This window comes from Lytechinus variegatus, chromosome 6 (assembly GCF_018143015.1).
Source record: "Lytechinus variegatus isolate NC3 chromosome 6, Lvar_3.0, whole genome shotgun sequence".
Taxonomy (NCBI): domain Eukaryota; kingdom Metazoa; phylum Echinodermata; class Echinoidea; order Temnopleuroida; family Toxopneustidae; genus Lytechinus; species Lytechinus variegatus.
In genome coordinates this window covers 35,647,143-35,719,231 of record NC_054745.1, presented here as the reverse complement: position 1 = coordinate 35,719,231, position 72,089 = coordinate 35,647,143, and the positions used below count along the sequence as shown (strand labels likewise).

The 72,089-nt window shown below is 36.7% G+C and overlaps 1 protein-coding gene across 1 annotated transcript; it reads left to right on the top strand.

Moving 5' to 3' along the window:
* Positions 1–31,070: 31,070 nt before the first annotated feature.
* On the top strand, positions 31,071–42,731 carry LOC121417767 (C4b-binding protein alpha chain-like). The gene is made up of 5 exons (XM_041611501.1): positions 31,071–31,263; positions 35,953–36,141; positions 41,053–41,226; positions 41,758–41,934; positions 42,505–42,731. The coding sequence occupies exons 1-5, from the start codon at positions 31,071–31,073 to the stop codon at positions 42,729–42,731; spliced, it is 960 nt and encodes a 319-aa protein (XP_041467435.1).
* Positions 42,732–72,089: the final 29,358 nt, after the last annotated feature.

Here is a 72,089-nt window from a genome sequence, read left to right as displayed (position 1 = left end):
AGTAGCATATCTTTCGAAACGACTCAGGTAAGCATCTAACTGATCTTTACCCTCATTAAAAACTGGAAGTTTAGGGGGCCTGAGAGTTTGTGCAGTTCCCGCACTCCCTTCAACTTCCGCAGTTTTAGCTAATTCCAACTGTAGCGCCACTAATTCACTTTCTTCTTTCACCCTAGCTCGCGATTCAGCGCGTTCTGCTCTAGCGATTTCCTGTTGCTCCCTAATGAAATTCTGCAACTCACTGCCACTAAGGCCTAGCGTTTCTCTTATACGCGCGAGTTTCTCTAACTCCATCTTCAACAACAATCACTCACACAAGAAATGGAACCAAGTGAATCCTGTTTTACTTACAGCTTTGGAGCTTTAGCTATTACCAGTGTCACAGTCTCAGCCGAACTCTCTCTCTCTCCGTGGATACTTGAGCACGCCACTGCTTGACCTGGAAATGGATACTAAATAGAAGCATACACTGTAAATCGAATTAAAAAACGTCGTAGTAACTGCAATCTTTTTACTGAGAATGTATTATATAATCAATAATTATCTGTAATTAAAATTCCTATCTTCCTAACATTTCCGCTGTTTATGTCCCTTCTTGGTCGCCAGAAATTGTCGCGGAAATGTAGGCCTTACAAATACTTGTACGGGACATAAACAAAATATTCTGTTCAGCCAAGTAATAATGTAATATAAAAGAATTCAAATATTTATTATTGGATTAAACTCTTTGTTACATGATCTTCGAGAGTTGAATACATCACTTTAAGTAGCAATGTGTAGATATAAACAGTTTCATCTGAAAAAGCATAACATTGAATAAATGGGACAGATTAATATAATTAATTAAAGGGAACTTCCCTATTTATGTTCGCGAAAGTTCTCTGAGGGAAAACGTCTGACTCGTAGAATCCTTGCGTGGAACAATCGCTTGCGGCATCAAAGTCCTTCTTGCGTTGGACGATCGTTGTGGTAGAAACGTCGATCAAGCTTCAACTGTAGAGGGCGTTTACGGCTCGGAAGGTTACTGAAGCTTTCGATACAGGGGTGTACTTTCTCGTAGAACTTCATTCAAAGTTAAAACTCCGGAAGAGATGGGGGAAGAGGGGGTTATCCCGAATCCTTAATATCAAATCAAAGTGCAGGGCAGCTAAAGCAACCATGGAGGGAGATCGAGAGGCCTGACCACTGGAAAATTGCCATTCTCTGCAATTTTTGACGAAACCTGAAAATCAGAATAACATGGTTCCACTTCTCGCCTTTCCTTATTTTCTCCTCACATACAAAAAAACCAGTTGCAAATAAAACACCTGCCATAACGAGTTGACTGCAGAACTCAAAACAAACACGTCCTTCGTGTAGCAAAATCAATGGTGCAGTGTCGGTATGCCTAAGGTTGGGCGCGGTTTTCGGCGGTATGTAAATTAGAAACGATAATTGCCGAAACCAATAGCCAATGCGAAGCTTCAAAAAACGAAATCATGCGATAGAAACAAAGCATCACGCATAGGTCAGAGGGTGGTGGAAAACTGAGCAAACTCACAGGTTTGAAAGGTATAAATATTAGTTGTTTTATTTACGAATACGTTAAATCTGTCAACTATCAATATTAAATAGTAATCTTGGCACTTTCTTGTGACACTTTCATTCCTTTCATCATGATAGGCAGATTTCAAAGCAAGATATTACGTAAGCTTGCCTTACATAGCAGGATGAAGAAATTGAATAGACCAGGTGACTAGAATAGCACACCAATGAACACTTAATGAAGGTATTTGTTGCATTCCTACTTTGAATGCATATCTTAGCATGTTGCACAATGTACTTGACAAACTGTGAAATACCAGTCGTTCGTGGCGCATAGTTGTTTTTGTGGATGTAAATGAAAACGACAATTCAAAAGAATATATGAATAATCAAGACATCAAAGTTGGTGCTTATCTCATTAGATTTTAAAGCACCAATGTCACTTTAGTACAAATGACCTTCTTCTGATCATGCGTAGAATCTTTTGATCATGCGCAGAAAGGAACTACGAACTGGCTTATTGCTAGACGTTATAATATGGCTTCGCGTTATACTAGGAGAGTTGCCACGTACGTGTAGTTTGGTGCTTTGCCGAACGACAATACTGTGCTGACTCACTATATCTCTAGTTCAGACGCTTTCTACATCACATCAATTCCTTTTGAAATGCAAGTCAAATCACAATGGATAGCTGAGAGGCTATTGTCGAAAGGTGGTGGACCAGGACGGCAGATTATTCGAAGATTCGGACTGGGGCGAACAATTTCAAACACGTGGTTTGTCCCGAGTCTAGACGACTCTGCTGTTTTGATTTCCCGATTTATGAAAAAGGCTTTGTCATTGAAGGGCTTTTACAAAAATTTGCTGTGTTATAGAACGCGTCTGCGTAGTGATGGCGAAAATGCCATTAAAATTCCGCAGTGGGATTTGAACATACATGCCTCTGATAACAGAGGCATAACGGCTACCTCAAAGACAAGTTAAGCACTAGTTCAGTTAAAGGTGTTTTTACAGTCATTCAGTTTCTTATAAATAGGAAGGTGGCTCATCTTCCAGTTTATGATTCGGCACAATTATTGTGCTCCCAATTTTCCTCTTTCTTTGTGGAAAAAATCAAAATGATTAGAACAGAAATTGACTCCCGGGATCCTATTCCTGATCCAAGGTTTGAGGATACAGAAGTTAAGGGAATCAATTGGAATAGAACAGAAATTGACTCCCGGGATCCTATTCCTGATCCAAGGTTTGAGGATACAGAAGTTAAGGGAATCAATTGGTTTACTTCGTTTACTTTACTCACACCATCAGAATTGCTCAAAGTGATTAAGTCATGCTCGAGTTCTACTTGCCGTTTTGAGCCAATCCCAACTTGGCTCCTGAAAGATAACATTGAAAATCTGTTTCCCTTACTTAGAGATGTCTTCAATAGTTTACTAGCTACTGGCGTTTTTCCTACAGGGGCTCACACAGCTATCATCAAACCATCCTTGAAAATGTCTACCTTAGATAAAAACGAGCTAAAAAGCTGTAGACCAATTTCAAATTTAACTTTTGTTGGTAAGCTCATTGAAAAGATTGTTTGTAATCAAATAATCCAGCATATGGAATCTAACAGTTTACTTGATCCATTCCAGTCAGCATACAGGCCCAAACACAGTGTAGAATCCGCACTTGTTAAAGTAAATAATGATATTATGTTTGCACTTAATTCTAACAAAGTTGTATTGATGGTCCTTTTGGACCTTTCTGCTCCTTTTGATACCATAGATCATGCTACTTTTTTTATCACGCTTGTCCAGTATAATTGGAGTCAGATCTGTTGCTTTGATCTGGTTTAAGTCATATCTAAGTGATTGGTCCTCTCAAGTTGAAATATCGGGTGAATTATCCGAACCCCAAATGTCTAACTTGGGACTACCACAAGGCTCGGTTATTAGACCTGTAGATTATTCGGTATATATACTTCCGGTGGGAGACATAGCAAGACATCATGCTATTAATTATCATCTCTACGCAGATGATACTCAGTTATACATATATTTTGACACTGAAACTGCAGGAGACCTTGAAAATGCCCTAGATAAACTGCAGAGATGCATACTTGGCATCAAACAGTCGATGACCGTAAACAAATTAAAGCTGAACGACACAAAAACTGAATTTTCCATAGCTACCTCCCCACACAATTTGAAGAAATTACCTTAAATTCAACTTGAAATCGGTGATCTTCGCATTACTCATTCGGAAAAAATTAAGAACCTAGGAGTATATTTTGATAAACATATGACTATGAATGATCATATTTCCACTATGCTGTATTGTCACATATCATTTGAGGAACATAACTAGAATTCGTAGGTTTATTGATCAGTCAACTGCTAACCATGCCATACGCTCCCTTATCCTTTCTCGTCTTGATTTTTGTAATGGTCTTCTGTCTTCAATACCATTGTCTCACATTAATCGTCTCCAGCACCTCCAGAATTGGGCTGCCCGTATTATTTTCGAAGTCCGCCGTGACACACCTCCTGAACCCCTGTTATATAATTTACACTGGCTCCCGATTAGACAACGTATTATTTTTAAGTTACTACTCCTTGTATACAAATCACTCTATAACCAAGCTCCAAAATACTTGTCTGATTGTTTAGAAATTTATGTCCCAGGTAGAAGAACTAGATCCTCTGAAGACCCACTTAAATTAACATATCCAACAAAAGAAAACAGACTGGAGATAGAACATTCACTGTTGCATCCTCTATGGAATGGAACAAGCTCCCTCTTGCAATAAGACAATCCCCAACAATCAAGTCTTTTAAGAAGTCACTTAAAACTCTCTTGTTCTAGGCAATTGCCTTCATTTAATATGTCATTCTAATTTTGTTTGTATCGTTTATATGTTAATTGAAAATGTGAGCGCTTTGGGCCATTTGGGAAAAGCGCGTTATAAATATTGAGTATTATTATTATTATTATAACGAATCGAGATCCACAGGGCTTGTACTTAAAGGGTGTGTGACTGCGCTTCCCGTCGCGTAAAGGGGACCACAACCTTTGATCACCGCCTCCCCAACTCCTACATGATTTTAATGGAAGAGTGCACGGGACCTTCATTTCTTAATACGCAATTCTTATTAGTTTCACCAAATTTTTAGTAATTAAAAACTTGGTGAAGCAAACACGTTATTTATATTCAACATTCAAACGGCCATATGTTTCAAAGAGGCTATCGTACCACTTGGTCTAAAGCCAGTTGGTCTAATAGACAACTGGTCTAACATCAGTCTGTCTAATATCAGTTGGTCGAATAACCATTTGGTGTAATAACCGCTGTATCTGATCAGTACTACTTTGTATAAATGGGGGGAGGGTTAAGGGCTTAGCGAAGGTTGGGTTCCCCTTAACGCACTACCTCACCCACCCTTTCGGTAAGAGCCGATTCACATGCAGCCATTATATCACATACTACCATTGTAAATGGAATATATTCCAATTAAGAATTGTAAATTTTGCTGCTTTTTTATACATACATGCATTTCCTTAATTTTTCGTGTAATTATTTTCATGTTGAATTTTTTATGGTGGTGTGATTAATATTTACAATTTTGTTCACGAGAAAAAATATGGAATAATAGGTTATAAAGAATATCAGCGTGTACTTTCTCAGATGCTTTTATATATTGAGTGATACCATTTCAAAACCTCCAAATCTCATGGGACATATACTTGGGGTTCATCAGACAGTAAATCGTTTTTGTTTTCACAAAATCATGTTTGTTAGTATCGTAATATACTTGGTCAATGGGTAAATACCAGACGCTAATTGACAAATTGTTGCTTCAAGTGGATGTAATGAAAAACACTTTTAAAAAAGAATATCATGAAATTTTGTGAAACTCCGCCTGCTGTTAAATATGTTCAATTTACTGTGTGCCTATGACTTCCAGTCCGAATTTTGACACGTATGAAAAGTCTGAATTACCTTTCCAGTAATGTACGTCCGTATCACAGAAATCCATGACCGTTTGCACAGGGGGAGGGGTGGTTCAAAAGCGGCTCAATACAAAAAATGGTCGCTCCGATCATCTTTTTCGATTTACTCTTTCGAAAAAGTTAATGTCTGCTACCCCTCTCGAAATTATTGTTTACAGCCATGCAAAAAACGGTAACAAACTACACTTTAACATCAGCATTTTTTGCATTCTAAGAGCACTTTCATAAGTCCAAACAGAATATGGCAAAGTAATACCAAGAAGAAAAAAATCATTTCGATTCAAGTCATGAACATGTCAACCCCTTCCCCTTAAAAAAAATCCTTTTGCAGTCATATTGGTCATGGCTACACCCTTTAATATAGAATGGCAACCCTGCATGGGTTCGAAGTAGTAAATTGATAATATTTTGTCAGTATTTGTTTCTATTTTACTAGAGTGAAATAAATGAAAATGGTAAGAAAATATGATTTTATTGTACTTAGTAATATGTGATGTAGCATGTTCGTCTATGCAAATTGAATGAATGGCATTTCTTTGAAAGAAATCCAACAAATCATAATATAAGGTCGCAGAAAATCATCTCTTTGTCAAGTTTCCGAAAGTTTGGTCTGTTAAACCAATTGTGAAAAGAGTCTTAAACACACTGGATATGTAGGTCAGTAGTTACTTGTTAAAAAATGAAGAAAATTGAAAAGGATTGAGGACTAGGCCTAACCCCCCCCCCCCAAAAAAAAAAAAAACACGTTGTTTAGTTTTTAGATGTCCTTGACCGATTTACCCATTTTTGTTGCCGATTCATTTTTTTTTTCGAAATCCATCATCAGCAGAACTTACGTGGAATTAATGACAATATGAAAACCAAATTGTTTGTTATGTTTGCTGAACTCTTTCCTAATTAATGGTGAAAACGTGATCTGATTCATCCTTTCAAGGCAGTTAAAGATAACGTGAGAGTCAAATGAGCTGATACTATAAACCTCTACTGTTAGATATCTATGTCACAATTGGCTATCCATCTTTAAACCACAACTTTAGACCAAAGTAGAAAAAAGTCACTATTTCATAAAAACAGCTCTCTCTCTCTCTCTCTCTCTCATACTACTTCGCAAACGCATATCTGTATAATGATATTAATAATAATAGTAATGATTATGATGATAATGATGATACTAACAATCAAAGTTATAGTAATAAGCATATATTTGTGTAGCGACGATTTTATATGAATGTATTCAGCTGTTCTTGCTCGGAGCTCATTTTGTGTATTAAAGTCTACATGAACGTGTACACAGCAATGTTCTTAATTAAAGAGATACTTGTTCAATATCGATTTAAAGACAGTGAGTGGTAGGGAACGTTTTGTATAATGTCAATTAGCTGTTTCAAAGTTTGGGGGCAGCAAGCGCAAATGTGCGATTGCCAAGTGTGACTATTGTTTTGTGAAATAATGTAGTCTCAATGGCTCTTATTCCGAGGTCGGGTTTAATCTAAACTCTGGTCTAAAGTTGTGGTTTAAAGATGGATTCGAATAAGAAGAGAAAAATTCAACAAGCATAACATTAAAAGATTCATTAAAATCGGATATAAAATAAGAAAGTTATGACATTTCAAGGTTTCGCTTCATTTCACAAAACAGTTATATGCAAATCTCGGTCAGTATGCAAATGAGGGACCTGATAACATCACTCACTCACTATTTATTTTGTATTTTATTATATGAAATATTTTGATTTTCTCATTGTTATGTGAAATGAAGTTTCATTCCTCCCTGAACGCGTGGAATTCCATTATTTTAACATTTTGTGGTTCAGGCAAGGAGGTCCTAATCGTAAAATTCGTCAAAATTCAAATATTGTATAATTCAAACAATAAAAACAAAAGAAATAGTGAGTGAGTGACATCATCGACTCTTTCATTTCGATGTAACTCGCTCGTTGACATAACTATTTTATTAAAAATAAGCGAAACTTTGAAATGTCATAGCTTTTTTATTTTACAACCGATTTTGATGTAATTTTCTGCATTGTGCTTGTCTGATTTTTTCCTATTCATTCAAATCAACATTTTTCTGAGGTGGACTTGACCTTTAAGATTTGATTATGATTATTTGCACTTCCTACAAGTTTAAAATCTTGTCTAGGAGGGGTAAAAGTATGTAATTTATTATTATATAGGGGTACTCCAGGCTGAAGAAAACAAGTGGAACGTCTCTGGCAGTCTCGAATGCATTACGCAATGCGACACAGCAGCTTCCTTGAAAATAGGTTAGGAATATTATTCACAGAAGAAAACAATAATATGAAAATAAAAAAATATGCCCATCGATCCAAAATGACCTTTGACCATGATCATGTGACCCAAAACATGTGCCAAACAATGATTTATACTTGATTATCGTTATGTCGATGCTTCTTGAGCAAGATCCATAAACTTCATTAGTTATGATGCCAATTCAACAAATACTCCCAACACGACCAGAGTTCATTGACCTTAAAATGACATTTGATCTTGGTCATGTTCCTGAAATACATAACGGATATTCAGGGATACACTGCTGCTTTTATGTCGAAGTATCATGAGCTAGTTCCACAAATTTTTTAAAGTTATGGTGACAATTCCTCAAATACCCCCAGCATTACCAAAGTGTGTTGACCCTATATTACTTTTGACTTTGGTCATGTGACCTGAAACTCGCACAAGATATTCAAGGATACTTGATTGCTCTCATGTCCACGTTTCATGAACTACATCCATACATGACGAAAGTTCGTTGACTCTAAGTGACCTTTTATCTTGGTCATATGACCTGAAATTCGCACAAGATATTCAGTTATACGTGGTTGCTCTTATGTCTAAGTTTCATGAACTAGATTTATAAACTTTTAAAGTTATGATGACATTTTCTCAAATAACCGTAACATGACCAAAGTTCGTTGACCGTATGTGACCTTTGACCTTAGTCATGTGACCTGAAACTCAGACAGGATCTTTAGTGATGCACTATTACCCTTATGTCTACGTTTTATGAACTAAGTCCATATATTGTCGAAGTTATGACAACATTTCAAAAACCTAACCTTAGTTAAGATTTCGATATTGATTCCCCAACATGATCTAAGTTCATTGACACTAAATGACTTTTAAATTGGTCATGTGACCCGAAACTCGTGCAGTATGTTCAGTAATACTTGATTACCCTCATGTCAAAGTTTCATGAACTATTTCCATATACTTGTATCCATATACTTATGATGACATTTTAAAAACTTAACCTTGGTTAAGATTTCAATGTTGATGACGCCGCCGCCACCGCCGCCGTCGAAAAAGTGGCACCTATTGTCTCGCTCTGCTATGCAGGCGAGACAATAATACGTTTTGAACAGAAAAGTGGGACAAACAAAAAAAAATTATGCTATCTTAAAATTTTGCATTAGACCCTATTTCGGTAAAATTCATATGCATGTCTTCAGGAATATGCAATGAGGGTGTAAGAGGGACACACACGCACCACCCGCACACTGCACCTAGCACACTGTATATAGTGCACCAAGAATACCACCACAGGATCACCACATCACCTGAAGCACTGGCAGCACCTGACACAGCACAACCCTCTTCAGGACAGCGTGTACGCTTTGGGAGAGTACTTCTTCAAGGTTCAAGGGTATGTTGCACCATACAAAATTAGGTTTAGTTAAAATTTGTCCACCCAGAATATTGCTTCAAAGATCATAATTTGGTTACTTGGGCGACACACACACATATGAGACAATTACGAGTTCATTTCAATAAAATCAGAAAATGGGGAAAGATATCTAGAGGATATGGCATCATCGTTCCATTTATTGCATATTCATGGCCACGTGCTGCTCAGCAATATCATTTGCAAAATACAGTGTTAAATTCTTAATATTCAAGAATTTGTTATTTTTTATCACATTTTGATGAAATTTATAGCAATTTGCTCATCTGATTTCACACCATTTGTTCATATTGTAGTGTGGGCCCGGAATACCCCTTTAATTTGTTCGAGGTCTAATTCAAATTACTTGGTATAAAAAGGGAAGTTTTAAAGTTAGAAATTATTCACTAACATCGTCACCATTGGCACTCTTAGCGATTTGTATTAACATTAGCGCCAATGTTAGCTTCTGCATGGCCTTTTATTGTAAGATTATTAGGAATTCGGGTAAGCTTCTGTGAGTCTATCGATACCGATAGGCCTCCTGTTAGTGCTTTGTTAGTGAAATCAATGCGTCTAGGCGGTGGTCACCCGTAAAAGATGTGACTGGCCCTACTGTTAGCTTTCTGTTGCGCCAACAGCTATCTTTCGCAAACTTCAGGGACGTTAACATTGGGTCCCCTACCACAAAAATTATCGATTAATTGTACATTCGATTTCCACGATTGATTGTACATTATAATCGATGGAATCAATCATAGAACAATGTTCTACATTCATTGCTAAGCTTTGTGATACAGGCCCTATAGATCTGCTTGTCGTGTGCAAATTCTTCCACGTGACACCCGCACCATGCTGTGAGATTAAATCCCGTTTTCATGCATGTACGTCAGGTAATCATCTTATATTTGCCCCCTGACCCGGCGGCGAGCCTCTACTATGACAGCTGACTGGAGATATTCGAAATGCAGGGCCTACAATAGATTATGACACGGATAAGAAAGTGGTTTTTCAAACAAATCGAGTACATATTAAGTATTAAAGGAAAAACTTACTGAATTAAGGCTTAGCTATAGATCATTAAAGTCCATCGAATCGATATTGCATTTAATGTGGATTATTGGTGGATCACTAGCAATTGATTCCATGGGTCAGATCTCCTCTCCAGCCGAAACGATTCCGCATGCGTTGATATGAACATAGCATATGTAATAGGCCTATACGTCTGAAAACCAGCCGAATTAGCGGGGTTTTATTCTTTTGTTTAATCCTTCTACCCAAACGATATGCCTCTAGCACACAATGTAATGGGCATTATGTTTTACTTTCCCCAGAAATTGGGGATAGGATTCAAATTCCCGAGGGGGACCACTTCCATTGATGAGTGGATACTAGGTACGATCATGGGTTTTCGAAAAGCACCCTAAAAAATGGAAGAAAGTATTTTCGAGATTATGAAAATGCATCTCTTAATAAGTAATGGCTTGTGAAACCCTACAAGTATTGAAAACATATCCTCCTTTTCAGTATTTTAAACATCGTTTTTTACATCCTTATAACGTTGCTTAAGCCTATTCGTAAAGTATATGTCGCGCCTGGTATCCACTCGTCAATGGAAGTGGGCCCCCTGGGCGGCTTCTCGAGCGCTGGGAGGAACCAAATGTTGCTCTTCAAAGTCGTCCTAAATCGGATATATCGCGTTTACCATTGTAGCATCCAGAATTTTGCACACGAAACACATATTGAATGTTTCCGTTGCAGATGCGAAACGAAAAAAAAATCTCATTTCACAGAATTTGCATTGCAGGATAGAGTTCTACGACCATAACGACGGGCCCAAAAGTCACTTCTAAAATCAACTACTATCGTAAATAAGCGTTCGCGTTCTCCAGCGAAAGGTTGGGATTAACGCTTCAGTGCGGCCGCGACTGGGAATTAGTCCAAATGCCTAACCAAGGAGCACTATCGCTCAGTTAACTTGCTGAGGCCCCGAAGCAGTAAGATTTCTTAACTATATACGATATGAACCACAGCTCTTTAGTGTACATTGTTTGGTTCCAATCACTGGGAGGGGCATGTTCATAGTTTAATGCGCAAATTTTGGTTACAAGTACATGCTATGTTTCTGTCATACAGAAGATCCTTTGCAATGAATTTCACGGTTGAATGAGCTTGATGATAAATTCGCTAATATTACATTTCTTGACACATTCTTACAGTTTTTCTTACATTTCATTTTTTTGGAATATGATAAAATTTCGCTTAACCATTAACCATTTCACGATCACAGGAACGAATATTTTATAAGAAAATAATGTGTAAAGAAAAAGATATTAAAATGAAAACATACAATGTGTCAAGATGACAAAAGCACGTGACAAATGGTGAAATGATCATATTTGAGATACATGTAGTCTTGACCATATATTTATTAAAATGATCGTAAATGAATTCTTGCTTCTTCAAATGAAGCCCACTGTCTGATTCTAACATTTGAAAAAGATAACGCGTGAATTTAAATGTACTTCAATGAATTTTAGTAACGCATACATTAAATTGAACGGGAAAACCTAAAAGAAACCCCTATATTGTCAAAAGTTCTGGAAGAGGGTTAATGATAGTTAGTATTTAAATTTAGTATTTGGCATGAACATGTGAGGATGAGGGAGAGGGAGCTTGGGCGTTGAAAAAAAAGAAAGGAAAGACAGAAGTTGAAATATGTAATTTCTAAATATTAAGTCAAAATCTATCACAAATTTTGATTTTTTTTCAAAATATTTGCTCACTCGCACGTAGCTTTTTATCAATCTCACCCGATACGCATTATCTGGCCCCTCAAAAGATTTGGCTCGTTACGCCACTTATTAGATTTATGATATTTGTTGAGTATCATCATTCATTTCTTTACAAATTTCGTTCGAACACTTATCTAAGAGATATAGGGTATTTAAGAGCAGAAAAACCTTAATGAAGTAATGCATCTGAAAGCTTTGTACCAATACAAGCTAAAAACTGGTTTGCATTAGTGACTGAAGTTTGGAATAAGATTTCGATCATATGTGTCTGTAGCCTAATTTATACCAACTAACGCTAAATTTTCCTACCTGATCTCTAGTATGCTTTTCACACTTTACTATGTGTCCCCCCCCCTTAGCCCCACCAATTTCCCGGGGTTAAAGGTATTGTTCAACTTTGTGAGCAGCTGATTAAAAAAATTCTCAAACCAAGATGAAACATGTGTACAAGTGCATGTATTAGAACTAATAAACCCTGAAATCAACCATTATTGAGAATGAAAAGCTAAAAGTACAAGGCAAACCACGATTTTGTAAATAGGTGTCTTATAGAAACCTAAATAGTACACATAACTGTATGGGATGATACTAAAATGGTGTTTCCGGTCACTTTATATTTCAATTTTTGAAGCACCAAATAATCATTTTCGAACGCAATTTTATTCTGGGCTTCATTTTTGTAACATATCACAGACACAGGTGACAAGTGTGACCTTCTAGCTCAGATTTTTTAAAAGTCAAACCAATGTTAACCAATCACTTTAAGCTTAGCCCACTTCGTTTTCACACTACGTTTTAGCAAAGTGGGCTAGCACGGTAAATGGTACTGTACTATCTGGCCCTGCAAAAAAGCAGGGTTAGCTGGCTTTAATATTGTGGTGCTAGCACCACAATTGCGGTGCTAAGAGATGCAGTGTGAAAACGAAACATGGCTAAGGAAAGTGGGGCTGAGCTGGGGCTGAGCATTAGCCAATCGCCACTTTCATTGACGAGTGGATACTATGCGCGACCAAAAAAATGTCAAGATAGGGACGTTACGTACGAAACGTGATAAGGATGTCAAAAAAGGAAAAAAAAATGATGAAAAAAGGTATTTGTTTCGCTAGGAAAGCTACGTGTTTAGGGTCAAATTTGCGGGAATGATAAAACAATTTTATATATATATATATATAAAGTATGTCCTTTTTGCCCCAACACTACGTGTTTAGAGTCCGACTTGCGCGAGGCCAGAGGAAGGTGGGGCCTTATCAACCAAATGGTGTGTATATAAGGTAAAACCGACGACCGACGGACCCGTGACATAACAATAAAATATCGCTGTACTCGTTTATTGTTCATTTCAGGTAACACTTGCCAAGAGTATCGATTTGTTTCCAATACTTGTTAAGAGTAGGGTTTCAGACGCCAATACTTGTTAAGGGGTGCATTTTCAGAACATGCAAAATACGTGTTTAGGGTGCTTTTCCAGACCCTATGGTCGCGCATGGTATCCACTCGTCAATGGAAGTGGCCCCCGGGGGACAGAATATATCTGTGTATGGAGCAAAGTCGGAACAACTTCGTCTATGACATTCAATTCAATTCAACATTGTATTATTATCTCTTACAATGCATATTCCTCGCCCCAAGACATACGTATCTTATTATGCAAGCTTGTGAAAAATGTCGAGTTTCTAATACCCATTTAGAAAGCATTATGTGTTATAATTTCAGATGTGCATACTCTTTGTTTAGTACCTGAAACCAAATAGCATAGCCAATTTGGCTTAAAGCGTATTTGTTTAAAACATTGATAATGTTATCATTATCGACATTCAATTAATCAATAAGTACGGTACTTTGAACATGTTTGCGTGTGAAGTAGATGGTTTTAATCTGATTATTTCATTTCCAAGAGTAAACATTTATTTGCTTAGTTTATCTGTGACGATGCTTGACCCGGCCTGGGCTGACAATGATGAATCATCTATTTATAATCGTATTTTCAGCTCTATATTTCAGATAACAAATACATGTTAAAAAAAAACTTCTGCACATTTCTTCAAGGCAATGATCAAATTGGATAAAAGGTATAACAGTAAATGAAACAGCGTTGTGCTAAGTCGTTCAGAGAACAATAACATTCGACAAGTAATGTATTATAAGGGATACAATCTCAATAGATTTAGAATCATTTAACCCATAACAGATAGCGTTTACGTCAGTGATAAAATTGACCTATATGCTTTTCACACTGCATTTCCTTAACCCCATACTATCTTTTTTTTCGCCAGTGGGGACAAAGTCTATCTTCTTCACAGTGTGGTCACTGTGAACTATGAATACACTGTGCTAAACGAATATCAGCGTGTGAAATTTTTTTTCATTGTGTTAGCACTATCTGTGTAGACTTATATTAGGACACTGGCATGCTTCTGCAGTCATATTAGGTTTAACTTAGACCCCAGTCCAACTCCGTGTTAAAATTATATGGAGCTAGAAACTAAAAGAAAAGGCTGCATTATATATATATATGTATATATATATATATATATATATATATATATATATATATATATATATATATATATATATGTGTATATGTATATACCGTGCGTCCCAGAAAAAACGAAACCGAGATTTAGCGATCATTTATTATAACTTAATCATTAACAGAATAGACAAATGACCTACCAATTTAAAGCTTAGAATCTCCTCTTTTATCTGATATTACTTAGGTTATTTCTTATTCACGCATTTTAGAAATGTGGTTTTCTTTTTGAAACCCAGATACCCCCCGCCAAATGAGTTTTTGGTATTCTTTATTCAAATTGTTTTTTCTCACTCATGCGTGAATAAGAAATAACCTAAGTAATATCAGATAAAAGAGGAGATTCTAAGCTTTAAATTGGTAGGTCATTTGTCTATTCTGTTAATGATTAAGTTATAATAAATGATCGCTAAATCTTGGTTTCGTTTTTTCTTTAATTTGGTACCAAAATTACAGAAAACGGTCAAGAAATAAAAAAAAGCTCTGGTCATTTGAAATAAGGCTTGTATTTCCATGATTTCAAGAGATAAACGTGTTTTCACCGGTTTCCCACGAAAGCTTTCGGATGGTGAACAAAAGATTTAATGCATGGCTGCTCGTCAACATAACAGAGTATCGAGAGAGTTTGAAAGCCAGTCTGGAGAACCTCTTCATTTTATGAAATTATTGAAATTCAAGCCTTATTTCAAATGACCATAACTTTGATATTTCGTGACCATTTTCTGTAATTTAGGTATCAAATTAAAGAGGAGATATTGAACTTTTCAAAATCGTGGTTTTCTTTTTGAAACCCAGATACCCCCCGCCAAATGAATTTTTGATATCCTTTCTTCAAATTGCATTTGCTCACTCATGCGTGAATGAGATATAATCTAAGTAATATCAGATGAAATAGGGGATTCTAAGCTTTAAATTGGTAGGTCATTTGTCTATTTTATTTATGGTTAATAATGATAAATGATCGCTAAATCTCGGTTTCGTTTTTTCTGGGACGCACTGTATATACATATATATACATTATATATATATATAAACAATGCAGCCTTTTCTTTTAGTTTCTAGCTCCATGTAATTTTAGCAAAGAGTTGGACTGGGGTCTAAGTTAAACCTAATATGATTGCAGAAGCATGCCAGTGCGCTAATATAAGTCTACACATACAGTGCTAAGACAATGAAAAAAGTTTCACACGCTGACATTCATTGAGCACAGTGTATTCATAGTTCACAGTGACCACACTGTGAAGAAGATAGACTTTGTCCCCACTGGCGTAAATCCAAGCTTTGAACATATTGTTCAGGGGGGAAGATCAATTGTTTCAGCCCCCCCCCCCACTTTAATAGAATGAGGTAACAGATATTGCGCCAATGACTGTCTGGCATTCGTTCAACACAGTTTCATTTCAGCGTGATGACCTATTTTGCATAGTCAGGATCCAGGAGGGGGCCGAGCCGGCACCGCCCCCCTATTTTTTGACAACCTGCAGAAAAAAGTTTAGTCTTTACCTTGATAGAAACTACGAAAAACAGAAAGAAATGTAAGAAAGAGGTATTTTACCCATGATGTGTAATTTACAGCCTCGTAACGCCCGGCCCGACCCGAAAGGGAAAAAAAGTGAGGGGAAGAATTGGAAAATAGACTCTACATGACATTTTTCGCTTGCGCTTCGCGCTCGCATTGCCTGTGTAATGAATCCCATTCAAGAGGGTTAAATGACACTAATATATGACCAATATACATACAATATATAGTATATATAGTTCTGATATCAATTTGCACACGATTTTCTAGCACATCAAGCTCTCATTATTTTGTTTGATTTACACAAATTGTTACTGTGTATCAAAATGTTCGGCTCGCGCTTGCATTGTTTAATTTGTGAGATACCTATGCACTTTGGAAATTCTTACCAAAATTTGTCAAAATGCTCCTTCATTATGTCAGTATATAAAAAATTAAGCTCATGCTTCGCGCTCGCATTGAATTGTTTGAGACACACACCGTGTTTATTTAAATAAAAACGCGCTTAAACGCTCTTAGTTCATTTTTTCAGGTCGGAATATCAGAAATTTTGAGCTTGCGCTTCGTACTCTCATTATTTATTTGGTGATACTTGTATCCTCTTCAATAATCACTAAAAACAGTCCTAATTGAGTCACTTTTTACCTTACTGTATGATAAAATTTCGGCTCGTGCTTCGCGCTCGCATTGTTTATTTGGATACTTATCTTTGTTCATGATTATAAAAACTGCTCTGAATCTTCAGTTCTAAGGACATAAAATATCAAAGATTCTTAGCTCGCGCTTCGCGCTTGCATTATATATTAAGACCACATAAGATACCTTATATTGTTTATAGCAATAAAAACTAACATATACTTAAACCTTCAGTCTTTAGTTAGGACTACCCCGTGAAAAACCAACAAAAAAGCCAGATTGCAGCGGCCAATCCAGAAAAATGCTGATCAAAATATTTTTCGCCCCCCCCCCCTATTGGCGAATGCTGGATCCGCCCCTGATAGTATATATTATTATTGCTTATTTGCACAGTCTTTACTGCGTGAAAGCATGATGTTTCACACTGCACATTATGTTTAAGAGTGTAGTTCACAAAGAATGGTTTGAGCCAGTTCGTAAAATTAAACTAGGGGGTTGAGCTTGTTCGTAAGAAATTATGCTCTTTTCTTTTAAATGATACGAACTGTAATCTGACCTTTGGCAAATTAATAGACTGAATCACGGGTCTTCAGAATTTGAAAAAAATACATTGAAAAAATTTGACCAAAAATTAATTTTGAGCCGGTACGTAAAATCACTGACGATATGTAAATATATATATATATATATATTAAACAATGTAGCATGCGCTCTATAATTTTGTACATGTATGCATATGGGGGGGGGGGGGGTTGCAAGAAAATATTTGTAACCGACTCAAAATATTCTTATATAATTTTACAATAGATAGATTTCAACTGCAGCAAATCAGATTACACCCCTTGTTTCAAGAAGCAAATGAGGCAGTTAATATCGGGATCTAATCGTACAGAAATTATGCCAATTACGATGTTTGAGTGTGATTGTTTAAGATATCAGAAAAATATAATTCCTTTTAGGTTATTTTCGTGCCCCATTGGACCCTACTATCCATTAACTTAATTCAAATATTGTAAGGTCAATTTGTTACTGACTGATAACTAGCAAGCAGTTTTTGTTATACTTGAACCCTGCTTCTAGCTAATCACGGCAAGCATTGATTACAGTGCTTACTTAACAAAATGTCAAGTTATCAGTAAAACACTGCGTCTTCTAATTGTAATTCATGAACCAGTTGTCGTATTCAAAAGCTTTCAGCCACGCCCTCTTCTTGTTAAAACTGGCAGTCATCCTGAGAATCCTTAGAGTATAGAAAAGAATTATCTATCTTTTTCTTTGTTAATGATTACACAAATTAGCATTTATGATTTAACAAATACAGATTATGACCTGTGCTATATAAAAATAGAAATTAGATCGTATTTAAGGGATTGATAGACTTCTGCTCGAACGATCAATTAACGAATATTTCATATTTCTTCGTCGGCATCTTTAGATCTGCGAAGTTCGTTCGTGAGAGAGAATTAGTTCAAATTCGTTAAGTTAACCATACTTTAGTAGCTCAAAATGTGTAATTTTTACGTTAACATCTTAATTATGTGCGTTATAATCTTGGATCCCGGGGGAGGAATTTCAGGGAGCGTTCCAGTGGGTAAGCACTACTGTATTGTATTATCTGAATCACTGTCTGAAAATCTAAGTTTTGATCAGGCTTACTTTGTTATTGAATTGTATGTAACATAGTTAATAAAGCATATATAAAACGTCTATTGCAATTATTTTTTACCCTGAATACATTATTGGTATATATGTAGAACGCCTGTTTGATGTTTTGGCCACAATTCCTGGACGGAAATTACGATTGGCAAATTCCATATTGTGTCGTATTTCTTCTCACATTAATATAAATGATAGTAATGATAATAATATCACTATGATATAACTCTTATCTACGCATGATAGCCACTCTCAGGTGCGGCCGTTTCTTCTAGTGGACCTTTCATAACATAACATGTCATAACCATGGGCGGAAATCCCAGGGGATAGGGGGCGTGTCCCCCTACCAAAAAATAGTAGGGGGCACAATATCAAATGTCCCTCTACTATTTTTGGTCTTAGTGAGAAAAATACATCATTCACACTCGAAATAATACATGTATTTTGGACTAAAAGACCTAATATTTTGGGTGAATTTTTTTTTCTCTTTTTGCTTGTCATATTTTCCAGAGTAGATAAAATAAGATGAGGGGAAGACTTGGAAAATAAAAAGAATCTTTCATGTCACTATATAACCTTTGTTTGCTCGCGCTTTGCGCTCGCATTGCCTAATTGTTCAATATAGAACTTAAATATCAAGTTTGGAAGTAAATATACATTACATATTTTACCTCGGAAACCGAACTTTTATTATTTTGTTTGATTTACAAACTGATTTTTATATAGTGCTCTGTAAAAAATGACAGCTTTATGGTCTGAATATTGACAATTGCTGCTAGCGCTGAGCGCTCGCAGATTTCGATTTATTAAGTATCTATTATTTTCGTGTATTCCATTTTGTTTTACAAATATCCCTTTTCAACTCTGATTCTCAAAGCAAATCAAATAGCGCTACTCGCTCTCATTTTGATTGGCGAGTGATGTATGTCTCAATATTGATTTTCATAACAGTTTATCAAAAACATTGGCTTGCGATTTGTGCTCGCATTAATGATTGAAAAATATTTCAACTGATGAATTCTATTCATAATTACAAAAGTGCTTGACATGTCCAGTTTTCAGGCCATAATGTCATCAGATTTCTCACCCCGTTAGGCCTTGATAAATGATATATACATTTAATGATTCAATTGTCCCTTTTGTTTCATCTCGCGCTTATCAACAGGAATAGGAAGATAGTCATCATTTTCATATTACATGTCCCAATGATGTCCCGATCCTATGTCAAAACTAAAAAAAATAATAAAAAAAATATCAGCACTTTATTAAGTGCGATCCACGTACACCTCCCAACTTTCTTACAAAGTGCTTGAAATAAATAGCTAAAATTTACTCTTTTTTCAGATCGGAATATCAAACAGTTACCTTTTAGATCAGTTCAAATTAAACGTATATGAACATTTTCTGACTGCACTTTGCAAGAAGACCCCAAATATCCTTTAATGATTTACAAAATATTAATAGATTGTCTCGTTCTTAGGTCTAAATTTTAAAATTTTCCGCTTGCTTTTCGCGTTCGCATCAATTGTTTAATAATATAGCTATTATATTTAAGTTACAAAAAGGGCTTAGAATTTCCATTCTTTAGGTAAAATTTTCAAAAACTTTCAGCTCTCACTTCGTTCTCGCATTATTTAATTGTTGAAATATGTAACGTATTCATGGCTAACTCCAAGCAGTCTTTAAAAGGTACCCTTTCGATCAGTTCATTTCTGCTCGCAGAACATTGCTCATAATGTTCAAATTTTAGGAAAAAATTACGTAAAACCTCCACCCCCCAAAATGTTGCTCACGCTTCGCGCTCGCATTATGAAAATAAGGGTCATGATACTCCATATCAATGTTGATTAATAAGAATAAAACTAAGAAGTGACCATGAGGCCTGCCCCTTCAATGAAAAAAAAACAAAAATCGTCTTTGAGCGGCCGATCGGGATTAACATTATTATATATTTTTTAATGCTTTTTAGCCTTTATTCAGATAATAACACATTTGTTCATGCATAGAAAGTAACAGAATAAAATATGGCTTAAAAAATTTCCCCCTTATTTGCGAAGGATTGATCCGCCCGTGTGGTCCCCTACCTTTCGGGACAGATTTCCGCCCATGCTTATAACCCTTCTATGAGTGCTTGACAAGAAGGCAGGTTCTTTTTTCTTAAGTCTTTGGTATGACTCGGCCGGGGTTCGAACCCACAACCACCCGTCCTTGACGAGAGCGCTCTACCAGTGAGTGGCCATTTCCGGTCGGTGGCTAAATTTTGGGGAAAAAAATGAAAATACATGTACGTTACATGGTTACATCTTGTTTCAATGTGACCTTTTGTGAAAGCCCTTGCGACTTGGCTCTATCCTAGTCAGGTAGTGGCTGAAACGAGATTAGCGGCCTACGAAAATAACTGGCGATACCCGAGTGAACGCGCGAGCCGGACTTTTCGTGACGTTTTCGAACCTTGGTGTCACCGCTTGCTATGAATTATTCATGAGAATGCTAATTAGTCTCCCTCCGAATATTGACCAATCAGAACAGCAGCTTCACTCTGTGGTTCGTTCATTATGAAGCCATGAAGAAACTGGAACCATTATAAATAACATATTATTTTCGATGCTCAAATGTGCCAATAAGGTACTAAAGTTATCTAGCAGATACTTTTGAATAAGAAATGGAAATAACAAAGAAAGATTCAACGAGCATAGTTAGAAATATTTAGTAAAATGAATATGTCCTCCCTCTGTATAAAATGAACCGATCTGACTTCATTCTTTAGTCTTGCGTGTAGTCCTTTTGTAAATAGCATCGGATTACGTTGGGTTTTTACGTACATTTCACAATGTGAGTGCTGTGTAAGTGTTGAAGTAATAGTTTAAAACGTGTCGAAAAAAGGCAAAATTCACGCGCTGAGAATTTTATTTACATTGGGGAATGTAAACATGTATGCTGACGTGTGCGATAATCGTTGGCTGATTGGCCGCTATACTCACAGGTACCAATTCCGACTCGGAAAGCATGGTTAACATAAGAAATCAAAGTCGGGTTCCAAACGGCCCTCACGACAAGTTGTTCGGCTCGCGCGTTCATTCGGGTATCGCCATAGCTAGAGTTATCGCTAGTTATCTTCGTAGGCCACTAGTCTCGTTTCAGCCACTACCTGACAAGAATAGAGCCAAGTCGCAAGGGCCTTAGCAAAAGGCTTGTTACAATGCAGATGTGGTCTCCGTATATCAATTATCGATCCACAATAATAGTGATACAATAATTTAGTATGCAGAAAGTGTTTAACCTCCTTTTTGTCTTTTTTTTTCTATGGAATGGAAAGATAAATAAAAAGTAAAGAGCAAATTTGTTTATATGCAATATGATGGACTCAAAATAGTGGATTTTAACATTTACTCCACACATTTTAATCGAAATTGATGTTGTGTTACTTTAAGTACGAAACGTCGCAATTTAGTTGAATTATTGATAAACTTTCTCAGTATGGAGAAATTAATTTTACGTGGAGAAGGTTTACGGTTTACCATGTGGAAAGCAATGAATGGGATGGAAATAAAGGCAGACAATTGAAATGGAAAGACGAGACAGGATGAAAAAAGAGGAAATTAGAGGAATATTGTCTTCAAAGTGAGTGAAGTCCTGAAAAGGACTTTAACCTGCAACTACTCAAATCTTCGCCACCCAAGGCATATTCAGTTCATCTCATTTGGTTTTACAGTCCTTTTCAGGAATTCACTCACTTTCAAGTAAAGAATGCCTGTAATTTCATTTTTCATTCATCCGTTCTCGTCTTTCCATTTCAATTTTGCCTGTATTATTTTTCCGTTCCTCACATTACATGTAGTGGACCGTAAACCTTTTCCATGTTATAAAATCGACCATGCAAACCTGAAAAGATTTTTTTTATTTGAAACTTTATTTTGAAGTACAAACTAACTGTACAGAGAAGAAAATTAGATTATATAGATGAAATAAGAATGTCATATTATTATAAGGTGATCAAATACGCTTGGTTTATTTTAAGCAAATCGTTCAAAAAGAATACAGGTTTTAAACACATTCAGATCGAGACGGAAAGTCTGTGGATTAATTTGAATAAAAAAAATCCCATTAAAAACGTATTGTCCTTCAAAAAAAAAGTTCCACATTCGAATTATTAATCTAAGTAAATACATTATTTCAGATTCCAACGTTAAATCAGTAAACAAATATAATTCTTATTTGAAAACAAGTACGCAAGCTTTTTCAATAGTATAAATGAATGCTGTACCGAATGCATGGAAAATGAACAGGTTGGAGTTACATTTTGCGATTTTTCAACCTAAAAATGAAAACATTCTACAAAATACTTTGATGAATGTAAATAGTAAAAGAGGTTCAAAGTTATTTACACTCTATTTGCAAATGATATAAAAAAAACGTTTAGTCTCTAAAATTTCGAAATTTTTCTGAAAGTTCAACCTGCTCTCATTTGAAATTTTTAGATTCATACAACTCAATTACGAAAAAAATCTAAATGGGAAAGGGGTTAATACAAGGAGAGGTATTTTCCTTTTCAGCAAAGCACGCCAAGAACGTTTTTATATCATTTGAAAATAGAGTGTAAATAACTTTGAACCTCTTTTACTATTTACATTCATCAAAGTATTTTGTAGAATGTTTTCATTTTTAGGTTGAAAAATCTCAAAATGTAACTCCAACCTGTTCATTTTCCATACATTCGGTACGGCATTCATTTATACTCCTGAAAAAGCTTGCGTATTATAAATGTCGACTGATGTAAATATCATGACCAATCTCATTGTGAGACTGTCTTAAAAACTTGTTAGAAAAAATCCTTCAAGTTAAGCAACCGTTGCACGAGTTATCTCGTTCTTAGGGTGTGAGTGTGGAAAAACTAGAACGAGATATCATGTTCTTCGGGTGGAACGGGTTAAGTTAATTTAACATCCAGTGTTGATAAATTTGTCAGTGTCATATGATGCATCTCAACCTTTTTTTTAGGATGGACTTGTCCTTTAAAACCCCATCCCCAAAATGAATAATTTCATGATAATACTTTTAAATGATCGTCGATTTTTTTTCGCGTTTTGATTTAACCTTTCAGATGAATATTATCGCCTGACAGGAAGAAACTAGTGTGATCAGCAAATTGTATCACTGATGTATTAGTACTTACATTTTAAAGGTCGTTGGTGTATATTAGGAATAACACTGGCCCTAGAATCGAATCATGAGGGATCCCGGTACTAATAATGAAGATATGACGCATCGGGTAAATTTATTAAAAAGTCCTGAGCAAACAAAGCAAGCATGCAAATATTTTTATTATTTTATTCCAATAGCACAGTTTAAATATTTTTATGTATTTTGTATCATGATATTATTGTAACTTTATGCGATTTTTTATCCATCAAGACATTAATATAAAATAGCAATTCAGCTGATCGTTTTTATTCTGAATAAATATTTTCTAATAAATAAGAAATAAATAAATTTCCTCATTTGCATACCGACCGAGATGTGTATATAACTGTTTTGTGAAATGAAGCTAAACTTTAAATGCCATAACTTTCTTATTTTGTATCCAATTTTGATGAAATTTTCAATGTTATGCTTGTTGAAACTTTTTTTTTTCAAATGATTTTTTGTTGGGGTTGACTTGCCCTTCAATCGTGAATATGAACTGATTGTATACATAATTAATCTAAATTCTTTTTCTTTTGATCTCTGCAGCATTTGCCTCACAATGTAGCCCCAATGGTAAGCTTTTTTTTCGTAATGACAGTAATCTTATGTATGTATGTTTATATATATATATATATATATATATATATATATATATATATATATATATATATATATATATATATATATATTGGCGAAGAAGCTAAAAAAAAGCATTGAAGCGGGAGACGTAGCCTGGATTTCTTCAACTTTTATTAATAAAAGCTTTCGGCCATTTAGTTCGGCCTTCTTCAGGTATCTGAAGATGTAAAAGACATAATGGCTTTACATGTAATATGCATATATTTGGATTAATTTACTAAATAGAGGTATATCTTAAAAGAAGATGTTTTACATCGGTAATGTTTAATTAGGATTATCCAATAGCTATTAAGATTAATTAAGTTTTCGCAGATTTTTATTACGAACATTTTTTGAAAGTATGTAGACATATTGGGTTATGTGTGTTGTATAATACATATCTCTCAAAATGTCTAATGATATATAATAATATATATATTTCAAAATAATACATATATAAGGTATTGATTCATATATACATTTGCGTCTGAGCACGTGAACTTATGTATGTAATAACACTCGCAGTCACATACATACATACGCGCAGACACTCAAACCAACCCTACTCTAATTGGTAGTGCTAGTAATTACACAAAGTATCATAAAGGTAGAGGTAACAATGATATATGTGGTTCTGCGATAAATAAATGATGTATACAAAACAGATACATTATAAATGTCTGATTTCTTACCTCAAAGTTTTACTGTAAGTGCTTGACCAGGTTGGTGATGTGTGGGTGTGTATATCAGTGAAAGTGCATTGACCCTTGAAAGGGGAAACGGAAATGGGTCGTGGGGTTAGGGTCAATCAGGAGTAAGGGGTCAGTGATCTGTTGTTCGGCATTGATACCATGTGGTTGTAGTGTTTTTAGTTTTGATATCCAAAAGGACTCTCGGTGTAGTATTGCTTCACGTGACCTACTTTTGATTGACTCGATCCCGGTAATTTGGACATTTTCTAGTGAATGGGAGGGAAGGTTGAAGTGCACTGTGTATGGAAGAGTCTTGTGTTGTGGTGATTGGAAGTTACGTATTTCGGATCTCGTATTGTTGAATCGGGTGTAAAGGGTGTTTTCAGTTTTGCAAACATATTGTTTTTTGCATTTGGTACATGTGATGAGGTATATTATCCAGGTGGATTTGCATGTGATGTGTGATGTATATTGTGTAATTTTGTTTTGTTACGGTGCTGGTGAATTTCGTGGTGTCCTTGATGTGATTATGGAGAATGCATTGGTGTGATTTACATTTGAAGAATCCCGGGGGGTCATTAGCGGTGTTGGTGGGGGTGGGGTTTGGTGTGTCCAGCCCTGACAAGGAGGTTGTGTAGGGTGCGCCCTCTACGGTAGGAAGTAGTGGGCTTGTTCGGGAAGATGTTGGCTGTTGTTGGTGATTGTTGTAGGATTGGGAAATGTTTTTAATTATTTTTGGTACTTTGGCTGTTACGGGTAAGAAGGTCATGGGGAAGTAGATGTTGTTGTTTTCTTTTTTTGGATTGGATTGATATGTGAGGAGTTGTTCTTTGGGTTTTTCTTTTGCCTTTTCTATTTTTTTTTTTACGATTTGTGGGTTGTAGTCCCGGTCTTCAAAGTGTTGCCGAAGCTGGCCGAGATGGTGGTCTTCTCGGCCAGCTTTGGAACAAATTCGTCTTACTCTTAGAGCTTGGCTGTATGGTATGCTGTTGATGGAATGTTTAGGGTGGCATGATGAGGGTAGGAGGTAGGCGTGTGAATCGGTGGGTTTCGTATAAAGTTCTGTTTCTATTTGGTCATTGTGTATTGTGAGTGATATGTCAAGGAAGTGTGTCTGGAGTTGGGATGATTCGAAAGTGAATTTAATGGAATGATGCAGTTTGTTTATTTCCACCTGGAACCTTTCGAGTGTGCGCGGCGAGCCATTCCACATGAAGAAAATGTCATCAATATAACGTTTCCATGATTTTGTGAGAGTGGGTGAATTCATTTTGTTTATTATTTTTTCATCAATTTGACCCATAAAGAGGTTGGCATATGAAGGGGCGACAGGGGTACCCATTGCTGTGCCTTCAACTTGGAGGTAGTGTTTGCCGTTGAATTGGAAATTGTTTAGTTTTAGTATTATTTCGAGCAGTCTGATGAGTTGGTTTGTGGGTGTGTTTTTTTTATTTTGTCTTGTGTTTAATGCTTTTTTGACAAGCTTCCATTCCTTCATTGTGGGGTATGTTTGTATAGAGGGGTGTTACGTCAGCTGTTACAAGGATTGTTCTGGAGGAAATTGTGTTGGGGTCTCTGTTGGTTTGTTTAATGTGTTTCAAGAAGTGAGTGCTGTCTTTGATGTGGGAGGGTAGTTTTTCTGTGAGAGGGCGTAGGTAGAAGTCAAGGTATTTTGATATTTGGACTGTTGGACAAGAGCAACCTGATACAATGGGCCGGCCTGGATTGTTGGGTTTGTGAATTTTGGGGAGGAAGTAGAGATTAGGACATGGCGGGTTTTTCGGGATAAGGCCTTGTTGAGTTTCTAAATCAATGTCGAGTTCTTTAACCGTTTCCTTGACCTTCATAAGATGGGATGGTGTCGGGTCCTGTGTGAGTTCTTTGTATGTGCTCTGGTCTGAAAGCTGTCTTTCAGCTTCGAGGATGTAGTTTTCCTTCGACATTATTACTACTGAGGATCCCTTGTCTGCGGGTTTGATTATAATGTCTGTGTTTGATTTTAGTTTTTTGAGGGCATGTCTTTCATCTTTTGTGAGATTGTCTCGTTGTTTTTTTGTGTTGTAGTTGTCTGCATTGGTCTGGATATCACTTTCAACATTTTGAAGAAACATTTCAAGATTAGGTTTGTGGATGTGTGGGGTCCACATGTTTTTCCGTTGTATGAGGGGAGGTCTTTGTTCTTCCCCATCTTCATTAGCTGGTGTCGATGTTGGTTGTGGTCTTGTGTCTTTGTTGGTGTTTGTGTCTTGGCTGTTTGTTTGTGATTTGTCAGCGAAATGAAATCTCAGTTTCATTTGTCTGCCAAAGTTGTGTAGGTCTCTTTTGAGTTGGAGAGTGTCTTCTTGCGGTGGTGTTGGGCAGAATTTTAGTCCTTTGGATAGTAGACTAATTTCAGCTTGTGACAAATTGTAGTTGGATAAATTGACTATTGGGACTTTGTTCTGTTTGGTGCTGGGAATGGGTGGTTGGATGACTGTGTTGTTCTTGTCTTTCTGAAAATGAGATCTGCGTTTTCTGTATTGTTTTTTTCGAATGCGTGTGTTTTTCTTTGTTTTCTGTGTTGATGGGTCTTCATTATTGTTGACATGATCTACATTATTGTTGACATGATCTACATTTATTACATTATCATCTATATGAGTTACAATATGGTTATTGTTATCAGCGTCTGCATGGCGTATGCTTAGTTTAATCTTAGTACAGTTTACAATATCTCTTTTGTGTGTTGTATAATAGTATATATATATATGGAGGTAAGAAATCAGACATTTATAATGTATCTCTTTTGTATACACATTTATTTATCGCAGAACCACATATATCATTGTTACCTCTACCTTTATGATACTTTGTGTAATTACTAGCACTACCAATTAGAGTAGGGTTGGTTTGAGTGTCTGCGCGTATGTATGTATGTATGTGACTGCGAGTGTTATTACATACATAAGTTCACGTGCTCAGACGCAAATGTATATATGAATCAATACCTTATATATGTATTATTTTGAAATATATATATTATTATATATCATTAGACATTTCGAGATATATGTATTATACAACACACATAACCCATTATGTCTACATACTTTCAAAAAATGTTTGTAATAAAAATCTGCGTAAACTTAATTAATCTTAATAGCTATTGGATAATCCTAATTAAACATTACCGATGTAAAACATCTTCTTTTAAGATATACCTCAATTTAGTAAATTAATCCAAATATATGCATATTACATGTAAAGCCATTATGTCTTTTATATCTTCAGATACCTGAAGAAGGCCGAAATAAATGGCCGAAAGCTTGTATTAATAAAAGTTGAAGAAATCCAGGCTACGTCTCCCGCTTCAATGCCTTTTTTAGCTTCTTCGCCAATGTATATATATATATATATATATATATATATATATATATATATATATTCACGAATTTTCACTGAATCTTCCCTGAAGAAGGTAGAGGTCTACCGAAAATTTGGAGAGTGAATAAAAGAACTTAATTGTTGGCATTACAAAAACTGCATTACTCGTGAATTTGTTTCGCATTCCTGATATATATATATATGTATATATATATATATATATATATATATATATATATATACATATATATATATATATATATGAAAATGGATGAAGAGAACAATGGTAGGCGTAGCTTAAATCAAGGTTCCCCAGAGCTATCTACCCTTTGGAAAAATTTGTGATGCCGAAAAAATGCTCCTGCCGGGAATCGAACCCGGGCCCCAGCTTTGAACGCCGGTGCCTTAACCACTAGACCACAGAGGCTTGTCAGTAGTTAGGGCGGGCCTGATCCAATATTTAAAATAAGAGTTGCCAAAGCTGTTGTACATGTATAGCTTCACACACACACACACACATATATATATATATATATATACAGTGCGTATCAAAAAAAGTTTACACTTTGAAAACGCCCTGGGAATTTAGAAATATGCAACATGTGGGTAATTTTTTTCACATATAATTATGGGTTTGGGTCTCATCTATCAAATGAAAGTAAAAGTTTTGACAGAATGTTACACTTGAGTGAGAATGTTACACTTGAGTGAGCACTGTCCATTTTTGTAAAGCTCGCAGAAATCTGTTTGCGCAGAAATGCTTGTTTTCACGCTGTGTCAAGGGGAAAGGGCGAAATCAAACTTACCCTGCGAAGCATTTCTCATAAATTTCCCTAGCACTTTTAGCCAATTGAAATAAAACAGATACATTCAAGCATTTTGTAACATTTTTGCCGCCCAAATTTGAAATTTTAACACTTAGTAAGCACAACCTCTACCCTTTTTTATCATTTAAAGTGGCTTTACATTTCATTTTTCATTTAATACTTGTTTCTCCACACTTTTCCCAAGCTTGGCAATGATTAACAATATGAAAATCAAGCCTAAGCAATTTCATGTAAATCACAGCTCAGTGTAAAGCAAATATCGTCACGATGGACTCGGTGTGTGGGGGAGTGGGGTGCGGCGCAATGCACTCTTCGAAGTGTTTTGGGCAAGGAAACAAGTTTAAAAAGGTAAAAGATATCTTCAAATTAATTTTAATAGCTAAATTCCACTTGTTCTTCATGATTAAGGTCTACTTTTATTCGCATAACTATTTCAAAGTTCTGCACAAATCATTTTTCACCAACTTTTCAAAAGTAAGTGGTGCTCAGTCAAGCGGAAATATTTTTCGACAGTTATATCGTCATTTGCTTAACTGGATCTGTACCAATGCTAAAATGTGGAAAAATCATTAGGATATTACAAATATATAATTTTACAGGATTTTTTCTAAGTGTAAACTTTTTTTATACGCACTGTATATATATATATATATATATATATATATAACCCGACGGTGCGTTATTGGCTTTGAAAACGTTTAGTGGGAAGTATTTATGAGAGGTTGGTCCTGTAATTTATACTTTCCCAGAAAAAAGCAAATCTATAAATCTATATTGCCAGGCCAACCAATGATTGATAATTCCCACAATGCTTTTGCAGGAAACAGCTGATATATTTCGTTTTACATCCCTCTTTAACGTGTTCACCTAGTACTTGCTTACGTGTTACCAATTTCGTAGAGTTATCAGGCTGTCGGACCTAGTCCTAACATTAGACCTGTTGATATTCTGCTAACCAATTCCCCTGGAGGCTGCGCGGAGCCAGTACCTGACACAGTTAATTAGAGGTCAGCTGCCCTGAGCAGGCCACTGCAGATTTACCCTAGATGTAATTTGCAAACCTGATTTCTTTTTTGGACTCTATAGTTTCGGGGCTTGACTGACCCTTTGGTGTGAGTCACAATTATGAATCCTTCATGAATGGCCAAAAGGAAATATAATATTTACAGCATGATAATGTAGACCCAAATTCCACATTAACTTTTCAAATGTTCCGTAAGAAATTTGAGGGAGAGCTTGGCTTTTGTTTTATATATTTCTTAGCGCGGATAACGGTACAGGACTGGATTTGATAAGTCGGGGAGAACATATCGAGTATGAGTATGCGCAGTTCACATCATGGAATATATCGAAAAAAATATACGGAGCTATTAAAAAGAAAACTACACGGAGCTATTTTGAGCGATGTGTTTTTCTAAAGAAATTATACTTTGTCACATGATTGCGAACTGACCGATCCCTCTATGATATTTTGAATGAAGAGAACAATAGTAGGTGTAGCAATAATCCAACGTTCTCCGGAGCTATCTACCCTTTGGAACAATTGGCGATGCCGAAAAAATGTCCCTGCCGGGAATAGGTGCCTTAACCACTGGACCCTACTCTCGGTAGAATCCTTGCCCAATGTTCCCTTTTACAAAATCCACTTTCATCATGTCTTCAAACTCATCCACCTTTTGTCACCCCAGCAGCACTAATCTTACTCGGCTCCTAGCTGACGTAGCTCCCTTTATGGGCGACAGCCCTAGCTATGAAGGGGAAACTCTGTGTCAGTCACAAGTCACAGGAGCAAGTGCATGTTGTAGCTTCGGCTCCTGACTATATTTGTTGCAGGTTGACTGCCCATTCTACTAATTACTACATTCACATTACTTGATTATGGTTTATTATCTGGCAGTCATAGACCAATTTTTATCATTTTATGATAGCAGCAGCAGGCCCCAAAACGATCTTTAGAAAACGGAGTAAACTTATCACTTATAAACCCCTTCCCCCTGCACGCGCACACATGACAATGTTTAACCATTATGTTTTGCCCATTTCATTACCATGATTACAGAGTGCAGCTACGATACTTTACCTGCAATCGGGGGTGACGGCCAATCCAGATATGATCCAGAAAAGGAATGCTACATGAATGGGGAACATGTAGATATCACGTGTTCTGGAGGTCTGATTGGGCCACCAGAGAACGTGTGTGCCTCAGGGGCTTGGTTGTATGGTTTTGGATCAACTTGTGAAGGTATGCTTTAGAGGTATTCCTTGACAATAAATTGGTTTCAATAAATATGAGATTAATCGGCAGTCATGCATGAGTAATTAAAGATTGAATTAAAAATGACAATTTTTGTAAGTCAAAAGAGTCGTTTTCCGGTTTCTGGAAATACAAAGTTGGGCAAAGGTTGTTTTTAGGTGAATTTTATTATGTTTATGGTGTTAATGCTATTTTACTGTCCATCATTTAGCCCCTCCACACACAATTTTGATATCGTATGTTCATGGTTGAGTGAGTAAGATATTGCAGCGGCCGCGGAAGCGGGGTGGGGGGGGGCTGGGTTGCCCCCACTTTTTTTCCAAAAGCATCTACAAAATGTAAACATGCCCTTAGGATTGTGACTGTTTGCATGGTTAGCCCTCCCCCTCAGTGGCGTAGCTACGGGGGGGCCTGGGGGGGGGGCACGTGCCCCCCCCTGAGATTTGGCGTGCCCCCCCCCCCAGGTGCCCCCCCAGAAAAAATTGGCAGAGCAAAAAAAAGAAAAGAAAGAAAAGGAGAAAGAAAAAGGAAAAGAAGAAAAAAGACAGAAGAAAAAAGAAGAGGAAAATAAGAGGAGGACTGAATGAAATAATGTGAGGGGAAGACTTGCAATTAAAAAAAAAATCTTTTCATGTTTTCATCTTTTCATTACTATAAACAATTTTTGCTGGCGCTTCGCGCCATAATTGCCTGTTCGATGGGATTCATATCTTGCTCAATAGGCTGATGTGGAGCAAGTTTTGAAGTCAATATGCAAAACATAGTATTTTAGCTCGGACATCGAGTTTTCATTATTTTTTTTTTTCATTTACAAATTTAAGTGCTCTGTAAAATGTCCGTTTTATGGTCTACATATCAGCATTTTACGCTCACGCTGCGTGGTCACATTGTTTGGTTTGCCAAGTTCATATTGTCTACGTGTATTCCATAATGTTCCATTAAACAAATGTATTCAGAATGCCCAGATTTTAGGTCTAAATATTTAACATGCGCGATAGCGTGCATGTTCTTTATTTAAAATGTACTTAAATTATCCAGTTTTACATCAGAATATCAATAATTGTCTGCTCACGCTTCACGATCGCATTATTAATGATACCCAATTGACTATATCATATTTATGACTTACAAAATATGAATAGAGTGTCGAGTGTCCCGCTCGCATCAATTGTTTAGTTACATACCTATAACATTGATTAATACAAAAAGTGCTTAGAATGACCATTTTTTTAAGGTCGGAATGTCAAAAAATTTGCTCGCGCTTCGCGCTCGCATTATTGAAATATATACCGTCTTCGTGGTTAACTGTAAGCAGTCCTTAACAGGTCCCTTTTCGATAATGCTAGAACAGTTGATAAACATTTCTGTTCGCGCTTGGGGGTACATACGAATCTTGTTCAGGATCACACATAACATTGCCCAGAAAATAAAATTTCAGGAAAAAATACATTAAAGTAAAAAAAAATCGCTCGCGCTTCGCGCTCGCGCTTTTTATAAGGCTTATGAGATTGTTTTATGTTTATGTTGTTTTATAAGAATAAAACTAAGAAGTGACTGATATAGGTGAAGATATAATTTCGGGCCCCGTCCGCCTATTGGCGAAAGTCGGATCCGCCCTTGTGGACACATACACACACACCGGAAAATGGCCGGTGCCCCCCCTGAAAAAGCAAGGACCCCCCAGTGCCCCCCCGGGAAAAAATCCTAGCTACGCCACTGCTCCCCCTACTTTTGGCTCAGCCCCTCCCCACACTTTGAAAACCGCTCCGCGGCATCTGTATTGTGACGTATCATCATAGGGTTTTTTGGTAGTATCTACAACTTGTTAGGTCATATTAAAATTTGAAAATGTTGGTGGTTCCCCCGATTATAGGCCCCTCCGCCATATTCAAATTCTGGATCCATCACTGATTTGTCTATAAATTAAACTGATCATGAGAAATTGTTAGGAAAAGAATACATTTATGCAGTATAAAGAGTATTCATTCCCAAGTTTTCGAATGTGCTCGCTCAACCATGAAAATGTTAATAATGCGGAAAGTGTGTGGTGATAGAAATGATGGATGATAAAAACAACAGCAAGTAAATTCACATTTGAAACCGAATTCGCTCCCAATATTCACCTTATCACCCTTTGAAATGAGTCTGTGACATTGAAAATGCCCCCTTTCCCAATTTCATGCGTGTTCACTCATCCATAAATAAACAAATCGATTTCATTTTTGCACAGAATTCTGCACATAGGTTGATAAACATTACTGCCAGATGACAATGTTAAAGACAGTCTTGAAAAAAAAAGTTCCACCATATTGAATAAGGGGTTACTTATTATGAAACATATGCACCCATAATGTACACAAGTCTATGAGAGAGGAAGTCAAAATTTTAACAAATATGAAATGAGGGTTTGTTTCATGGACGGTTTTTGTTACTTCTGCAAACAGTTATTTCATGAAACTTTGCACATGGCTTCGGAGTACACTATCCAAAAGGTGCGCACACCAAAATAATGATTCGATACGACACAGAGTAGGGCCAAGTCCTTGAACTTTCTTCTCATTTGCATGATTTTCGAATATTGTGTGCTCACTGATGCATTAAACATCGGGATTTTCTCAAAAATCAAATCAAATGAACCATGCAATGAGGTTTGTGACAGATATTCATAGTTACAAATTGCATTTTTTTTTCAATAATGTAAAAAAGAGCTTATCACATTTAATACACACGTTCATTCAATCGTGAATGTTTAATCAACCGCCTTTGAATCATTGAAGCATGTTAATTGGTCATGAACATAACGAAAAAGTTGATAAAGATCAGTTTTCAGTTACCAAAATGAAAAAATACTTTCCTGTGATATTTGAAAAATACGGTCGTGTGGTCCAGTGGTTAGACCACTGGACTCATAATTGCAAGGCTGTCAGTTCGAATCCCAACTCTGCCATTGTCTCCACTTTGATGAAAAGACCTGAGAGTGATATCTGTCGTCTATAACGTAAGCCACTATGACTGATTAACAAGAACCTAAAATTTTCATGGGTAATTGGTTATATACCAGCTTGGCGTTTACCAGCAAAATGCTGTCCTGTCGACTTCCTACGGGAGTTACTAGAAACAGAATAGAACAGAACAGAAAATCATATTCTTGTTTTCAATAAATGTTCATTGAACCGTGAAACGATGAATATTGTTGAAGATACTCTTCCCCCCAAAAATGTCATCATATTCTAACATTTTTTTGATAAAAATGTGTAAAAAATCCAATTATAGAAAATTTGGACTTCTGTTTACTAAACCGTGAAATTTACAATGATTTTAACACCATTTTAATACAATATGAACCAGATGTGGTTGAAAACATGTCTTTTTGTTTGCATTAATAAATGATGCTTTAAATCATAAATGTTCTGAAGTGCTTTAAGAATAACTTTTCTGAAAAAAAGAAAGGAAAGTAGGCCCATATTTATTTTCGTTTCTGCAGTCATTTTTTGAACACATTATGGCTATTTCATTCCCCATAAGCACAATAAAGCCACCAGCAGGAGGTCAGGGACTTTACTGAGACACCTGCCATTCATCACAAACAGTCGCCATGTTGGTGTCCGCCATTACCTACACACATTATTTGACTGACCAGTTCATTGTGGCCACAGTATCACCCATACACAACACACAGTGGCCGTTTTTAGTGTTTATGTGGCTAGCCCATTTACAGAACTTCCTATTGGAAAATGAATTTTTACACCAGAGCAAAATTTTAAGATGAAAATATCATACCTTGACCTATTTCGAAGTTTTTTGCTGCACTACATGACGACCTGTATCATAAACAAGCAGAGTGATCTTCCAGAAGTATTGTAGAAACTGTAGGTGGCGCTATAACAACATTATAGCCAGGCGCAGGCAGGGCAGGATAGTTTCAGCTTCAGTGGTCTCCAATTACCTACGGTCTCCAATTACCTACGGTCTCCAATTACCTACACTTACCCTACTTCACGACGTTGAACGAAATGATGCGAGAACCAGTGGTAAACTAGTCCGGCCTCAAAGTCGTGAAAAGTGAAAACTGCATATATTCGTAATTCCGAAGCTTCGTTATTCCAAAGATTTGGATATTCCGAAGGTTCGTTATCCTGAAAGTTCGTATTTCCGAAGGTTCTTAATTCCGAAGGTTCGTTAGTCAAAAAACAAAGTAAGGTTCGTAATTCCGGAGGTTTGTTAATCCAAACACGAAATGAGGTTCGTAATTCCGAAGGTTTGTTGGTCTGAAAACGTAATGATTAACGAACCTTATTTTGTTTTCGGACTAACAAACCTTCGGAACAACATACATGTACCTTATTTCGTTTTCGGATTAACGAACCTTCTGATCAACGAACCTTATTTCGTTTTCGGACTAACGAACCTTCGGAACATCGAACCTTATTTCGTTTTCGGATTAGCGAATCTTCGGAATAACGAACCTTTTGAATAACGCTACAAATGTTCGGATTAAAGAACCCTTTTACATTTTCGGATTAATGAACATCGAGGCAATTTACGTGTTTCGAAATTACGAACCTTCCCAATTACGAAGTGTAACCGTGAAAACTTCATGTTATTATTAATTAGTATTCCATTCATTCAAGTCAGTATTTTATTAGTCTGTGTCATCTGTTCTTGTATCTCTTTCAGATCAAATGACACAATGCAATACAACGGGTGTCCCAGAGCATGGGAGCATGTATCCAGATAAACTTGTTTTTGACTATACCGACAAGGTCTACTACTCTTGTAACGAAAACTTCACCCTAGTGGGGCCATCGGAGGCAGTATGTGAGTTAGGAGGGTCGTGGAATCCACCAACACCTCCAACGTGCAATGGTAATTAGGGAGAAAGTATTTATTTGAATAAAATTATTGGTGCTAGTTGACAGCAAATTAAGATTTTATGTTCGCTTTCTTATTACAAATGGATAAACAACTTATTTAAAAGTGAATATATCAATGTAAAATCTTAAAAGATATGTCATTGCGTATTTCATGATTTCATTATGTTCGCTTTCAACACGTTGTGGTTGTGAACGTCATTTAATACGACAAATTCGTTTCAATACATACTTGAATGTGCTGGGATTTGTGTCTGCTGTGTTGGTCCTCGCATGTGATACGGTTTAAACTTGAGCTGGTCACGAGTTGGACAGGTGACGGTACCAATGAATTTTATTGCAAGCGATCCACCAATAACACGTTAGATGCAGCTTCGATTCGATAGATTGTAACTATATCTAAGCCTTAATAAAGTATTTTTTTAATTCTTTTATATGCACTCGAACCACTTGCTTATCCCTCCCATAATGCACCATTTAGTGCTTCTCAGGACGTCCAACCCGGTGGAGTGGCTGGGTGCGGAAAAAAAAAAAAGATTTTTTCCAACAGAGTTCTGGACCCCAAATAGATATTCATGACCTGTTGCGTCTTCGGAATAAAAGTACGCACGGACTTTTCTAAATTGTGGTCGTTCGCGTTGCATGCCATAAATGATTCAGCACCCTCATAATACAGGTACCCTTCTAGGCCTTAGGCTTAGATGGAGAGATCAAAAATTTATACACTTACCATTATGACAGTAAACAAACTGCTAGGCTAGGCTAGGGCTTGCCTAGGCCAGCACATTAATAGTCCGGACCTATCTAATGCCTGCACTGCAGCCGAATAATCCCGAGGTCAACTTGAAATAAGACAATGCATCTAGTTCCAGCAGACAACTTTCTTTATTTATGAGAAAGTCTTTTAAATCTAGGCTTATTGTCAAAAGAGTACCACAATTCTAGATCTATACACTAATGTAAACTTGTCTTTGTAAAATCATGGAATATTAGCTCAAAATCGATAGATTTGATGATCACTAACACAGAAAAGCATAGGTGGGACAGTGTATCAAAATTGCCTCGAAAAATACCCGACATTTGATGGAATTTCGTATTATTTTGTACATTTATCACCACTTTTACACATTTTCTTTCAGAGCTATTTGGCGAATAATTTTTTATGTATCCATACAAACACTTTAGTGGTAATTCCTTGAATTCTGTTCGAACGCATTTTATTGTCATTTATGGGAATTTAATCATTGTTTATGAATTGGATCTAGATGTACATGTGGATTTTAGCCTAAGGCCTAGTAGAAGGGTGCCGGCTAGTAAAAAGAGTCCATGGGCATGCGTACTCTGGCTCTAAGGACGCAAGTCATGAATATTCATATCGGGGTCCAGAAATCCCGTGGGAAAAATAATTTCGCTGTCGGGGCTGTTAAATTGAGCGGTTGTACTTGAAAGGATAATTTGCCAATCCGTCCACTGCCATCTCGTCCACTCACCACATGGTCTACCTTCATTTAGGCTAATACCATTCTGTCCTTCAACATTTTCTCGAAGTACCATTTGATCCAATCATCACTTCGTCTAATCTACAATTCGTCTAAATAACCAGATGGCGTAACACTCATGTTCTTTGCCTTTATATTACACAATTACCACTTAAGTTTAATTTGACCGAATAATATACGGACTAATTGGCTATTGGAACAACCGGTTATACACGGAATTGCAAATAATAGTAGAATAGATTGCAACTGACATTAGACGAATTGGAAATAAACCCTTGAAAGCACGGTAGTTTCTAATGTCGCAACTTGCGTTGCAGAATTTGCGAAATGTTTATGGCATAGTGTCGCTTGCGTGGATCTTCATAGCTTTAAGGCATAAGTTTACGTTATAGACACACTAAAAAAACAACAAACAAACAAAATAAACAAGGAGAAATGAAATATGTATATGGATGTATTTTTGCTTCAACCTTAAAACTCTAAAACCAGCCCCTCCCCCCCAAAAAAATGACAACACATAAATAAATAAATAAAAAATGAGAGAAAGCAGCTGCCGAAAATTCGTCTCTGTGGAAAATATTTAAATGGACATAATTCCTTGTTTTTCTCTGTGTTATTCCCTCCCTTCCAACACATTCCCTTAGCTCCAAACATGGACATATTTAAGAATAGTGTTACATATTTGATTAGCTGGATATAAAATCTGGTACTTTTAATTTAATCATGGTTTTACGTGGTAGTCACGGACCACTTTTCATCATTTTATGATGGCAACATCAGGCACTAAGAACAATCTAAAAAATGAAAATACTTTTGATACGTAATAATCGGAGATTTTGTGTAATTCATAAGGTACCGATAATATCAGAACACACTCTATATGATAACATTAATTTGGTGTTTCCGGTCACCTTGTATTTCACTTTTCTGAAGCAAAAAATTATGATTTTCGTAAGCATTTTTTTTCTGGGCTTCAATTTTGGTAACCTATCGCAGACACAGGTGACAGGTGGGACCTCGCAGCTCAGATAATTTAAAATTCAAATCGGTGTTAGCCAATGCCTTTAAATTCCGCCTGAAATCCGTCTGCATTTTTTTTTCTCTCTTGGAATTTGCCTCCTACACAAACGGCGAGCCATCATGTAAAGGCCATGTGCATCGTGGGTATTGCGTTCTACCCCCCCCCCCATGAGGCTTACCTGAATCCATTATATACCTATATTCAGAGGAAATATTGTTTTAATGGAAGAAATCAAGAATCATTTTGGGGCATAGGTTCCCTGTACAGAGTTTAAGAATATGAAATCCTATCAATGACGCTACCCGACTGACCGTCGTTTCCATACTAGAGGCAAGTTGAGCTGTACGACGAAGCTCACGCATGCAAACATAGAAGCAGCAAGAATCTTGCAAAGGGATCGCAGATCAAACGCGTAGCGTTCCCATTGCTGTGGATGCGAAAAGCTCGGATCAAATATCCAGATGATGAATTAAGTACTGGGACCATTCGTTATCATCCACGACAGTGATCTCTTCCCTTTTCTTTTTAAGATGTTACTTTCAAATGTTTCTCCTCATTAGTTTTTTTTCCAGAGTTTTTCCTGTTGAAAAAAAAACGTCAAAAATATTCTAAATACTAAATAGGTTCATTATTGCGGATTGAAATAATCGCTAGAGGGTATTCATTTGTCTCGCAATCTACTATGGTCAACAAGGAAATTCGTGATCATTCTCGCAAAAAGTGTTCACTGGCTTTCTAGGAAATTCGTGATCACTCTCGCAAAAAGTGTTCACTAGCTTACAAGTTCACGAGCTTTCGAGTGCCGCTGCAACTCTTTATCAAGTGACACGGATTGTCCGATATCGTACTCTTATTTATACTAACCTCCAAGGCCGTACGCACAAACGCGAGAACAATAGGTGGGCACCGATCCGTTGTGTGATTGGTCAGGAGTTATGCAAATAAGCCGGGGGTATATGCAAATATGCCGTGGGTCGGCAATATGCAAATGAGACCAAAATTGGCGGGCTCGCTAGTTTCCCGTGGGCGGGGTTTGACTGGCTGAGCGGTCCCTCGATCGGGGCCGGGAACGATCGGGTCGGCGTGCACTGCCAGGTAAGGGGGTATTGTGCTGTTGGATGGTTCGCATCCAGAAATCGGGGATGTCGATCCCGCTGTCTCTGTTGAAATTGTTAGGACAAAGACGTATACTAATAGCCTCCTTAATCCTGCGTGTATACCAATGTCTTTCTTTAGCAATGCAGTGTACACCCTCCCAATCTGGGTGGTGTTGCTTCTCCCAAGCATGTTCTGCCACCGCGGATGTGTCGGTTCGCTGTAACCGAACATCGCGCTTGTGTTTAGAAATGCGTTCAACTATCGGTCGGGCTGTCTCTCCGATGTAAGACCCGTCACATCCCTGGCAAGGAATGTTGTATACTACGCCATCACGTCTGTGATCAGGGATAGGGTCTTTGGGGGCGTACAAGCTGTTTGCGTAAGGTGGTGTCCGAGCGGAAAACCGTTCGGATACCGTGACCTTCTAATCGGCGTTTAAGTTGTTGTGAAAGGCCATCTATGTATGGCAAGACTGTACAAGTCTTGAAAACCTTCTGATCCCTTGGTGGTTGTTTTTTCTTGAAAGTATTCTTGATAAAACGGCGTGGGTAGCCGTTACTGTATAAGGCGCCACGTATGTGTGCTCTTTCTTTCGGGAGTTTAGGCGGGTGAGTTATAATACGTGCTGCTCTGTCGAACAGACATTTAATAAGACCCTTCTTGACCGATTTGTCGTGATGAGAATCATATGGTATGTATTGGTCTGTATGAGTGGGCTTGCGGTAGACAGAGGTGGAAAGTTTCCCGCCCTCGTGTCTTTGGACTAGCGTGTCAAGGAATGCTAATTTCCCTCCTTGTTCAGTCTCCAGAGTGAACTGGATGGACGGTTGCTGGCTGTTCTTGTATGCGAGTAGGCTGTCTGCTTCGGAATTATTTACAATTATGAAAGTGTCATCGACGTATCTCTTCCACACCCGCGGGCGGCATGTGGAAGGACACTTGGGCAAAGCGTTCTGTTCAAATCCTTCCATATATAGGAAGAGTACGATATCGGACAATCCGTGTCACTTGATAAAGAGTTGCAGCGGCACTCGAAAGCTCGTGAACTTGTAAGCTATGAACACTTTTTGCGAGAGTGATCACGAATTTCCTAGAAAGCCAGTGAACACTTTTTGCGAGAGTGATCACGAATTTCCTTGTTGACCATAGTAGATTGCGAGACAAATGAATACCCTCTAGCGATTAATATTCTAAATGTTGGTACAAGCTTTAACGTTATTTTATTTCACTACCACCAACTAATGAAAGTTTTCTGTATCAATATTGATTTTCTTTTCCTTATTTTCAGCGGGCTGTATCACTCCTGACATTGAGAATGGTATCACTATTCCTGATACCAACACCGTTGCAGATGGCCAAGTGATTACTTTTGATTGCCACGAAAATTTTACCATAGGAGGAGCCTCACATAAAACGTGTCATAATGGGACTTTTGATCCACCAGAAACTACATTTTGCTACGGTAATTGTTCTATTGTAAATTTAGGACAGCTTAGAAATGTTGGGTTATGTGAGCCAATTTCGTCATTGGCAACGGACAAAGTGTAGACTCTACTCTTTGTAGATTAGAGTATGTGTTTTTTACGTAAGCACTCTTCGTGTGATAGCGCGCCGTGAAGAGTTTACGTTGCAAGCCATTTAAGACTGACTTTCCCACTCAGTATTCATTTGTAATAAAGTGGAAATAGATAAATTTTCCACCTTCAAAATCAACATAATACAGTGTGAGGAAAAATATGTCATAGAAGGGAAATTTAAGTATCCAGTTTCTATTTTCTTAAACAAAGCTACAGATTTGAACCGATCAAAAATAAACTAGAAGTTAAAAAGGCCCCCTTGATGCTTATTGAAGCCTGTTTTATTACAGCAAAGTAAATGAAACAGGTAGTCATGGTAATGGAATGTTACAATAAAGCTTTGTCATTAACAAAGAGAGCAGATAATTTCCTTTGTATTTCTCAAAATGAATTATTCCCAATCTTATGCTCTACAGCCAACTGTCCATTGGTCAGTGAAAGCATTGATAACGGGAATGTTTTTGGAGAAGGTCCACCATATACCAACGGTCATCAACTGCTGTACGAATGCAATGCGAACTTCACCTTAGTCGGTCCGATTAAAATCACCTGTAATGATGGGATTTGGAGTGACTCTGAACCAACATGCAAAGGTTAGTGATGAAAATGCAAAATCATTTTTAGCTGGTGACCCTTTAATTGGAGATGCTGATGTTCCTAGGCTTTTGTTCTTACTGTGAATCTTGATGCTAATTGTGGTGGCAAGGACCTAAATATTGTGTGGGTACTTCAGTGAGTAATTGGCAAAGAAGCTCAAAAAGCATTGAAGCTAGAGACGTAGCCTGGATTTGTTCAACTTTTATTAGTACAAGCTTTCGGCCATTTAGTTCGGCCTTCTTCAGGTATCTGAAGATGTAAAAGACATCATGGCTTTACATGTAACATGCATGTATTTGGATTAACTTACTAAAGATAGTTATATCTTAAAAGAAGATGGACCTTTGGAATGTTCATTTATGATTTTGCCCCTCCCCCATCTGAAAAATGGATCGACGTCCCTGGAAGATTATATTATGTAGTGAAATGTTTGATTAGAATGAGTTTAAAGTATTTGTCAGTTATGAGCAGTGTGAAATGACAGAGTAGTGTCGAGGAAGTTCTATAATCCAAGCATGATCACTTGATTGAAATATTTTGGGGTATGTCTATTACTCTTTATCCAGCCCAGTGTTGGTTCAAATCAGTTCCGAATTCTGATTCTACATCGGGCCTTAAGTTGCCCCATGGTGAAACTTTGCGGATCACATGCGACTACGGGTATTCGACAGGAACAAGCCGGACATCAGAAGTGACTTGTTCTGAAGGCTTATTATCTCCCCCAGAGCATCCTCAATGTTTAGGTAACGTAGGAGTTCATGACATTACTGTTGCTAAAGATTACATCGGTTGACAATATAGCTGGATTATCTTTCCAAAGTGACGCCTATAAGAAATATATAACATCTATTAAATTCCACCTTTTTTGAGGGCCATCATTCTTCTCTGTAATGTCAGTTATTTAATCGTTGGACATTCTCCCTCCACTTTTAGATTCTTTCGATATCATGATTCGCAATAATATACTGTATGCGAATATAAATTTCTGCATCTGCTGTGTAAAATTCCCTTTTTATGTTTGATTGCAAGTAATACGGGTGGTGATCATTTGCTTTTTAGCAGCTTTAAAGCAATTTCATAAATGATGGAAGAGGAAACACACTACTTTGTCAAACTTAAGCTACATGAAGTTAAAAAAAATCACTATAGGCTTACTGCTAAATTTGTACCCATACAAACACCTGCAAATAATGAGGTACCTTGCCTCAAGCAGCACAAATAATTTACACATGATTACTTGGTATAGACGTCTTTGTCCATATTTTCATCTTTCTTGAGCATGGAATGTTTGTCATTCAGACAACTGTATACCTTGCTGTATCCTAAAGTTTTTGTTGCAGAAATTAAAATGTCATAAAACAATCAATATGCCTTGCTTTTCCTTCATTTCAGCACAGTGTAACAGGCCGACAGTTCGAGCTTCGAACGCGACGTCCCCTACTCCCTTAATCCACCATGGAGAAACTATTACTGTCACATGCAATGAAGGATATTCAAATGGTGAATCAGAAAGCATGACGTCTGTATGCAAGGAAGGAACCCTCGAACCACCAGTTCTTTTTTGCTACGGTGAGCGTGAATAGATGAATAAACCACGTTTTACATATCCCACCACATTTTCGTAACCAAGGTTGTCTTTTAAATAAAATACAAATTTTTGTTCAAGTTTAGCGGTATTTCCTCTTAAACGCCGTTGTTTTCATAAACAAACGCTATTTTTGTCTCGCCTGCATATAAGAGGGCCCGGGGGAGGGGGGAAGGGGAGACTCAGTTTATTATGCGTGGTGGGTATGTTCCACTGAGGGGACCCCCACGACTTTTGGTCATGATTTTTGACGTGGCAAGTAGTGCCATTTTTGGACCACGAACTGGGAGGCTCCCACACTGCACGATAGTAAACGAATAATTCACGAATGCGTGAGCTGTTCGTGAACTATTCGTTGCAGTTCGCGAAATTCGTGGCATAGCGCACACTGCGACGGTCGCACTGGCACGCATCCTCCCGCATCGTCTCGACCAATCACGAGCAGTTTACGCATAGCTCGCTAAAAAAAATTCAAGACCAAATTTTAAACATTTCAAAATTCTCGTCCCAACATAGCACGCAGTCACGACGGGTTTACGCACACTTCACGCCAGTTTGCGCATTTGTACAGGAGTCGTGCCTATGCGTGTCACAGAATCGTGCAAATGTGAGCCTAGCTTAATGCCAGGCTGACACTTGCACGACTATTGGCCACGATTTTGTCGTGGCAAGTCGTGCCATTTTGGGGGCACGAACTGGGAGGCTCCCGCACTGTTTTACGACTTGTTCACGCATAGTTCACGAACAAGTTCACGACGAGTTCACGAATAGTTCACGAATAGTTCACGAATGCGTGCCCGTCAGTGTCCACATTGACACGAACTGGCACGACGAGTTCACGCATAGTTTGCGCATAGTTTACGCACTTCCCGCATTGGCACGACGAGTTTGCGCAATTCGGACGGTGTCGTGCTGAAATATTCGTGAACACGACGTGAGCTGTTCGTGAACTATTCGTGACAGTCGTGGCATGGCGCGCACTGCCACGCACTGGCACGCATCCTCCCTCATCGTCCCGACGAGCTCACGAACAGTTTTCGCATAGTTCGCGATCCGGTCGCTAAATTTTGTCTTGACCAAAATTTTGAAAATTTCAAAATTCTCGTCCCGACATGGCACGCAGTCACGACATGTTTACGCACACTTCACGCCAATTCACGACTAGTTTGCGCACTGGCACGACTCGAGTCGTGCCAATGCGTGACACAAAATCGTGCAAGTGTCAGGCTGGCTTTATACCGTGCAGTCAACGCAGCTTACCGTTCGGGCCGTACATCGTCATTCTTTTTTTTCGACACTGCGAAGACGATTTCCCTTCAAGCCATAAAAATTACATAAAGGACCAGGCATAATTTAAGCAAAATGAAAGTTGATAGAAGTGCTAGGTATTTAAAAAAAATCCGTTAGAAGAGTTTGTTTGTAAAAGGGGTTTAGCCACCATTCTAAGTAAATCATGTTTTCCCACCATTCTGCAATATTATTAAGGACGATTTCATAAAAAATATGTTTCGTATTGGACATTTCGACAACGATGTCGAATCTCTTATCTGATTCTTGAGCAATAACAATTTACTTTTGAAAATGATAAAGTTATAGTGAGTAGTCTTTTTTTTCTTTCAAAAAACTCCTCAAATCTTACCTCATTAAGCAGTCCTCTTACCTCTAAATAGACTGGGCTATTTCGACGCCAAAGAAGACGGTGGGGGGGGGGGGGCTGATTCAGCCCCCCTTATGATCTCGGGCGTCGATCGCGCGATCGCAACGAAAATTGGCACACGCGTTACCCATGGCATTATCTACAAAACTATAACATCAAATTCTGTCAAAAATCTCATGTCTCATTAATTATGCTAATTTATACGTAAAATCATAAGTTTGCTCTAATTGATAAAATAATGCCCCTGAAATGCTATTTTTTTCACATACTCTAGATAGACATCTGATCAAATCGATTTAAAAAAAAATCAAAATCACATTTATTTTCTTATGTATTCTATTTTCTAAATTTCTTATGTATTTCTTTGTTTTTCGAATTTTTGTTTTTTAATGTTTTTTTTTAATGGAAATTGTCGGGGACTTTATTTTGACCATGACAAGATAAAATTAATTGATTTTAAGCAGTAAAAGGAAAAATAATGATACATTTATGAATTTTGGCTAAGAACACTATTTGCATTGGATTTGTACACAAATTCACGTTTTTGAGTAATTTTGGGTCTGCATGCACTTACGCAATGTTGCGTAATTTTGGAACCGCGTACCCGGGGGTAACAATTGTGGTACGAAAAGTTGCGCGAGACTTTAAAGTAAAAAGTCAGCGAGCGACGCGGTCAAAAAATGTTGCGTGGCAGATTTATCGCCAAAAATGTCGAAGGGGGGGGGGGGGGAGGCTGAATCAGCCCCCCCAGTCTTTTTAGGGTTAATTCCATATCCTGTTCTCTCTCACTGTATTTTGCTACTGTCCAATGCGCTTAGAAACTGTAGTATTAAGCACTATATGAATGTCAATTATTATTATTTTGGTTTATTCATGTGAAGAACTGATTACCGACAAAAGATGTTTGATTATGGTTAAATAACAGGTGAAAATGTTGTGTGTCGTACGGGGACACTCATAAATTTCCCGTATGACACGCAACATTTTCACCTCTAACTCAGCCATAGACAATATATCTTTTGTTGGTTGTCATTTTTCTTTTTAAATGACTACCCAGTAGCACTTTTTATTACCACAAAAGTACATTGAAGTTCCTTGTTTGTTTAGACAGTAGGTTGAAAATGTTGTGAAAATGTCTGATTTTTCTAGTATGGAATCGCTCTAAAGCGAAAGTAAATGGTCATGATATACTACCCTACCATGGGAACATGAACTTGGGTAGAAAACGAATTTGCCTGTATTCCTATTTTTTTACAACATTTTCCCCTAAATATACCATTATAGAGCTAGCAATTACATAAAACAATCTGAAATTATTTCAAATCATTCAATACCTTTTGAAAAAGAGGTGATTTTTGTTTGCCTTCTTAATAAAAATTCAACTAAGGGATTATCAGATTTTGCAAATGATCTCTCCAGAAGAGTTTGTTCGCAAGAGGGATTAGATCCACCCAGACTTTTCCGAACTTTTTTTTCATACTCCCATATTGAAATATTGTTTCCTTGAAACTTATTAATTAAGATGATGACCTCCTATACAAATATAGGATTGGGTATGAAATAAATGTGCTTGTCTTCATATTATTAAAAAATATTTTCCCCAAGAAAAGTACATGTGTAGATCTAGCCTCTTCTGCAAACAAACTGGAGAGGATCTACATCCTTTTTGAAAAAATGGAGTCACAGTTTCTTTAATTTTCAGATTCTAAAGTATTTCTTTCATTTAATGATCATTTTGATGTTGTTGTAAGGATTTCATGCACCTTTTAAGCATGTAAGAAGCATGAAATAAGGTTTAGGCAGGTCAATCATCAAGGTGATAAACACCTAACACAACTTCATATAGTAAAATTTGTATTTATTTGTCACTTCAAAGATAGGGTTTAAGTACACAATCAAAATTGTTCAGTAGGCTTCAGCCACACATTTTCTAATACCGTGTCCAAAAGCTTAATAAATGACTGCCTGATTAGGTTTTTTTTTCTCTTACACCGAGAGATAAGCTGAAAGGCAACAGGGTCTGAAATCATGTCAATCCAAATCCTTGTCAAAAGAAGATGACGTCTTTATTTTCCTCACAAGATATTTTTGATTAAAATGAATTTGGGATTTTCAGTCCTTAGGAAAGAGAAACCATGCATTTTGAATTAAAAAAAATACATATAGTGGTCCGACTCCGAGCAAAATTTCTAAACAGGCCACTTTCCTCCAGCCTTCTTGTCATCAATATTTCATTCCTCAGGTTTCTGATTGCGTTTTCTTACATACTGTAGCCTCATGTCATCAACCGAGTATACCGAATTCAACTACGTCTTCAAACAGTACGTTGATTCGTCACGATGAAATCATTACAGTTACATGCGATACCGACTTCTCGAATGGACGATCAGAGAGCTCTTCTTCGAAGTGCAATGACGGAATTTTTATCCCAACAATTCCTTTATGCTATGGTAAGATAACATTTGAAAAGAAACGCATCTATAGAAGATGTACTTCTAAAAAAAATAATAATTGGAGCGCCCAGTGGATTTTTTGTGGGCTTATCTCACTGACATGTTGAGAGGTTTAAGCGATATTTAATAAAATGATGAATACATACGTGGTTCATTAAATAAATAATTTCAAGACCAAACAGTGTGAGATTTCTAAAATATTATTATATTAAATGAGGAAATTTTAAGTACCATTTGCTACCTTAAATGGTGCGAATTTGTCTAGACAATTAACGGGAGCGATTGCTTGACCTGATTTTTTTTAGAACGGTTCATAGTAATTGAAAAAGAGAAAATACAACACACTTCTCAAATATTCAGGAGCCCGATCTGATAATCTGTGTACATTTAGACCTCAGGAAGACGCATTTTAAAGAAAATGTTAGTATATAATCCATAAATCGCTATACAAAATAATCTGCGACCTCAGGTCGTTTTTTTTAATTAATAAAAAAAAGATATCTAAAAAGCGGAATGAACTATTGTTATGCATCAGATTTCATGGATCACATTGAGTAGCCAATGCGAGCACTAATTAGGCAGTAATGAACTTTTCTATTAGTATGAAACTGAACTGAAAGTGTTTCCTTTCCTTACTTTACTTGATTTACAAGCTCTTTCATGACCTCTTTCTCTTGTCCAACCTTTGTTTTGTTGCACATGCAGTGGGGGGGGGGGGGGGGGGGGCATCCTGCATTCGATTATGCAGATTGCCATATGATTCTGTACACTACCTCTGCTAACATGATTAGAATTATCCAATGGGCATATTTACATCGTTCTCAGATCCTTTGTCATAAACATATTGAATAGATAAAGACACATTTATTTTGGTATAGTCGCCAGGCCTTGGACAAGGGAGTGGTGGAAGATGCGAGCACACCCTGTAAAAATGACAATATAATGGTGCACCCCTTAGAATGAATTCATTGCACATCCCTCAAAATAGAGCGCTAACCGTCATTGAAACTCTAGGAAGAACAGACCCATTATGTAAATGGCTCTGAATTGAGTGATCCATTCGTATCTTCTAAATTGTTCATGAATTTAATCGTAATATTTTGTACTATGTATTTTGTTGTGATATTAATGCGGTGAATAAAACAAACCAAACGTTGCATCAAATTTCATGTATATCAATTTATTCGACCATCTCCCACCTCACAAAAGTCCAAATTGGTCACTGTGGCCATGTGCCTGGTATAAATGACTGAAAGTCTTTGCAATTGCTTGGACTTATTTTAAAAGATTCCAAGTTCGGATAAGAGTGGCTGTAGACAACCGTTGATTTTTTTTCTTCCAGCGAACTGTAGACGAATCACTATTCCTCACTCTGACGCTGCTGTACCTGGCCCTAATATTCGTCATGGACACTCATTAACTGTAACATGTGACCAAGGATTTTCAAACGGATTCTCGTATAAATCAACATCGGTCTGCAGTCATGGAATATTCTCCCCTTCCCTCCCATCATGCTATAGTAAGACACTCATTTAAGACTTTTAGTATAAATATAACTCTTGTCTCGGTTGGAGACAATGGCCCGTATTCTGAAAGCGTGGTTTAACTTAACCCTGGTCTAAGTGTGGTAATAAACTGCCATATCTAAACATATGTTTAAGCTTCGTATTCCGATAGCAAGGTTTAATTTAACCCTGGTCTAAGTGTGGTAATAAATCCTCCAAAAGTTAAACTCGCGCAGGGGTTAATTTAAGCCTGGTTTAAATCCAACAAATCATGGCCGACAAATTTTTAGAATTCATGACTATATTGTATTTTGAGCTACTTCCTCAGTTTGTAACCGATTCTCTTGAAATTTGGAACACACATTGGTCTTGCAATAAGGTGTAAGAATTTTTTTTTTGCTTTTTTGCAAATTGTGTTGCCATGGTAACGGTATATTATGGCCAAAATTTTGCCGTTTAAAATACTTTCATCAGTTTTGGACCAATTCTAAAGAAAGTTGGCTCACACATTGGTTTTGAGGTAAAGATGTGCAAGACACATTTTTTCATGTGTTTGAAATTGTGTGTGGTAACGGTATATTATTGCAAAAACTATGTATAAATCTTGCTGTTCCAAATACTTCCTCAGGTTTTAACCGATTCTCATGAAGTTTGGCACATACATTAGTCTTTTTTGTGAAGATGCGGAAAACATATTATATGCCTGAAGTGTATAATTGCGTTGCCATGGTAACAACATATTATACATCGAAAATTAGGTGGAAAATTGTGGTTTCAATTACTTTATAGTTTTCAAACCATTTCTCATGATATTTGGCACATTCATAAGTCTTGAGATGAAGATTTGGAAGACACATTTTTGCATGTGTCGGAAATTGTGTTGCCATGGTAACGGTATATTATGGCAAAAATTATGTAAAAAAATGTTGCAATTCCAACTACTTCCTCAGTTTTTACTGATTTTCATGCAGTTTGGCACAAACATTAGTCTTGATGTGAAGATGTGCAAAATATTTTTATGACTTAATTACAGAAATCATGTTGACATGGTAACAAATCAAATATCAAAGGAAGATGAAAATCTAGTGATTTGAACTACTTTATCATTTTCCAACTGGTCACTTCACTTAAAAATTTGGTGCATATATTAATGTTGAGGTGAAGATGTCTAAGATATATTTTTGCCTGTATCAGAAATTGTGTTGCCATGGTAACAAAATATTAAATAATGAAAATAAGGTGAAAATTTTGTGGTTCGAACTCCTTCATTTTTTCAACCAATGCTCATAAAATATGGCACACACATTGGTCTTGAGGTAAAGATGTGCAAGACATATTTTTAATGTATAAAAAATCATGGTAACAACATATTACATGGTGAAATTAGGTGAAAATCCTTCATTAGTTTTTAACCAATTCTTATAAAAGTTGGCTCACACAATGGTTTTCAGGTATAAATCCGCACGACATACATATTTGTGTGCGTTGGAAACTGTGTTGCCATGGTGACAGCATATTAAATTAATAAATGTGTAAACACATCTGATGGATTGAACTAATTCTTAATTTTTCAACATAGGCCTATGTCGTGAAATTTAGAACAATTTTGACTTGAGGTAAAATAATCTGCAAGACACATTTTCTCATTCATAAAAATATGTGTTTGTGGTAAAATAATCTGCAAGACACATTTTCTCATTCATAAAAATATGTGTTTGTATGGTAACTACACACACCAAAATAAGATTAAGACAATGGTCAATGCTAACTACTGTCGGCTACACAGAGAGCTTCATGTAGCTGTAGGCTTAGTTCTAGCTTTAAGGGGGTGCTAGACCTCTAGATCTCGAACTACATTCCCTAGCTTTAGATCTAGTCCGAGATCTAGATCATTTAGATCTATAGTAATAGAAATAATCCAACGTTAGATCTCCAGCCTACTTCCTTTAAATGCCTATGAGTAGATCGATCTACTGTAGACTAGCCTACATTTACTATTTTTAAAATTTAAACTCTACATTGTCAACAAATCTCTAGATCTAGACGTAGAGTCTATTACATGTAGACCTAGATTGATATAGATTCTAGTTCAAGGTCTAGATAGAGTTTAACTTTTAGTCTAAGTTATTTTTTAGACTAGATCTAGGCTAGCGTTAGAGATTCTAGATCATACAGTAGACTAGATCAGTCAGTCCTAACGTTAGGCCTACTGGCTAGGCTAATAGTAGAATCTAGAATGAATAGATACCACAGACTTAACTAATGTTAGGCTTAGATCTAATTTTTTTCATAAATTTAGGCCAGGCCCAGTCTAGAAAAGACTGAGCTGTTGGTCTAGGTTTAAGTCTGTTTTCTAGGCCTTGACCTGGAAACCTAAACGAGTCCCAAAACATGTTTAAGTAAAAAAAATATTCAAAGAAACAGATATGGACCTAAAACATGGGTAGAGAGACGTCTAATACTAATCCAGGCCTATACTTGGCAAGCAATGCACTGATAGTCAGCTAAGATCTAACACTGCCGACAGGACTGGGGATTTGTTTTATTTTTAAAAAATCTGACATTTTACTGTCATATCACATTGCCTTCGTGAGACTGAGAGAGGTCAACGTAGACTGCCATTATTCAGCGGAACAACCAAGACAGAGACTAAAGCTTTTTTGTCTAAAACAATCCACTATACCACTAGAGCTGTTAGAATAATAATCTATATCTATCCCTGTCCCAACGCTAAGCCAGCCTAGCCTAAGTCCTGAATGTAGTTCTAGGCCTATACCAATATATAGCTTCAGTCCCAGTTGCTCCATTAACTGTTACATAAGGCACTAGACTACGTCTACGTTTTGCTTCAGGAAAGTTAAAAAGTCAAAACAATGTTCAATTCTCCTCCAAACAATTGAGCCTAGGCAGGGGTTATATCTAATATTAGACTACTGTCAAAAGTTACAAAAAAATTTCCTTACTTACAGTTATAATAAAGAAATCGACCTCTTAACTCATTGTCTTAGATCTAGGACTAGAGACTGCAGTACAATCTAGACTCTCTGGTCAAGAGTGCGTGAGGGGAATCTATTCAGTTTAGATTTTGACAAACATGAAAAGCAATAAATGGGACTGATACACAAAAAACTCTGCAAGTCACTCGGTTTGGGGTTGAAATGTTTTAGTAATTAACAAAAGTAAAGGTAATCTAAATGACAATTTCTTACCATACATGGGTGATGAATGCCTTTTACTACAATAGTTGTAATTAGTTTCCATAAAAGCCAATTTTAAGAAAAAACAACTTTAGTGACATTTTTTTAACTTTGTTGCAGTCATCCCTGCAGCAGTAATTTACCAAAAAGCTGCTAGTCTTGGTTCAAAGAGGGTTATTATTTCCAAAAAGAATTTTAAACCCGGGTTTAACCCAGGTTTAGTTAGACCTGGCTATCAGAATACCAAAATAATTAAACTGCACTTAGACCAGAGGTGAGGTTAAGATGAGGTTCTGTTAATCCAGCGTTAACTTAAGACTAGGGTTAACTTAAACCTGCTATCAGAATACGGGCCCATGGGATATATAATGTGTGAAGTTACACATGTACAACAGCTTTGTCGGCTCTTTAATCTAAATATTGTGTGAAAAAATAGATGGAGAGAACAAAGGTAGGCGTTGCTTAAATCAGGGTTCCCCGGAGCTATCTACCCTTTGGAAAAATTCGTGATGCCTAAAAAATGTCTCTGCCGGGAATCAAATTATAAACACATTTTAGTATCAATTTCCTATTTAATTTCATTGAAAACGGATTTTCAGGTAGTTTACTAACTCATGCAAGACTCCGCCGGCATCACTGGCATCTGGGGTTCATTCTTTGCAGTCATGCCTAAAAAAATAAAAACAAAGAAAACAAGGCAAACCGAAACAAACAATAATATACAGGCACCTAGTAGCAAGAATAGACTAGAGCCATTCTGGAAAAAGAGGCCTGTTTAAACTTTAAGAAGCATTCTGGGGTAAAAGTTGGGAACCGGACTATTTCACACAATTCAAATGTGCAGAATATGATAGGATCGGTTCCCAAGCTACTTTCTCATGTTCTGACCACCTAATTTTCCTAAACAAAATAGCTGCCAAATTGATAATTCAGAATATTATTTTGACAATGTTCTTTACTTATATTCGCTTTCACAGACATGAATACTGCAAAATCCTGCATACATACGTATACATTTCGGGAAAAAAATTATATTTGTTTCCGGCTAATTGATTATGCAGATTTATGCATATTTTGGATCATTATGCTTTAATTTGATAATTTCAGCTCAAATGTTTATATTTTTGGTACAAATAGTATTTGCATCATTATGAATATTTTTTTTTTGAATTATGATATCAATCAATTCATTCGTATTTACAGTTTTAGATGATGGATTATTAAATTTGAATCATGACAGTACTGAAAATCTCAACTCCTAATAGTCAATCAGTCGCATTTAATATCCTTTGGAGTAGTTATGCTCCCCGACCAACAGAATCTCATTACACATACATGTAGGTATATATATATATATATTCAGTGTGCTTTTCTTTATCAAAATGAAGTGAAAAGTCTGCTGAAAATGAAATGTCTTATGTGTTCTCCATTATGCTTGTCAAATTGTTCCAATTTTGAAAAAAAAATTCTCAGAACTGAACCCACATATTTATAAACAATCTAATGTCTCATTTTGCTTATCAATTAGACCGTTTTAAATGATTTAAAATCCAGACTATGGTGTTCTAAAGTTCCACGAATAAGTCACTGCATGTCCTTTTAATAACAAATTTTGATAATTGGACTTCATGAACTGATTACATGTGCATCTACATAATAAATCTTTTCCAGTGCAGTACTGCACTTTTTTTTAGTTTTCAATCTCAACATGGCACCTGTCTTATCAAGGATTGCCGCTTCATCCAACTTAGAGGCATCCGGCTTCCCCCAGCTTGATATACCTTCGGGGTGTTGAATGATCAATGTCAGTTATCATCGAGTTGGTGTTCCATTGGATGGCTTGATTAATAGGGCAGCCTCATATTATAAAATTGTTGAAATCAAATTAATTTAGCACAAGTGTTCTGCGGAGGCAGTTGGTATCGAAGTCATCGTGTTTGTGTTCTTGAGATATGTCCGATTCTTATGTCACAGATCCATAGAGAAAACCTAAAGTTTTGTCTTGAGAGAGAATCTGCTGTCTGACCAGATCTTGTTTCAGATGTTAAAATGCTCGGAGTGCACCTTTCAATACCGCAATGAATTGTGTAATGTCCCCTTGGCCATTTATCGAATTCTAATATTCACATATATTCATATCTTCATAACATAGATTATTTCTAATTGATAACGAAGATATCTTTCAGAGGATGGTGGGACCTGACATGTTTGGTGTTCATGTAGGTTATTATTAATCAAATTCTTTTGAATTAAACCCAACAGCATCCGATAGCTGACCCAGCTCTGATAGGCTGCATGCGAGTCTGAGATATCACCATCAAAGTCAAGGTCAATAATTTCTTTGTAGAGCAAGGAGATCTCTTTTTATGAAGAAAGCAGTTGCCTAAGTTATGTTTGACTTGTCAACCGGTTTTGGTACCACTGAACATGTCATTCCTCTTGGGAGACTGACAGTCTGTTTTGGAATTAATGATTCTGCACTCCAATGGCTTTCCCTTTACCTTGCCAATAGGAGACAAGCTGTATTAATCACTGACATGCAGTCTCCTGTTACTATCCTTTGCTATGGAGTTCCTTAGGAGTCTGTCCTTGGTCCCTTGTTCTTCAAACTGTACATCACCTCTCTTGGCTATATAATGTGGCAACTTGGTCTTGGTGTACACTTCTATGCTGGTGACATCCAGCTGTATACCTCACTTTTGATCCATAAGATACAGATGTACAGATGCAGCTGCTGTTGTTGGTGCTGCCACTGAGGATTCGATGTTGGATGAAGGTCAACTTCTTGAAGCTTAACGATTAAAAGCGAAGTAACTTGTTTTCTCATCTCCATATATGCGTAATTATTATGACTACAACTCCAGTCTTAATAGGTGAGGAAGCTATATATCTTCAGTATGCAAGGCTAGATATCTTGGCGTAGTCTTTGATAGAACAATGAACATGAAGAAACTCACATCACATGTCTGCCAATCTGCATATTACCAGCTTAACAGAATTGCTGAGATCAGACACTGTCTTAATAATAATGATAATGGTGGCTACTTATATAGCGCACAGGTCCACCTTTCGGTGCTCATGGCGCTTTTAAAAAGGCACCGCTATTATTATTACCCCGGCTAAGCTAGGCAACCGATTAAGGCGCACACAGCTTTTTGAGGAATTACTTCCTGCCGGTACCCATTTACATCACCTGGGTCGAGTGTAGCACACAGTGGATGATTTTCTTGCTGAATTAAATTACGCCATGGCTGGGATTTGAACCCACGACCCTCTGTTTCAAAGTCCGGAGACTAATTCACTGGGCCACAACGCTCCACTTGAGGTGGAGGTCTTGAGGTGGAAAATATCATCCATGACCAGATAACCTCTAGTCAAAGACTGGACTTCTTTTCAACCATAGAACGCAGTGTGAAAATTTGTTCTGCATTGGGTAGTGACTGGACAGCTGGAAACCTTTTTGTTCTGCCCATGTTTTTTCCATGGAGCTAATCTGTGTTTAGCCCCCTATTTTCTATCATTTCCTCTTCTGTATTCAGTATTGTTTGGCAAAGAATCTTCAATGGCAAAGATTGGGTAGAAGCTGTGGTTTTCAGTTATTACTTTGATGGTTGACTCAGAGGATATAAATATATCGGTAATGATTAAAAAAAAACGAGTAAGTGATCCGGTAATACAGACCCTTTGCCTTTATTACAAATTTTTCTTCTGTTAACTGTAATGATTGCCGTTCTGATGGAGACAAATCAAATATATAATTTTGCCACAAGGATGTTAACAATGTACTGATACTTAAATCCGATTGATAAACTACACTGAAAAAAAACCCATTAAAAATCATTGATTACTGGGTCTGTTATCTAATTATAAAGAATATATAAGTCATTTTAATATAAATATTTCAAGAAATCTAATTCCAGCATGATTACAGGTTTTCTAACTTCTAAACCCTTCTTTTTTGACGGGTTCATTGAATTTGGTAATTGTCATGATTATAAGATCAGCGTCAATGTGTTTTATATTGGGCATGTATAATATACCTTGCAAGTATATTACTTTCTATATACAGGTGTGGGTGTGGGAGCATGTGTGCGTATTTGTTCCTGAGTACAATTAACAGTTGTGGCAAAAGAAGTTTATAATATGACTCAATGATTGAAGCTTGATATTTGTCTGCCATTGATACTAGTTTTTTCCAACACCTCATATCAAACATATACAAAGAAAATTGCAAAAAATACAAGAACATAAAAAAATCAAAGAATAATAAAATACGTATAAAAATTGACTTAAATATTATATTTAGGGGCCAAACAGTTATCATAATGATACAAATTATATTTGTACCCAGAATAAATTTTTTTTGAGGTGTAATTATCAAATTATAGCACATTTTTGCAAAATATGCATAAATTTGCATAATTAATTAGCAGCAAACAGAAATAACAAATTTTCCTGAATGGTACATGGTTATGTATGCAGGATTTTGCAGTATCCATATCGGTGAAAGCGAATATTATAAAATAATATTGTAGAAATAGGATTATAAATAGTCAATTTGGCAGCCATTTTGTTTATGCTAATTAGGGGGTCAAAACATGAAATATTGGCTTGGGAACCGGTCTTATCAGATTCAGCACATTCAAATTAGGTGAAATTGACCGGTTCCCAACTTTTACCCCAAAATGCTTCTTGAACTCAAATTCTCCCCATATTGGTCTTGTCTAGAATGGCCTGGTGATTTTTCACCGTTGATAATGGCATGCATGACAAATATAATTTTATATTGTAATAACTACTCTTACATGTGTAAATGATACAATTATGATAAATTGTATTCTGTAACTCGTTCCTTACCTTTCTTATAGACCAATGCAGCCGGCCTATAATTGCTAACTCAGATGCTACTTCGTTGGATCCGCCCATTCTCGAACGCGAATCGCTCATTGTGAGGTGTAATGCTGGTTTTTCCAATACACAATCACAGACATTTACAACAACTTGCCAGCCCGATGGAAAACTCAGGCCTAGTGTTCCAAGCTGTAACGGTGAGAATGTGTTGTGCACGGTGGGGGTGGGGGGGGGGGGTGGCAACCGACACAAATATTTTTCTCTGTGAATTATATCAATAGGTCAAGTCCACCCCGGATAAAAATGTTGACTTGAATAAAACGCTGAAAATCCTTTCAAAATTGAATATATAATAAGAAAGTTACGACATTTTAAAGTTTTACTTATTTTTCACAAAATAGTGATATGTGCAACTCAACTGAGACAGCGGGTAATGTCCCAGACTCACTATTTTTTTAATGGTTTGAATTATGCAATATTTCATTTTTTTACAGATTTGACAATAAGGTCCAACTTCCTTGAAATACATAATATCAAACAATATTAATTCCAAATGTTCAGGGAAGGAATTAATTCTCGTTTCAATAAAATAAGGATATTTCGTATCATAAAATACAAAAGAAATATAGTGAATGAAGGACGGCATTAGTCTCATCATTTGCATACTGATGAGGATGTGCTTATAACTATACACAACAAAAAAAGTAAGTCCCCCCCATCAATAATTTCCGAACCAATGCGAGTTTTTGATATATTTCTACATGAGCGTGTAGGTAATTTTATAAACCTATCCTCTGAGTAAATGTTGTGGAGGTATCTTACGTCATGCTTCAGTGAGCACCGTCAGAAGGCAAAAATGACACTTTTCAAAAGTCACAAGCAAAATATAATGACTTTGATTCCATTTTATTGGAAACAGTTCCATATTCTCATCATGAAAAATAGTCCGAAGGCTTGTAAAAGGTACTTTCTGAAAGACGATACAACTTTTTTGGCTAATTTTCACGGTTGAATAAACTCAAGTCCAAATTTGCCACAATTGGATTTTTACACATTTCTATCAATAAAAATGCTAGAATATGATGACAGTTATTTTGGGGAAGATTATCTTCAACAATATTCATCGTTTCACGGTTCAATGAACATTAATTGGAAACGAAAAATGCGATTTTCAAATATCGTTGGCAAGTATTGCTTCATTTTGGTAACTGAAAATGATCTTTTCTCAACTTTTTCGTTACGTTCATGATCAATTAACATGATTCAATGATTCAAAGGTGTCCAATTAAACATTTACGCTTGAATGAACATGTGGAATGTGATTAGCTCTGCAATGCAATTTGTACAGTTCATTTTATTTGATTTTTATGAGAATCCCGATGTTTAATGCATCAATGAGCACACAATATTCGAAAATTATGCAAATGAGAAGAAAGTTCAAGGCCTTGGCCCCACTCTGTACCGTATCAAATGGTTATTTTGGTGTGCGCACCTTTTGGATAGTGTTACTCTGAATCCATGTGGGAAGTTTCATGAAATAACTGTTGACAGAAGTAACAAAAACCGTCCACGAAACAAACCTTCAGTTCATATCTGTTAAAATTTTGACTTCCTCTCTCTTAGACTTGAGTACATTATGTACGTGTAAGCATACGGTAAGGTGGTGTCACACCTTGGCGTTTTAGACAGCGTATGCCCGACGTATCAAAATTTCTCTAAAACGTCGGCATACGCTGAACTTTGATTTTTTTTTTCAACTCTGGGCGTATACTTAGCGTATTCATAACGAGTTGGACGTATACATAACGTATTAGTAACTTATATCGAACGCTGCGTTAACTTATAAGTAACGTATTCCAACGAATGCTTAGTGTATTTCTGGCGTACACAACTTATGCCCTACGATAGCCTAACTTACGCATAGCACGCGGCAGCGTATCGCTGACGAACACGTGTCGTAGCCTATAAAAAGGCTGCCGCTCGACTATTCAAATCATAACCGCACGATAAATCACCGTATCATGGCGCTGTCACACCTTGGCGTTTTAGACAGCGTATGCCCGACGTATGAGGAATCTGGCGAATACGCTGGCGTACGTCGAATACGTTACGGGTAAGTTTTGCATACGTTAAGAGTACGCTAAAACACGCTGGTATACGTCGTCATACGGCGAGGTGGTCGAAAAATTTTGTGCAAGCACAAAATTTTTCGACGTATGCCAGCGTATGGCTCATACGTCCCGCATACGCGGGCCATAAGTTGTAGGCAAGTTACGCAATCGTTGATACACGTTGACACACGTTACTCGTAAGTTGCTCATAAGTCGATGTACGTCGAGATAGTGTCCAGCGTACCCTAAAACTTACTTGTAACCTATGAGTAACGTGCTTTGAACGTATGTGTTACTTAGCTCCAACGTATATTGACGTATGAAGACGTGCTCCGGACGACCACAAAACTTACTGAACGTGTTCAAACTTACAGCCACCATATAATGGCGGATTGACAACGTTAAAATGATTGGTATATAAAGGTGGGGTTCACAGGGGTTTTCTTCGGCATGGCGGTGGTGTTGATACGGTGATGTATCGAGCGGTTATGATTTGAATAGTCGAGCGGCAGCCTTTTTATAGGCTACGACACGTGTTCGTCAGCGATACGCTGCCGCGCGCTATGCGTAAGTTAGGCTATCGTAGGGCATAAGTTGTGTACGCCAGCAAAACGCTAAGCATTCGTTGGAATACGTTACTTTTAATATAAGTTAACGAAGCGTTCGATATAAGTTACTAATACGTTATGTATACGTCTAACTCGTTATGAATACGCTAAGTATACGCCCAGAGTTGAAAATAAAAATCAAAGTTCAGCGTATGCCGACGTTTTAAAGAAATTTTGATACGTCGGGCATACGCTGTCTAAAACGCCAAGGTGTGACACCACCATCAACACTAACGCCATGCCGAAGAAAACTCCTGTGAACCCCACCTTTATATACCAATTCCTATAAACGTTGTCAATACGCCATTATACGGTAGCTGTAAGTTATAAACACGTTCAGTAAGTTTTGTGGTCGTCCGGAGCACGTCTTCATACGTCAATATACGTTGGAGTTAAGTTACACATACGTTCAAAGCACGTTACTCATAGGTTAGAAGTAAGTTTTAGGGTACGCTGGACATTATCTCGACGTACATCGACTTATGAGTAACTTACGAGTAACGTGTGTCAACGTGTATCAACGATTGCGTAACTTGCCTACAACTTTTTGCCCGCGTATGCGGGACGTATGAGCCATACGCTGGCATACGTCGAAAAATTTTGTGCTTGCACAAAATTTTTCGACCACCTCGCCGTATGACGACGTATACCAGCGTGTTTTAGCGTAATCTTAACGTATGCAAAACTTACCCGTAACGTATTCGACGTACGCCAGCGCATTCGCCATATTCCTCATACGTCGGGCATACGCTGTCTAAAACGCCAAGGTGTGACAGCGCCTTAACCCCTTATTCAATATGGTGGAACTTTTTTCAAGGCTGTCTTTAGCAATGTCGTTTGGCAGTAATATTTATCAACCTATGGGCAGAATTATTTTGCAAAAATGAAATCGATTTGTTTATTTGTGGATGAGTGAGCACGCTGCACGCATCAAAGTGGGAAAGTTGGTATTTTCAATGTCACAAACTCATTTTAAAGGGTAATAAAGTTAATATTTGGGGCAAATTTGGTTCAAAATGTGTCTTTAATTGCTGCTGTTTTTATTATCCATCATTCCTATCACCAAACACTTTCTGAACTTTAACCATTTTCATGGTTGAGCGAGCACATTCGAAAACTTAGGACTCGTTATACTGCATAAATGTATTCTTTTCCTACTATTTCTCAGGATCAGTTGAATGTATGGACAGATCAGTGGTGGATCCAGAATCTTTAATGGGGGAGGGGCCTATAATCGTGGGAACCATCAACATTTTCAAAGTTTAACATGATCTAACAAGTTTTAGAAGATACTACCAAAAACCCTATGATGATACGTCAATACAGGGGCCGCAGAGCAGTTTTTAAAGTGTGGGAGGGGGGGGGGAGGCTGGCCATGCCAAAAATCACAATCGTATTACGTTTTTGTACTTGCTAATTAAAAAAGTGGGGGGGGGGTGAAGCCCCCTAGCCCCCCCCCGCTTCCGCCATTACGAAAATTTCCCGTTTGATTCTCGACCTCACTTCGGACTGCAAACTGCGGTCGCATACCCTGTTTTGCGTTTGCAAATCTCAAACAACTTTTCCAACCCCGATAAACCCATCTTGGCCAGGTAATCCCCTTGTCTCGATTTCACCACCACGGGCCAGCTAAACGAGCGTTGAGCCAAGGACGAAATGATAAACAACAGCTGTGCTATTACGTAAGACTTGTCTGCCTGTAGAAGGATCTTCGGAATGAAATTATTGTATTTGATATTAATCACGTTTTCAAAGGCATATTACATTCAGACATCCAATACTAGTCCATTTTCAATTTCGAACGAAGAAAATCGACCTCGAAATAAGGAAAGTATGCGGAATGAAAATTACGGTATGCTTAGCATGCAAGGACCGCGATGCATCCCATCTAGTTTCTGTCCGTACAGCAAGAAAATATGGGATGCATGCCGTTCACTCGCGCAACGATACAGTCTTAACGAAAGAAAGGAAGGAAGGAAGGAAGGAAGAGAGAGAAAGAAAGAAAGAAAAAGAAAGAAAGGAAGAAAAAAGTTTCAACGCGTCGTTACATGGAACTCCATGCACTCAACAGAATGCAATCCATCGTGTGTGGCCCCCTGCTGTGACCGTTGATGCTGGGGTGTATTATCTTCGGACTGAGGTCAAGAAACAGGTGTTTCTATACTTAAATTTCATGCTTGAGGGCAATAGGGTTTTGAGAAGAGATTTGATGATAAGGGAAACTTGGGGTATACTGCTCTTAAACGCAAAATTTTCGTCATGCCGGCCCCTGCAATACATCGTGCTCACTCAACCATGAACATACGATATCAATATCTGGTCTAAAGTAGTTAAATGATGGATAGTAAAACAGCATAACACCATACAATTCACCTCAAAACAATTTTTGCCCAACTTTGTATTTGCACAATCTGAAAAAAAAAACGACTCTTGTGACTCAAAAAATTGTCATTTTTAGTTCAATCTTTAATTACTCATGCATGACTCAACCGATCAATCTCATTTTCCTCCAGGAGTTGTTTAATGAATGTAGAAAACTACCCATGAAATATCATATCTCAAAATAATTCCGTTCAAAAGTTACAGTAATTTGATTTAGGGGGAACTTACCTTTTCTGTTGTGTATATTTTCTGAAAACAACAAAAAGTTTACAATGTCATAAATTTCTTATTTTACATTCGATTTTGATGAAATTTTCATCGTTATGCTTGTTGGATATTTCCCTTTTTTATAAAAAAAATGTTGGGGTGGACATTGTTTACAGTGTAGGATACAAAACATTATATTTTACTCCCCTCACACACACAAATATGTATATATATATGTATATACAGTGCGTATCAAAAAATGGGACAGATTTGAAAAGTCTATAAAATTTTTGTTTCAAATAATGATGTCTATATTTTGGTGTTAATAGATGCTCTAAAGTCTTATCTTTGAAATGCAATTAAAAAAAAATTTATTCATGCTTGAGCGAACACGGGACGTTTTTGTTGGGGGTTCAAAAAGAGGATTTTGCCAGAATTGCAGAATATGTGTAATACAATGATCAGACTTCTTGCTAATCAGGAGACTTCCTCTTGACCTTTTCATTATCTTTGCCATAATTTTCAAATTGTGCTCTCAAATTTCATTTACAAAGATATTTATTCAATTGAATTTTTTTTTTCATTTAAACTTCTCTTACCTTTTAATTTTCCTTCCTAAGTAACTGAGAAAAGAATTTTTGTCAACCCAAGCAAGAAGATTTGAATTATTAATTGGGATAACTTGTGATTATTCGAATCGTTTTATTATGTGAAACACATTATGTTATGTACCTTTAAAAGACATTAATCTATTTTTCAATGGGTTATTAATTCCTTGACCAAGTTTAATTGCTTGACAGAAAACAAAGGAAGGGATTCATGTCTTTCAATGACAATGGTGTATTGAGTCAATTTTGAAGGAGCTAGATATGGCAGATCGGGTAAAATGTATTAAAAAGATGTGAGCGAGCGAAGTGAGCACGCCAATATTCCCACTTTTATCAATTACAATATCAAATTTTGTGATAGATTTTGACATAATATTCAGAAAATAATATCATATTTTACTTTCTATCTTTCCTTTTATTTCCTGTCCACTTTTTTCTTGGTCATGATTTTTTTTTAAGTAAGGGGGGGGGAGCAACCCGAGCGCCCGCCCATCTGTGTGGCTTTGTTTAAAAGGCACCATAACCTTTGTAGCACATAATGAAAGGATTTGAATAAAAAATCCATGCTCTCCCATAATTCGGTTGAAGAAAAATAATTTTAGCTTGAAGAAGGAATATTCAAAGCTAACAGAGAGCATATTAAAAAGGAATAACAGAATAATTCAAGCAAATAAATAGATCTGAAAATGAATTTTGACCGCATGATTTGAAAATTATGGCAAAGATAATGACAAGGTTAAGAGGAAGTCTACTAATTAGCGAGAAGTCCGATCATCATATTACTCATATTCTACAATTCTGGCGCAAGCCTCTTTTTGAACCCCCAACAAAAACGTCCAGTGTTCGCTCAAGCATGAACAAAACTAATTGTTTTTATAACATTTGAAAGACAAGACCTTAGAGCACCTATTAACACCAAAACATAGACATAATAATTTGAAACTAGAATTTTATAGACTTTTCAAATCTGTCACGTTTTTTTTGATACGCACTGTATATATACTGTAAAAAAATAAAGTGCTAATGCAGCACTAACAGTGCATGTATATTGACTGCCCTACGAGTGCTGATTTTCTAGTTCAAATTCAGACTAGAAAATCAGCACTCATAGTGCAGTCACTATGCGAGCACTGTTAGTGCTATATTAGCGCTTCGTTTTTTACAGTGTAAAGTGTGTATCAAGAAACGGGAGAATTTTGAAATGTCTTTACAATATTTGTTTCAAATTATGATATCTATATATTGATATTCACAGTCGTTATAAAATTCTTGGAAATGCATTATAAAAAACAACAATGTTCATGCTTGACCGAACGCAGGGCGTTTTTGTCGGGGGTTTAAAAAGAGGCTTGTGCAAGAATGGCACAAATTAGAAAATTGACGATCAGACTTCTTGATAATCAGCAAACTTCCTCTTAACCTTTTTATTATCTTTGGCACGATTTTCGAATTATGCTGTCAAATTTTCAAATTCATTTACAAGATTTATTTATGTACTTGAATTTTTTTTTTCATTCTAAATTATTTTACTTTTGAAGTTTCCTTATTTCAATGTGTAAGAAAGAAGATTTTTGTCAACCTAAACAAAAAGATTTGCATTGTAAATTGGAGAACTTGTGTTTATTCATAACCTTGTTGTGTGAAACGAGTTATGTAATGGTACCTTAAAAACATGAATCCTATTTTGAAGGGGTTATTGATTCCCCTACCAAGTTTTCTAATGTGCTTGACAAGACAAGCGAAAATATTTCATGTTTTTTGATGGCAATGGTGTATAAGGTCAATTTCAAAGGGGATATGGCAGTTCGGATAAAATATATTTTTAAAATGTGAGCGAGCGAAGCGAGCAAGACAAAATTTCGACATTTTTATTTATATAGATTTTTTTTATATTATCCAATTTTGTTATAGAATTTACATAATAATAAGAAAATAAATTGTATTTCATCTTTCCTTTTATTTTTTTCCACCTTTTCTTTTTAATGGGGGGAACACCCTGAACCACCATCCATCTGCACTCCACTGTTCGAAGGCACCACATCCCTTGTAGCACACAATGAAATGTATTAAATAACAAATACACGCTCTCCCATATACTTCAATTGTGTTCCTAAAATTTATGATTATTTATATATACATATTATATTTTGTAGTATTTTCGACCTTGTTTTGTTATGTTTATCATATTATTGTTATGTTTAACATATTAGCCTAACATATTGTGAAACGGAAATAAATAAATCAAATCAAATCAATTGAAAATTTTCCTAAAGAAGGAATATTCAAAAATAAAAGATAACATATCCAAAAGAAACAACAAGAGAACAATTCAGCCATTCAGGATTTATACAAATACGAAGTTTGTTTACTACGGGGATTTTTCTCGATTTTCAGTATGTCATTTTGGGGAGTTCAAGGAAACGCATTGAGCATGTTGAGGTAAAAAATTGCAATAATTTGTTCTTGGACCATTACCAGAATGTGCAGTCACAACGTTTAGTCAGGCATGTGTCATGATTATGATCGGAAACATGTAAAAGGACAAAGAACTGGCAAATTACACTTTAAATGTTCAGAAAGCTATTTTTGTTTATTTTTGCATGTGTCTACTTTTAATTACCGATTTTGATAAGTAGATTTTGCCATTTAAAAGAAAAGGCCTCCCCAACAAAAGAATGTTTCGAATGAAAATTGAAAAATTCATATAGCTTAGCACTGAAAGTTTTATAAAAATCGGACGTAAAATAAAAACTATATGAAAACAAATCAAACAAAGTATAATTCAAACAATAAACATGATAAAAAAGGAAAGAAATAGTAAGCGATGGACATCATCGACACTCCATTAGCATACATGTATCTCTGAGTTGTGGATATAACTGTTTTGAAAAAAAAATAAACCAAAGGCTTAAGATGTCATAACTTTCTTATTACGAATTCGATGAAATTTTCACCGTTTTACATGCTTCATATCCTTCTATTGATTCAAATCAACATTTTCCTGTGGTGGACTTCACCTCCAATGGAAATTCAGGGACCTTATGACCTTCCGGTCAAAACCCTTTGAAGGGAGGTCAAAAGTATATTGTTTCGTACGCGTTTTTGTTCAGTGTAACAAGACAAACAATTTAAGGCATCACTCGACAAAATCAGGGCATTTTCAAAAATTAAACCTTATTATCCCATTTTGACCCCTCACCCACTCATAAAAAAACCGTGATTTTACAGAAAATAAGCAGAAGATTTTGCAGAAAGCAATAACAGAATCATTCTGTAAATTCATAAAACAGGAATTTTTCTGTAATTTAACAGAACAGGTCTGTTTAAAAAGGGGAAAAGGATGTTTTATTCAAGGAAATTTGTAAGATTCCATACTCCAAATACCAATTTCTTGTAAGATTACCCAAATCGGTAAGATTACAGGTGTTCTCGAGACTCTGCTGCAGGAACTTCTTTTATTTTGAGGATAAATTTTCTAACAGTGCCTGGTTATCATGGCCATTAGAAATTTGTCACCAAGTTGAAAGCTGTTCCTTGTTATGGTCTTCAATCACACAAAAGTTAAAAATTAGACTTGACTAATTTGTCAAAGTAGATGATATATGCTGCCTGACTAGTAGTGTGCCTGCAAACTTTTGGCAATATGAACATATTGGTAACATCTGAAAAACCAGATTTGATAATGGAGTGAAATGATAATTATGGTATTGGTTGGAAATAAAGTCAGGAGTATTATTTTTCTGTGTCCGTAGGAGTGACTTCCCTCTACGTCCATTGCAATTTCGTCCAATGACTATGTCGTTTAATACAGTTTGGTCCAATACAATATCGTTCAATAGTCATTTTCGTCCAATAGCCAGTACGTCTAACTTTGTTGTCTGTGTGTCCAATTGCTATTTTGGTCCAACACCCACTTGGTCCAATTAACAGTTGGTCGAATACCCACTTGGTCTAATTGCATTTAACATAATCACGACTGAAATACCCAATTACGAACAACCAATTTTTTCTAAGTAATAGGTTTGTTTAATTCTAGTTGCCTCTGTATCATTCAAACCTGATTCCTATTCTCTGTAATGCCAAGTTTAGCTTAAATAACGTTTTTAGTGGAATGACTGCTTACAGCAATTGCAATTGGGTGCAAAATATATTGTGACCATAACATGATCGAAAACGATCGCAAGGGCGATTGTGAAAGCCCCTTAACATAATCAAGTCAGTAGAGCCTATACTTCAAATTTCAGCTCGTTCTTCGCGCATTTGTGAATCAGGATAAAAATCTTATCCGCCTTTGCCACCCAATTATCTTTTGCCCCCAATTTACCTCCCCTAGTTAAAAAATAAAGGAAAATTCATGTTCGTGAAGTTTTTTTCGTTTTCCGATATGTATTTTGTCATTATTTTCTAATTTAAATGTGCATACATCCCTTACTGGGGCCAAATTGTAGCAACATATATGATCTTTAACATTTGAGATTTACTCCATAGCTCCTGTGAAAAATGAACAAAAGATTTCGAGCGATAGACCTGCATGGACACCAGGAAAAGGATAGAGTCGAATTATTTCTCAAAGCTGTCCGGTGTCCACCGTTACTAACATGTTTATTCGTTTCAGATGCCTTGTAGCACAATAAGTCAACAAAATGAAATGCGCCCAAACAGTCATTGGAGCATGGCAAAATGCAAAAAGCACGATAAAACTCTTATTAATATATTTTCCTATGTGTAATCGTAATGTGATTCTTCCTTGTCTCTTTTACCAAGAACAGCTCAGTGCAGCAGACCAGTAGTTCAAAACTCAGATGCAACATCATCCTACCCAGCTATCAAACATGATGAAAAATTTACTATTATTTGTGACTATGGATATTCCAATGGAAGTCCAGGACCAACCACTTCAGTCTGCAAACACGGATCTCTTACTCCGACTGCACGTTTTTGTTATGGTAAGACAATAGAAACGATTAATAGACGGACAAATAGGTATTAACTGGTATTCAATCAAAGATAATGACAAGTCCCATCCTAAAGATGTGAGATGATACATGAATCTCTCCGGAAAAAAAGAGTAGTAGCAGCCATAAAATTAGACCAATTTTGTGCCATGGTGCATTGCCTAAACCCTTTTGTGGGAATATCTAGCTGTTTGTTACACCAACATTCCACTTCACAATCAAAACACTTAGTTGCCATGAAAAATGAGTTTTATTATTGTTTATGGTATCCCGTAGGAACTCGGCAGGACAGCGTTTTGCTGGTATATAATCATTTACCTAGGAAACATTTTACATCGAGGTTAGTCAGTCATAGTGGCTGACCTTTATCAAAGTGGAGACAATGGCAGAGTAGGGATTTGAACCCACAACCTTGCGATTATGAGTCCAATGCTCTAATCACTGGACCTCACGACCCGACTTAACAAATAGAAACGATTAATAGACTTAACAAATTTTAAAAGGCACGGGTTAAAAGGGAAGCTAGGTCAAGAGTCGGTTTATTAGAAAGGCGATACTTTCGATATCACGTTATAAATCGGACCGTATACATTGTATATAAGATACTTGCTGACAGAATTATGTTGCTACCAACGATGATATAATATCAAGAGGGTAGAGTTTTTTTAGCATGAGGGGTACACATCCTGGGGGAGGTAGAACTCCTCTGCCTCAGCGGGAGGGTGCACGTGCACCCCTCCAGCCTACGCCCTTGTTAATATCCTAACGTACCTTGGCACGTATGTACGCCTGTTAAAAATGTTAAGTTTGTCTACATTTCTGTTCTGTTTCTGCTGGAGTAAATCCCTTAGGAACGTCGGCAAATCAGATTTCCTTCGCATCAACGCCAAGAGGGAATATGATCAGTTACATAGGACAAGTTTAAGTCTAAGTCAATAAGTCATAGTGGTGGGCAGTTATAGACGACATAAAGTACTCCATTACGTTTTTCGGTAAAGATGAGACATACGGCTGATCTGAGATTCGAACTTTCACCCTTTCAGTCCAATGTTTTATACACGAGAGAAGAGCCCTATTCCACCTACACCTGCTTGTTTTTACTCTTTTGTTGTTTATTCAGCATTTCATGCACAATTTGACTACAGTATTTTGCCTTCGACTCCTATTTGTTTTATCTTATTTGAACAGCCGACTGTTACAGACCGGTGATTTCCAACTCGGATTCTACCTCTCCCTATCCTCTTCTCAATCACGGCAAGACACTGTCTATTAATTGTGACGCAGGGTATTCCAATGGGCAATCGACCAGTATGACAGCAATATGCATGGATGGAATCATTAACCTTCCGATGCCTTATTGTAATGGTGAGATTATAAGTTTTCGCACTGCAACGCAGAATCAATCGTAGCACGCATCCAATTCATTCAAAATGTATGCAGGTTGACTAGATTTCATAAAATGAAATAAGGGGACAATCGACAAAGATCAACAAAGGCTACACAGTGTTAGACTTGTTAAAAAAATAACGGGCTGTCGCCAAAATGGATGAACTGGTGATTAATCAGCTGTAGGCAATGTGAGCTGATTTTTCTCCGTATCTGCACTAACTGCAGATCCGATGTGTTGTTTCATGAAGCTAATATATTGACATTATTCCATGGAACAGTTTGTTTATTCCACTACAATTTCAAAATACTGCTCTCTGTAGTTCTGCAAAGTTGATGAATATGACCCCGAGATTGAATAAATGGTAGGTAGGTTCGCAATTTTTCGTCACATACTATACAAAGATTTTGGCGCGTTTTTAAGATGATTTAAGAAGCACATTGCTTTTATAATAGTGCTGATAGTTTGAAAACAAGCTAGGAACCTACACTGTTTAATATTTGCACCTCTTTGGTATACCTTCCTCTACAAATTTGAATTTGCAAAAGTTTGGTGAAAATGACATGGGTTTTCCTTTACTTCTCAAGTTTGTTATTAAATAAGATTATTTTTGGGTTGAGCAGTCAGACTGCAGGTCCCAAGAAAGTGGCTTCTTTCATCCAAGTGATATTCATGACTTGAAGTGTTTTGCATATTTAATGAGCTTGATGCGGACCAAAAAAACCCTTTTCATTCGGTCATTGCTGCTCTAATTGTGCATCGAATTTCATGAATTTGGTATCATTGTAAAGAATAAGAATCATTCTTTTAGGTCATGTGTTTGGATTTATTCAAATATTTTGTAATATAGGTTAAAACTTTGCTCTAAAATATGCAACAAAATGAATATTTTCACTTGACAAAAACTGCTATTTTCACGCTTTATTTTTGTTTGAGCCCAAATGAGTTTCACATCATGATAAAGCTGAATATGTATGCTTTGAAATGATGTAGGTTTCAAAATAAGAATTGGATTAATCGGGTCAAGATCACACTTTTCATTTGCCAAGTACATAAAGCCGTTTGAAAACAAGAATACTGCACTCTGATTCGTCAAAGAGACCACACAATGGCAAATTCCAACGGCCCCAGTGCCTGGGTTCGTGGGAAGGTCACACTTCAAATGTGATAATCTCCTCAAATACCTCGCTCCTGTAGTTCTGTGAACCTTATCCAGCCAATCAGAACTCTGGATTTCATGCAAGTATAACATTTCTGAAATTTCGTCTTGTACCTTGGTGGGAAAAGTGTGATCTTGACCAGATTAAAAGGTGTCGCATATCAAGAGTGGCATTGTGAGAAAGTACAGAAATTCAGCTTTATGGTGTTATAGATATCATTGAGGCTCAAAATAAAAAAGTTTTGCACAATTTGCAAAAGAAACAGAGGAAGAAAATTCAGTTTTGAGGCAAATTTTCCGGCCAGAAATTTACTTATTTAACAAACTATTGTATACAAAATAAATGACCAGTATGAAAGAGTAACTTTTACTCTATCTGATGGTGCAATAATATTTCATTTAACCATGTTTCTGACACTCCTAGTAGATCATAAGGGTTATTATTCAGCCAACATTGTAAATCAGCAACTTTATTAGCAATGCTTCCGACATTAAGATGAGCTAATTTAATACCTTTAATATCTTTTAGAGCAAAATCATTAGTTTCGGTTGACCTATCATCGTTTGCGTCGACAGGAACATTATTACAGTTATACATGACTTCAGTAGATAGATCAGGATCATTCCAAAAAGGTAATACACTTTGCAGATTGCATTTCGGGCACTGCCAATTTTCAAACAGTTCGTCTGAATCATAGGTCTCTCTTGAGACCCCGCCACAAACTATATGCACCCACTGTAAACATACAGTGCATAAGAAAGCCTTTTGATTTATTTTAACAGATTTATTACAAATTGAACATGGGTATTTAATCATTAAAACTTATGTTGAAATTAGGTTCATATTTTACTTCCATCATTTTAATAATCAAATATATAGCACAACGAATATCTGTATGTGCAAAATAGGAACACCAACAATAACAATAAAATGTAAATTGACACATTTCAAAACAAGTGAAAAGTATTACGTGTAAGTAATTAATGTAATTTTATACAAATATACAATAGAATAATAACCAGGTACTAGTAATTAACCTTATTATAAACAAATCGTACATTTAATAGTGGAATTTAAAAGCAAATGGTAAACAGGAACGCCTGTGTGCTCAAGCAGACCAAGTTTTACAGTTCAGTGAATTTGATTGGGATTGTTGTCTCATTCTTACAATTGATCAAGTTTTCCGAGGTCCTTTACACTTGAAAGAGCAACTCTTTTCCCACTCTTATTTATCGGTGTTATCTTTCCGTCTTGAGTCCAGACTTTGTGGACTTGCGGGAGGTTTCCCTTCTTCACTTGCCAGAACAGCTGAGATCGCTTTCGTGTTAGATTTTCATTGATGTAAATTGAAAGGCCTTTCAGCTTAGCCCTAGATGCATATAAAGCCTCTCTTGCCCTGTAGTTGGAGAATTTAATTATGATACTCCGGGGCTTACGTGGCTCCTTCTGCTTGTTTTCAAGCGCAGTATGGCTGGAAAGGCGGTA

Excerpts from the sequence above, each read along its gene's own strand:
- LOC121417767 (XM_041611501.1), top strand. The coding sequence starts at position 31,071 with ATGATTACAGAGTGCAGCTACGATACTTTACCTGCAATCGGGGGTGAC. Across the intron at positions 36,142-41,052 it reads AACACCTCCAACGTGCAATG|CGGGCTGTATCACTCCTGAC; the intron begins GTAATTAGGGAG and ends CCTTATTTTCAG. Across the intron at positions 41,935-42,504 it reads CTCTGAACCAACATGCAAAG|CCCAGTGTTGGTTCAAATCA; the intron begins GTTAGTGATGAA and ends CTCTTTATCCAG.